Source organism: Pempheris klunzingeri, chromosome 18, assembly GCF_042242105.1.
Source record: "Pempheris klunzingeri isolate RE-2024b chromosome 18, fPemKlu1.hap1, whole genome shotgun sequence".
NCBI classification, from domain to species: Eukaryota; Metazoa; Chordata; class Actinopteri; order Acropomatiformes; family Pempheridae; genus Pempheris; species Pempheris klunzingeri.
This window is the reverse complement of record NC_092029.1, coordinates 6,215,797-6,271,067: the sequence shown is the minus strand read 5'-3', so window position 1 is coordinate 6,271,067 and position 55,271 is coordinate 6,215,797. Positions and strand designations below refer to the sequence as shown.

The window sequence follows — 55,271 nt, the reverse complement described above, 5'->3', positions numbered from 1 at the left end:
GTCCAGAAATAAATGATAATAAAAATCATTATGATTATTACCTAAAGAAGTTATCTTTCAGGCTAATTTACACATAAACTAGCTATTGATGACTATCAAAAAATATGGCTCCTCTTCCTGCGCTCCCATATCTGATAATATAAATATACTGAATTCCTGTGATCACACTATGTTTCCTATGGAGTAAAATAAAACTGTAGTTTGCCAAGAACTTGCTGTGATCCTTTCCAGAACCCCTGAGGGATCCCTTGACCCCAGTTTGGGAACCACTGCTGAAACCCAAACCTGTGTGTGTGTGTGTGTGTGTGTTTCTTATTCTATTTGTGGCTTGACTGAAGATGCAACTGTGCTGGCCATCTGTTTCATGTTGGTTGAAGCTATTTTTTTTATACAAAGCATAATCAAAACTGCTTTCATATTGAATATTATACAGTAACCAGTGTTTGTGTGCGTGCAGGTGCCGAGAACATTATCTGTAATCCAAATGTAAGATGAAATGGGTATCCCCACCACTGAAAATGAAAAAGATTAAAACCTTTTATCATTCTCATATTTAATGTCAGTTTAGCAAGAAAACACCTAATTTTATGTGTTTATTACAAGACACGCAAAATTAAACCATTCACTAAAAATCCTTTAAGCTTGTATGTGAGTGCACCTGAAATGTGTGGACAATTAAAAAATGCGTGAACTAATGATTATTCAGTTATTCATTAATGTAAGTATTGATCAATTGACTCATAGCGTACAGTACTTTATATCTGCTCCTAGTGGTCAATAGGAGCCATGGTAATGTCTATGTGAAATGTTTTGTGTTGTAACACATCTTGTAACACACCAAGTATGTGCAATACTGTTTTTCTGACTGGTGCAATAATTCATCACTTCATCCATTCTACTACAATGCATTCTCTTTGTTACATTTGTATATACTGCATAGCTTTTTTATTCTATTTCTATTATATTCTACTAATATGGGCACCTGTTGTTTAACTTATCTTTGCACTGTTGTTCTTGTTCTTTGCAAATTTCCCCAATGTGGGGCAAATAAAGGTTTATCTTATCTTATCTTGTAAGTAGTGAGTGATGTACATTGGGCATAAAAGATTTAATAACATGGTTACGTAAATAAATAATGGCGAAAAACAAAGTGTTGTTGAACCTCTGTTTGGTGTTGAATGGGGGTGCAGCATTTTATATATATTAATATACCACACAGGATGATAATATTCCACATGTGGTCATTATAATCTCAGATAGATAGATAGATAGATAGATAGATAGACTGTATGTATCAGGAGTGTCTCATGCCATCTAATCCTGTATCATCAGCTTCAGGTGGAGGAGGATGTGCTGAGCTCAGTAGAACAGCTACTTTACGACAGGAGGGGCGTGTTTACGGCGGTACTACGTCACTCCCCCTGCTCACTCAGCAGAAGAGACGCTGGCCCAAACTTATGGCTGCAGATGTGTAGCCCGGGATTAACCGACAAAACACGGACTGGTAAATCAGTATTTGACCTTAATACGCGCATGAAAACGAGCATCTACTGTGTGTGTGTGTTGGTATAGTCCACGTTGTTATAAACAGGTCCCGTGTCGTTGGCTGTATGTGCGCACCAGGCTTTCTGACGCCCACTTACATAATTAACGACAGCGCTATAGGCTGCCTGGTTGTTAATCGATAAGGTTACGGAGCCTTATAAACAAGAATTGGTCAGTTTTGGGGCGCATTTGTCGCAGTTTAGCACGCTAACAATGCCCACGCGAATGCCAGTGAATACATTTCCGTAATGAGCCGCTGAGCTAATAAAGGTTACCTCAAAATGTGCCAAAGTCCCCGTTAAACGTGGTAGGCCCCACTGAGATGGTCCACTTGTTTGTCATTTTTCTCAGATGGAAAACACAGAGCGACATGAAAGAGATTGACCATGTGGGGGAGGAGAAAGATGAAAACTGGTAAGTGACAACAAGATTATTATTTTTCCTTAAAAATCCCTCATAATTAAATGGAACATTTGAGTACAAGAGCTGCCATAACTCTTATGGTCCTACAGTGCCCTGAAATAAAACAAGCAATGCAGCTCAATCACTGGATATTATGTAGGTCAGGATAATGTGTGAAGCATCTCGAGAAATCAATTTGGCTGGACACTAATGTGTCAAGGAGAAGTAAATTTTCTGGTTCACAAACTTACACACAGAGGCATAATTGTGAAGGTGAGAAGAACTATTTAAATGTGCGTTTACAGTAAAACCTGTGACTGCTGGCTGAATTCAATACTGCATCCAATGACTGAATGTCTTTTTCTTATTGGGCTGTCAGTGAAGAAAACGAAGAGGAGGCTCCAATGAGGCGCAGTTTCTCGGTAGAGGACCTCCTCGATGAGGTGGAGAAGATCTGTTACGATGCCTCTGGGACGTCAAAGGTCAGAAACCCTGCTACATCCCCAGGGCCAGATCTCTAGGAAAACTTCATCCTGTCCACAGACATCTTTGAGATTATGTAATTGGCTTTGCATAAATACATTTGTGGAGTTATAGCCTAAGAATGAATGAATAAAACATCCACACACTGCAATAACGTAATATATTAAACATATATACATTCAATATGTATTTAATAAATAAAACATGAGTGGAAAATCTTCTCTGAAGCAGCAGGGAAATACACTTTGGCTGACATTTAAAAAATTCAGGTGACATTGTTAGGCAGAACAATCTCCAGTGACCTTCCAGGTATGCTTGCTCACTAACCCAATCCACGTTTTAACACCTGTGCGACCACCAGAGCTCCCGGTCAGCTTTGGAGTTCAGCACATGCAGGGATCTCTGTGTCTCAGTCTGATCCCGGCCCATTTTTGTGGCCTGCATTCCAGGTGGAGATGGTGGTGAGGCTGTGGAAAGATGGCTTCACTGTAAACGATGAGGAGTTTCGCAGCTACTCCATCCCTGAGAATCAGGACTTCCTGGATGCCATTAAAAGGGGGTGAGTGGAATGGGTCTACAAGTGTGCTACAGGTGTATTGAGTAAGATTTTACAACCTTAAAGCACAAAGGGACCAGAACAAGAACTTAAGCTCTGACAGGTTTGTTGATTGATGTCTGTGACTTAACAACTCCTTCACTTAGATTTCTGCCTTGCCTTCTGGCCTGAAACAACCTAATCTGTTCCTGTCATATTGTCAAACACAGGTTGAGGACTGTGCTTCTTGCAATGGTCAGATATTGCAACTTGTGTTATTCCCCAGCAGCTCAAAAGGAAATGACAAAGCAGTGTTATTATTATTATTACATTTTTTTTATTGTGGTTTTCATATCTCACCACAATGTGATTTGTTTCCGTGACAAACACTCTAACCTGTATCAGTGACATTGTTTTGTCTGTCCAATACTCCAAAGGCCACAAATATTCAATTAACTGTAATGCAAGACTCATTCAAGAAAGTGGAACCAGAATGTGTTTGGCTCGAGCAGTTAAGCGCTTATTCAAATAGCAATTTTGTTTTAATCGAGTCGCTGATTCATTTTCAAATCGTTACAGCTGTACACTGTACTGATGCCGTTCAAAGAGACTGCAGTGTAGTTCCACAGGCATTACTGCAATTCTACACCTAATAAAGCTGAGCTTCAGTTCTCTCTGCATGCCAGCTCTTTGTCCACTTGATCAGTGTCTCGACCGCATGCTCTCTCTCTCTCCTGCTTTTTCTTATTTAGACAGGACTAGCATTACATTGCTTCATCCCTGTCCTCAACTATATGAGCTGAAATCTAAGTTGGATGATGCATGCTCACCACAGACACGGGTCACTGCGTTTATCTAACGCAGTAGAGATTCCCCTAGGTTAGGTTTTTGCTGGTGGGTGACCAGTTTTCATATTTCACTTATGCTTAAAGTGGTTGTTGGCTTTTTCCACAGAGATACAAATGCAGACAAACCCTTTAAATCTTCACATTACATGAAGAATGTGCTGTATACAGACTGTATACAGAGAGAGCCGAACCCTATCTAACTCGCATGTAATGTGTTTCCTTGGTTCGATCCTACATTCAAACCCCATCATTCCCCAAAGGGAAATCAGCAGTAAAGATGTCCTTTGTTTGTTGGTGCTCATTTGTCATAGTGATTGATCTGACTAGACTCCAAGCGCGATCTTTAATTTGTCCCAGGGAGCTTCCGGCAGAGTGGGAGAGCAGAGCAGAAGAAGAGGAGCTGGAGATCAGTGTGGAGGATCTGACGGAGGAAAATTACGTTCCCAAGAAAAAGGCCTTTCACCCCTTCAGTGGCCGAGGATACCGACTTGGCAGGTTGGCAGATTGCTGTTATGTAAATATTATCAAATATTACATGTATTGATACATGCTTTTGCTCTAACAAAAGAATTATTTCACATAACATCTAATAATCAATAATGTACTTGTTGATCTGGTATTATTGTTTTCAAGTAGTGTGTTTCTGAAGTCTAAAGCTCCAGAATACTATGCTACTTTATACCACTAGGTGTCCTACTAAATCCAGGTATCCCAAAACCCTCTTGCAAATGTGACCAAGCTGACGGCCAGCGTGACAAACTGAGAGCCTCAGCGTTTTTAAAACATCACTATATGAATACTAAATTATCCAGAGGATAAAGGAAAAACATTTTTGTGGGAGATGCTGTCTGCCTACACCCAGCACTGATCAGATATAAAAATACACTATGTATAAGTTAAATGTGCTTTTAACTCATTAATCTGTTCGTTATTCTTGTCCATTCCCAGTGTTGCACCCAGAGTAGTGGCCAGGTCACCATCTGTGCACGAGGACGGAGAATCTCCTCCTATTCCCATGGTAACACTAGACCACGCCCTTCCTGTTACCTCCCTGCAGATCTGGTTGGCTGACGGCAGGAGATTGGTGCAGAGGTTCAACCTATCGCATCGGTGTGTATCATAATGTCAGGGCCTAAACGCATCTGAGCTTGACATCAAACATCATCAAATAAACAGCTGCATGTTTAAGACAGGCTGACCGTTCTGTGTGAGCAATATCTCAACTTTTTCCTGCCCCTGCTGCGCCGTCTGTAAATCCCCTAATCTCAAGCATCGCAGGAAAGAAGTAGTTCAGGGGATGACGAAAGATTTTTGTTTGTACGAGCTCGGGAGGCGGTGAGGGGGGCTTGTTTGAGGATTACGTAATGCTTTGTTCTAGTCTGTTGGAGTTGAAGGCATGGTGCATGTTATATCCCCTGCCACAGTGCATGGGGCTGCAGAAAACATAATCTGAGATGTAGCAACGGAGTGGATCTATAAAATCCCCAGAGAGGGATTGCGTAACTCGGATGCAGCATTTATATAACAGGGTTTGTAGCTAACGGATAGAGAGGACTGAACCCCTCTAACCTTCAGCTAGCCTCCGTGTGTGAGGAGGGCTGCCATAGGATCGCTCGTAAATGCCTGGTCATGATTAATAATAGATTATGTTACTAATAGTGCCTCGGAGGGAAATCATGTGTCAAAAGAGAGTAGAGTATTTGGTTCTCACTCTGCCTTGTGTTTTTTTAACCTTCTGTCTCTAATTCTTCTCTAGGATCACCGATGTTCAAGATTTTGTGGCACGCTCCCAGAGGAGCTGTCCACCTTTCGTTCTGACGACATCACTTCCTTTCCGGGAGCTCAACGACAAAGAATTAAGTTTAGAAGAGGCGGATTTGGCCAATGCCGTCATTGTCCAGAGACCCCTGAACACACAGGCTCCGTTTGGACGCTCCTGACTAAAAAGGCCCCCGTAATACACACCACACGCCACTTTTCCCCTCTTTGACACCTCACCAAGACCTCCATTTTAGCCTCAAGGCCTCCTGTTATTTCTAATCTTAACTCTGCAGTTTGTGCTGCATTTTATGATCGTCATTTCCCTCTATGGCATATTAATCTCTGTGTGGGATTCCGTGCAGTCTAATGGAGATGTTGTCAGTTACCGTCACAGGTGCTGCTGCTGCTGAGAGGGGCTGTTGTCAATGCTTACTTTGTCGTCTTCCTCTGGAGGACAGTGTTTACCTGCCAACAGATCTCCCTAAACCCCCAAACAAGCCCGTGCAGATGGTCAAAAGTGTGCGTCCATATGCTGGTCTACCACATGTAACCCTCCCTTCCCTCACACCCATGCAAGACCACCACCAGCACCGCCAAACAACTCTCCAAAGTCTTCCCAAACTGTGATCACCACTTTTCTGCACTATTCACACTATAAAAGAGTTTGTATCTCTAAGTTTACAACTATATTTCACAAACATATGATGTTTTGTTTGCATGTTATTATTTAAAAGAAAAGACGATAGCTTGTTGATTGCCTGACTGTTGAGGTCACTGTTTTGCCGTTTTTTGTGAACATTTGCCTTGTTTTTTGGGGAGGAATTCCATTCAGAATATACAGTGTATTGTTTTATTGGACTGCATCTTTTCAAGACATATCACAAATCAAGGTACAATAAAAATCCTCCTCAAATTCTGTATATGTTTTAATTAAGCTGCTATAAAATGCTTAATGGCTATCAGAATTCTCACTCATATAATGGTACCCAGGTGTGAAGACTGCTGACAGAAATTTTTGATAATTAAGGCATCCATCAGCTTCAAGTGATTATGATTATCACAGTGATTATGGCTTGACACCGAGCAGAACCTTATTTCATGTCGCAATGCAACATCTGTGCTGTCATTACAGGTTTAATGGGGATTTAGATTATGGAGGCAGGGAGGGGCTGCTGATGTCAAAGAGAGAATTGTAGGATTGGTGACTTAGTGTTGACGTCGAGACTCACAGTATGACAAACATCAATCTGATGGTATAAAGTGTAGCCACACTGATTGAGTGTAATGGCATCAGTGGGTTTGTAGAAGTCACCGACTTTACAACAAAATGACCAAAAACCGCAAAAAAAGGCAGGTAAAAATCTCATTAGATGGGGCCATGCAAAGTTGAATGATTGCCGGATCCTTTTTTTCTGTTTTGAATGAGGCATATTGTGTTTCGTAGCATTTGTAAGGACATGCATGTGCTTTTACATGAGTGTGTCCTTGCTTCTCCATCTCCAAGCTTTCTGCTCAGCCTCGGGAAGAAGGCGAACACCATTATCAGTCTTCAATATTTAAAGCAGTGGGAGGGAGGGCTGTGCAGAACAGGAAAGGGTATGTATTTTCTCATGGCTGGGGAAGACAGGATGACAGCCTCAGAGTGGTCAAGGTCAGGGGAAGAAGCTCAGCAACAGAAATGTCTTGAGTATCATAATCCCTTCTGAAGACTTACCTCTCTATGAGGCCATGTTGCACATTTTAGGATTTTTTTACCTCAGTGTGCAGGCTGTATGCACCACTTGCTTGGCTGCCAGTGGGGGTCTGGCTAAAGAATAAAAGAGAGCACATTTCCTTTGTGCTACATATTTAATAAGGCTAAGCATGCAGGGAATTACTTTCCCTTTAACTCCCACATTTCCTTTCAGAACGACCCTTTTTACTCGTGCAACAGCCAACCTTTCATTTTGCACATTCCCCTTCACGCATTATCAGAAACATACCCATTCTAATGCAGGTCATATGCCTGACTTTTCTGCAGTGGTGCCTCCTCCATTGTCAATAATGTGGTTTTGGTCGTGGGGTTTGCATGCTTGGAATTTATGGAGCGGTCTGGGTTCACCAGCCAAGGTCTCCATGACATGTTTGTTGTCATGCTCTGAGGAGAGGCTTACTGTGGAGAGTAAGCATCAGGCACTGAAGGAGCTGCTTATGAGAGGCTGTGGGAAAAGGAAAGGGACTCAGTATTTTATTGGTCACATACTGAAATAAGGGCCTATAATAACCTTACAAGTATGCGTAGAACTGTATCTCATTCCGCAACTAGACAAAAATGTGTAGGAAAGGCTTATTTTCCTTTGAGGGTCAAAGTTTCAATGGCCTCCTCCGGCTTGGACTGTACACCCTCACAGGTAAGCACTGTCAAGACCACAAAACAGCTTCCTTTGGGTCAATGGGCCTTTTTCACGGAGGACATTTTAACTTGTCACAGTAGAAAAAGCTCAGGTGTAAATAACCGAATGAGGGCTGGATTCCATTTAGCTGCTTTAGTTTCTGGGTGCTGGCGTTGTCCACGCTGGTTTACTGTCACAACTTACTGGGACAGAGCCATCGTTAATGTTAGCAGAAACACCTGTGCTCTTCCTGCTATGACCACAGTGAAAAAGACCTGTGGGTCAAAGTTCACCGATATCTAAACTGAAGTAAAACATTTACACTGATTATCACTGATTATCTCTTTGAATCCATGTAATGAATCCATTTTGCTGTGAAATGTCTTTGTTTTAAATGTTGGTTGGCAGGTTGTAATGACAGTTGAATTATGGGAAATGTAGGAAACTTCCGGATCTTTTGGCCTCTTCTGATTCAGTTTTGAACATTTTCAAAAATATTTATTATCAGAATTATTGGACTTTTTAAAGTGCAATAACAAATCACTAGAGCAGCCCTTTAAGTAGGCTTTGTACTATTACACACACACACACACACACACAGATTCTTGTCTTTCTTCCTTTGTGAGGACACTAATGGACATAATTCATTCCCCAGCCCTTCACCTCAACCTTAACCATCACAAATAAATGCCCAACCCCAACCCTGACCCTAACCTTAAATCCAAGTCTTTGAAGGACCAGGAAAACTGTCCTCACAATGCAAAAATGTCCTCGCAACGATGGAGTAAAACCAAATATGTTCTCATAACTATACAAAGACATGCATGCATACACACACACACACACACACACACACACTATACTTTGTATTGGAGTGTAAAATGTTAGATGTAAAAACTTGTAAACATTTTCAAGCAGTGAGTCCATGATTTCACTGTAAATTACTTTGAAGCACTACTGAAGTGCAGCCTGCACCATAGCTATGATAGTTATGCAGTGTGGAAAATATGTAAGCGTCTCTGTTGAGTCATTTTCACACACACGCACACACACTCACACACCTTTCACCTGTTCACCTGTTCCAAAGAATCACGCCGGTAACTGAAGCCAAGCCACATTTTAGACATTCCACTCGTGTCACCTCATGAGAAAAATGACATCCATCCATTTACATGAGCTACTTTTCTTCCAAACACATGTGCCGACAGGCCTGAAGGCTTTTCATTCTGAGTGTGTCATCAAATCAGAATAATATAGGAACATCGTGGGATTGTTTAGCACACGAGATTATCGCATCAGATTATCATCGCTGTGCGTTCCCATCCAAAACACACACTGGTGTCAAACCATCGCCTGCCATAATCTCCTTACAGATGCACACACACCACACGTGCAAGGCCTACACACACACACACACACACACACACACACACACGCGCAATCCGCCTGTGCCATTCACCGCCACGGCCGCTGCAGGGCGCAGCTCCGTCACTGCAGACTGGAAACAGGCGAGAGTGGAGACGCGCAGACCATCTCCATCCTCCGCAGTCTCCTTCCCATCCCGCCTGTCTGACTGACTGACTGACTTACTGGCTGACTGACTTACTGGCAGATCACCGCACTGGTCAAACTTACTAACTAACCGACTGCGCCGCTGACAGCAGGCTGCTTTTCCATCTACACTGGGTAAGATGTGTTTTTTTTTTTACGCTGGCTTGAAGGCTCTTATCAGGTGTTCAGACAGAGTGCTTGTTTATGGATGCGCTTACAGTAATAGTTAGATGAGGACAACACACTCCTGCACGGGACGTCGTCGGTCCTGTTTTGCTTTCTGTGGAGCTGTGCAAGCTGTTAAAACAGCAGATGAAATGAACTGTAATTTAGATATTTGAGGAGAGTGCTTAGAGTATGATCATATGTTTGTGATTATGTGTGTGTGTGTGTGTGTGTGTGTGTGTGTGTGTGTTTGTGTGGGATTCCTTGTTACATCTGTATTCACCTCTGCTCTTGTGCATTGTCCCATTTATGTGTTTTTGTGCATGCATCCAAAAGAGCATGTCTTTGTCTGCATTCTTGTGCTTGTATGTTGCAGTACATGCCTGTCATTGATTGTGTGTGTGTGTGTGTGTGTGTGTGCAGCCTTGCCTATATGTTTTTTTGCACCGCCTGTCTGACTTTGCCCTTCCCTCCTGGCCTCATTCCAGAGCACAACAGCATGTGAATGGCGACAGAAAGCGGCAGAGTTGTCACAGAGGAGCAGGAGGAGCTCCCAGCCTCTGGAGCCGTCACTCGTGTGCACCACACACACACCCGGAGTCAGAGCCACATCCAGTTCCACCCTCTGACACACACCACCCAGTGGCAGGCTCCTCGCACCCTCGCTCACACGAGGAGTCACAGTCACACTCACTTCAACACTTCCTCACACACACAGTCGCAGAAGTACGGCTGCCGCCTCACACACAGCCTCTCAGCCATGGCCAAGGGAGAGAGGGGAGCGCAGGGGTCTGCAGGGAAGCTCATCAAGCCCACTGAACCGCTCTTTCCCAAAACTCCTCAGCAGGTAAGATCACCTGTTTTTGCTGCTTCTTTTGTATTGTTCTCCAAGTTATTACCACGTGTCATGGCAGCATCTTAGATCTCCCACTCGGAGCCCTTGTCTGGAACCTTGGTGTATAGTCGGTTACTTAATCTGAGTGAAACTCTCAATCTCATCCAATCTGGTTGCGGCTCAGTTCGGCCGTCAGTGACTTCACACGATTGGATGGAGAGAGAAAAAAGATGGAAAGTGTGATCTCTTTAGTCGCTTATCTGTTTGTGATTAATCAGCTGCATTGTGTTCCTGTGATCCATAATCCCCCAGATAATAGACTCAAAGCCTGGAAGTTGATTGTTTGCATTTGAGAAAGGTTGTTCCCATTGATGGGATGACTTTCTAGATGAGTGCTTTCTTTTGTCTGATGCCGGCGATATCAGTGGACTTTGGTGATGAAGACTGTTGTAGCCTAATCACAGCCATAATAGGAAGCAAGACAGTGTATAGAGAGTGGAAAGGGATGGATTACTCAACCAGAGGGCTTGATCTTCCTGTTTCATCTTAGCTTTTTTTTTGCATTATGAGATCTACATGGGTGATTGCCATTTGAATGTAAGAAGCTGATACGTCTGAGAATTAGGCAAGCCTCTCGCGCGTGGGAGTGTGTTTGTATTTATGTGCTAATGGAAGTGCGAGCAGATTGATGCTTTTCAGGAGCACATGGCCCACAGGTTGTAAAATCAAGGAAATGAAAGACACAGAAATAAACCTTCACACGTTTATTTCCGCTTTAATAAGGTAGATACCACATTGTGCAGACAGTATTTCAGAAACGTTCTGCTCCAGTCGTAATGAAATACCACAGCAGTTAGTCATTCATTTTCAGTTTTCCTACATTGGATCAGGATGCCTATTAACCAGCATTGCATCACAAAATCAAACCAGTTTTGCAAGTGTTTACCGTCAGCCAAAGCTCCAATCTGCACTATTGTTTGTTTTATTTTGACTCAATGAAGATGGATTTGACACCTGAGATTTAGATTTCACCACAAACCAATCACTGTAATGATGTGATCACATCACAGTTCTTAATTAAATAAACTTGAATTATATGAGTTATTGTGATGCAGAATCAACCACCATAAGGTCACTGGACTTGAGAAAACAAGTTCAGTAACTAAACAAAAACCTGAGTGGAAATGCTGAAATGTTTTTGTCAGATTATCCCCCCCACACACACTTCTGGACCAGAGCTTCATTGTGGTCAGCATTGTTTTCATTTGTATCAAAGGAAATCAACAGTGACTTAACATGTCTTAAATATACACAGCAGGTTTCCATCATGCTTGTTTTCCTCAAACTGCAAAAAATAAGGATCTCGGGCAAGTTTTAACCCCCCGACCAATGCATGCTAATATGCCATTTATCTTTCTCCCTTTGTTAGTGACAGTTCCACATTAAGAGCCTTTCAGTCCATCACAAGACTACAGAGCTTTGTCACTCAGAGCGTTTTTAAGAGAGCGATCTCCACCTCTAGATTTTGGATCGAGTCCCTGCGAGATAAACCAGTGTCACCAGTTGACAGTTTAATGGCGTGCTGCCATCGCATCTTCTTTCATGGTTATAATCTATGATCTGAATTGACAGCACAAAGCTTCAGTTCCACTAGAATCGCAGATTTGACCCTGATACCCGGAAAATCAGAAAATCCTTCAACGAATGAACATCTAAACTGCTCTATGGATCAGTTTTGCCAGCTTAGCTTTTAGCATGCAAACATCCAGTATGTACATTTGATTTGGAGAATATAGCTTATCTGGCTCAAGCGCCCCCTCCTTTTCTTTGCAATTATCCTCAATCCTGATTTAAATTACTCACGGTGCAGTTCAGGCATTTTAAATTGTTTTCCCACCAAACGGTTAAGGATTCATTAACTTTAGAGATTAGTCTTATCTGTCCTTGTCCCTTGCTTGTTGACAGTCTGAACTTTGCAGATGCTCCCTTTACTTTGAGCCACCATTTCTGCATATATACTGTGTGTGTGTGTGTGTGTGTTGTTTGTGCATCCAGACAACAGTAGAAGGGATATCCTGTTTATCCTCTTTGATGATAAGAACTCAGTAATGAAAGATTGAGAGTTTGGAGGGAAAGAATAAGAGTTTAGAGAGAGAGAGAGAGAGAGAGAGAGCAGTGGTGGGAGCACGGAGTATTTTTGCACATCATCAGTTAAGCAGCATTCTCCAGACACCAAAGACTTTAATTTTTCTCTCCAATTAGGGGTAATTGCAGTGAGAGTGGAAGAAGAGAGAGTTTTGATGTTGGAACCGCCGTGCAGCCTTTACTTACCTCTGACCCGCTTGTCTTGCGATTGAATAATTACACACACCCCTCCTGGTAATTGTCGTTCTCGAACCCCTCCATGTTTTGATGGGGTGAAAAAAAAGAGGAAGAGAAAACGTGAGTCGGATAATAACAGTGTGTCGGTCGCGGCTGTGGTTGCTTTGGTGATTTCCTTCTTTCATAAAACTCGGGGGGGAGTAGCTGTGGGCCAAGCCTGGGCCACTGGATGTAGAGTGACACTGTTTTGAGTGTTTGCGTGTGAGTGTGTGTGTGTGTGTCTGACACCAAAGGTTATACAGAAGGGAGGAAAAGGCAAAAGTGGATATGTGTGCACAGCCTCAGAGAAAGTCGTAAATATCGGGCTCCCTAGACTGCGGTGTCTCGTCTTATTCATGTGTGAAGATGAAAGCTCGGCCTTCTTGCTGCACACACATGCTCACACACACAAACACACACGCTGAGTCACGTGCCTGATGGTTTTAGCAGAGCACGATGAGGGGAAACAGAGCTGTGGATGGCTCGGTGGGTTCCTCAGGCTTCTCTGTCTGCCTCAGTGTCTGCTTGGATAGACCACAATGCAAACAGCCGACAGGGGGTCTCCTTCAGATCCTCTCTTTTGCTGCGCACACACACACACACACACATGCAAAAACACACATATTTTATACATGAACATCTTTCTTGTCTGCTAGAGTAACCTGCCATTAGGGAGGCGAAGATACGAGAAGATTTATGATTGGAGGTTGTAGTTGGGAGACATTTTGTGTGTTTGGTAGGGAGTGGAATCCATGAGATGTTTCACCATGTGCACATCTTCCACTTGCATCATAGTGACGTATGTGGCCCTTCCTGTACTTACCTTTACACTGAATCACTGAATAGTTGCAACATGAAGATTAAGGAGGAATGTTATTTTAAGAGCAACCGAAATAGAATTCGGAGAAGATTCAGACTAAGAATGGCTACAGGATTCAGTATTTGTGAGTCATAAGTCTGGTCTCATGGCCTCATTTATTTGAGAGCGACACACCTATCTTCATAATGGCGAGTCTGGGTAGTGATCTAAAGTTTAGGTAGTCCTTATTTAAACTGATGAAGAAACGAAACTGAAAAAAGAAAGTTGTTTTAGTTGGTTGAATTTTACAGTTGTCAGTTTAAAACACAATATGCAGTGACACTGAGACTACTGGTCTGTTAACATGAGGGTTTTTCATTGTCAGTTGAGGACAAGAGAAACTTCCAGTTTATTATGTTGAAACTGAATCATCCATGCTTATTGGCTAACAAAAAGACACAGTTTTGTCTGATTGACAAAAAAGTTGACATTATCTGTTTCAGTTTCTTTACTCCTCTGTGACTAATAGACTGAATATCTTTGGGTTGTAGACAAAACAAGACATTTGAAACACAGAGTGACATTTTTCACCATTCCCTGGTATTTTATAGGCCAAACAACTAACAGATTAATGAAAAATGATTAATCATCCTCTCCCACTTGGAGTATCAGAATACTTGCAGGGGAGAAAAGTTAATTTGCTCATTAGCAGCCTGTTATTAAGTGTTCTTCCTCTCCCTTGTTTCTTCTGTGTTCACAGACTGAGTTGAGCCACAAGTTGTCATTATGCAGTAAACTGTGTTTCGCCATTGGTGGTGCGCCTAAGGAGGTGGCTGCCAGCGCCACGGCCTTCTTCCTGCAAATCTACCTGCTGGATGTTGCTCAGGTAATGTGTTTGAGGACAATGTGACAGTGTAAGAGAGTGTGTGAGGCTCCTACGTATCAATAAATAAACCTTATACCTGCATGTGTTTTTTTAACTCCAGTCTTTCCCTGTTTTCCGCTGCAGATTAACGCCTTCCAGGCCTCCATGGTGCTGTTCACTGGTAAAGCGTGGGGCGCAGTGACCGACCCTATTGTCGGATTCTTCATTACAAAGAGTCAATGGACCAAGATTGGCCGACTCATGCCCTGGTGAGCTCCCTGCTCAGAATATTAAGGAAACTCCAGTATTTATTCAGTATGTTTTTCACTGGCTCAAAAGTAGGGCTTGGTATTACTGACTAAGTTATATTTAAAACATCTGATTGCACAAACACATTGCTAACACATACTTAAGGGAAGGACTATTATTTCTTGTAAGATATTGACATAACATAAAATTAAAAAACATTACCATTCAGCTAATGAGTGGAATTAAGTCACAGAATAGTGACACAGACTTTGAGACCAGGAATAGATCACATTTAAGCAATTACAATGATCAGAATATCAAACAATATATGAAATACATGTTAATTTATTCATTTAAACTAATAAACTTGGGCACAAAGATCCTCCTTTCCTTAGTCAACAGATGGTAGCGTGCTACTGTTGACATACAGCCGAGCGTGTGTAATTTGTCGACAGATTATGAAACCTGTTTTGGTTGGCTCCCACTGTCTCAGACATAATTATGGCTGCTACGTCATGCTAATGTTTGTTCAAATACTAAACAAAAACAAGTCATGCGTTCCAGTTTCAGGTTTGGAAATTATTCTCAGACCCAAGGCTCTCACCTGAGGATTGGGCTGAATAAACAGCTACTGTGTGCTAATTACACTGTTCCTGACGCTCCCTCTGATGAGCTCCGCACATTGTTTACTTCAAGGGTGTGAGCTGTTTTTCACCTTTTGATGCCAGACAACAAGAGACAAGGAAGTTCATCTGCATTCTTTTATAAATCATCAGCTACCGTGCAGCTTGGTGACATTTTATTACCTTTATGTAACACCTCATTTCACATCTTCTTTGTCTGCAAGATGTTGTTCAGTCTCTCACGGGATTTGAATGCAATTTTAGTTCGTGGCGATACAATTGTGGATTATATGAAGCAAACACCACCATGTCCATGAATCACCATTTTCAAAGATTATATAGCGGCTGTGCGTGTGTGTGGTAGATGTCTTTTGAACAAGCTAGCGTGACACTTACTGCAATTACACATTCAGTATCTAATGCCTTCTGCATTATAAACCATAGATTACACACGAGCTGACAGTGCTGGAGGGGGACCAAGTCCACTGTGGCCAGCCAGCCGCGCTCAATAGCAGACAGATGCTGATGGCTGTTAAAAAAGCTTTGATTACCCCGGGGAAGCTGTAGGTGTGTGTGCTCTTGCCCGTGTGGTATATGTGCATATTTTAAATGTGTGTTCATCAGTATTTTTGATGAGATTGCAAGACACTCCCTCGATTTTGACCCTGTGGAAAGTCCCCTCTTGTCCATCCAGCAGGAAGTGTATTTCCCCGTCTGGCTGTCACATCCACAGTCAGACATAAAGTGATTTGTATCTTTGCCCTGAGTTCCTTAGGATGGGGTCATTTGGCCCAAAACTCCCCTTCGGGTGCTGCCCTGTTTATTATTTTGTGACTGTGGCAGTGTGCAACCCAAGTGGCAAGTAGGACCTCGAGAAAGCATTTTCTTTTCTCATATTAGATCGTCTCCGCTAGAGAAAGATGAGGTTACAGTGATGGTACGTCGGCAGTGGGAGAAGCACTGCTTTACTCAAGTAATAGCATCAATACAACAATGTACAAATACTCCATGACAAGAAGAATCCACGTCTACTTCTACTACTCATCTACATCTATTTAAGTAAAAGTATCAGCAAGTCAAAATTCAAGATAAATCAAGAGAGATTAAAAAAAGATGTCCTACTACAGAGATTGTTTTTCAGTTTTTTATTCTTAAATTCTTAATTTCTTTGGAAAATTTTTGAAAATTTCACTCTCTGGGGTTTCAACACTTATGTAGATGAAACCACCTGAAAACCTAAGAGGAGAAGTGTTTTTTATGTAAGATTTCAATTTGGAAAATGACCACTGTGAGACACATAGATTAAAAAATACAATATTTTCCTCTGAAATGTATAAAGTTAAGGTATAAAGTTCCGAAAGAAGTAAAGTGGAAATACTCAAGTATCAAAAATGCACCCACCAGACCTGTTCTAAATCCCGTCTGTCTCACTGCACATCATCTAATTAACATGCTGCAAGTTTCCTGAGCGTGTCAGAGAAGGAAGAGATGCACGTGCCAGCCTCCTGTCAACCTGCTGTGGCTTAATTAAGAATGTGCAAATTATTGGGACAGGTGTGGTTGTACATTCATGCCTGACCTTTGAGAAAATATGCGAGTGTGTTTGCGTATGAGCCTTTGTTTCCTCTCCCTGAGCACAGTCATCTTGCAGGAACATTCTAACTGTCCCATTCACCGACCCCGGGGCCCTTTCATCGCTCCCATGACCAAGCGGTCAATACTGCAGCACCAGCGTTGTCACTCGCCTTTGTTTAAGCAAACAATCAGGAGGAGAGTGAGGTGGGCGGGCTGGACGATGCTAGAAATGACCATTCCCGGACTCTCTCTACCTCTTTCTCCCACTTTCTCTGTTTATAACTCTTGGTGTTGACCAGGTCAGAGTTCAGAACCTCTGCAGGTTTTGTCACAGTCACCAAAAATCCATTAGTCCCTTTCTCTACCTGTAGATGTGCTGGTGTTGCAGCTGTTAACAGGCTTTAGATCACTTACAGAAAAAGAAGAAGAGGGTGGAGGATATATTGGCGTTTGCAGACGAGTCATACCGTTGATCATCCATAATCCGCCCGTTTTTACTTCATTTCCAACCACACAGCTGTTCACTTTAACCATAATGACACATGCCGGTTGTTTACTTATGAATTATACATGGCCTACACACTGTAACCCTCCAAGTTCTGAGAAAAGCACAACACAGCAGAATTGCCTCATGCTGCGTTTGCATGAGTGTTTACTGCATATTTATGTAGTGTGTGTGTGCGTGTAGATCTTTAAATGCTATGTGGGTTTGAAATATTGTGGTATTTCCCAGTTTGCCCATCCCTCCCGGGACAGATTCCTATCATACTTACAACAACATAATCATTTAGCCAGCAGCTTAGCTTCACTGTAATCTGCCAGAAATATGGCTTGATTCTAATACGCCATTTCTATGAAAATTACATAACACAACCCGTGCTGTCTCTGCTCTGACAGCTTAAAATGGTGGTGATGGCCGCTTGGAGATAGCTGTGAACCATAACTGTTTGAAACAAACTATGAGATGTAAACAGGATGACTTTCTAACTATTCCTCTATGAAGATTCTGACATTTGTGTTTTCAACCAACTTCAGACTGACATGATCTATGCTGACACATGTGTGTTTTCTTTAGGATGGTGGGGTGCACTCCATTTCTGGTGGTCTCCTACTTCTACCTCTGGTTTGTTCCTCCTTTCACCAGCGGAAGGTTCATCTGGTACCTTGGCTTCTACTGCCTCTACCAAACCCTCATCACTGTAAGTACAAATGCTCTTTCAGAAATGCACTTGATGTTTGAGAAACCTGAAATGGCGGAAGCACGCCTCAGATAGCTCAGCGGGACTTCACGTGCAGTGCAAGACGGGCGTCAAGTGGGAGGCAGGAGATGAAAGCTCTGACTGATGCAGCTCATAGTCTACAGATGACACGTTTCATAATATATAGATAAAATGCAGCACTGCAACACTGCAAATACCAAAGTTTGAAGTGGAGATGAATGCAGACATCTCATGCCAGACTCTGACAGCTCCTGGTAGGATTTACGCTTTGATTTGTGAGATGTGCAGCAGATTAAAGCCCAGAGCTCTTAGATACCTTACCTCAAAGGGGAAGTGTAGTTATTTAGGTTGCCTTTTGTTATTAAGGTCCAGACCATTCATGTCTCCCTCTCTCTGCTCTGGGGTAACCCATATAACATGTGCTACAGAGCGTGTAGACCGCTGCGGCCACACTGCGGCGAGCTGTAATGGCATGTCATTCTAACTACTTGATAAGTATACGGTCAGTCCTGCCAGGAACCCCTTGCTGGGTAAATGCTGGTTACCACTTTTAGCCTTCCTTCATTGTCTCTGGATGTGTGTTTGTGTGAAGTTAGCCGAGAGAGGCCAGCTGTGTTTCATTCAGAGGGTCACAGACTGTAAACAGAGGTTAGGATGCAATACATCATCTGTTTACGAAATCAACTAATAATGGGTTTCTGTGAGATTTATCAGCTCTCACTTCCGTCTGCAGTGGACGGTTAAGCAGGTTCAATTCTATAAATGTTTGTATCCAGTAAAGGCCCCATAAATGACATGCTGTATAGAACCAGCGGCTGAAAAAAGTCCTTTCACGGCCGCGTTTATTTTCGTCGTGGCTATGCATGCTCGTTTGGCCGCAGTGCTGACTGAGCCCTTGTGTAAATTACAAAGTGAAGCAGGACTCGGTTTGCTCGCCTATTCTCTGGGAGAGGTGGTGAGGAAGGAGAAAACAGAAAGCTGAGGTTGGCCAGCATGGAAACTGCACTACTTCTCATATACGTACAGTGTATATTTTCACAGGAACACGTAGATAAAAGACATCTAAAGATATCTAGGGTGTTCCCATTTGATTGAGTCAAATGTTGTATGCTAACAAGAAGGGACAACAGTCAAACGGCACGCCAGCCGCTCTGTGAGGCTGGTCTAGAGCTAACGCTAACACCAGCATGATGTGCTCACAGTGGCAAGATTCAGATGTTCAGCAGCTATTCTGTATACATTACATTTTCTAATCAGCAGCAGGCAGAAAGTACTGCTGAAGATGCTGGGAATTTCATCAGTTTTGCAAGTTTTTAGCCAAATGATTAGATGAATAAATGAAAGGTTAAAGGAGGAACATGAATGTGTTTTTACCAAATTTTATGGCGATCCATCCAAAGGTTGTTGAGACATTTCACTCAACAGCAGAAAAGGAAAAGTCAGGGCATCACTGAAGTCTTTAGGATTCATCATAAATGTTTGTTTGTTTGTCTCTCTGCTCCACTGCAGTGCTTCCATGTGCCTTATTCTGCTCTCACCATGTTCCTGAGCACAGACCAGAAGGAAAGAGACTCTGCCACTGCCTACCGTAAGGTTTTTGATATGCAAAAGAAGTTATCAGTGTCTGCAGTGCTTATTTGATCTTTGCCTTTTCAGTTTTTTGCAACAGTTCACATTAAAAATGTGTGAAATAATAATAATAATAAGCGTTGCCACTGATAGTTGGATCTTTCCATGTATCATCCCAGGAATGACAATGGAGGTGCTGGGGACACTTGTGGGCGCTGCCATCCAGGGCCAGATCGTGGCCAGCGCTCACACTCTGAAGCACTGCCCGACTCACAACATGTCTGCCGGTTACCTTGGCAACAGCAGCGGGGCAGAGATCGTCAAGAGCCTGGTGCGCTCCCAGGACTACCTGTCACACTCCGTAAGTGTCAGCGTACCAAGCCAGGAGCCCAGGTGTGCTCAAAGTAGGCCACAGAGTGCATTTCAAAATAACTTGGACTGTCACCAGCACTCTCACTTATCTTGGAGCTGCGGTGTGTGCTCAAGGCGGTTTGCTTTTGCTAAACATCCGAGGCCGAAAAAAAGCAGAGCTGAATGAAAAGGAGGATTGTTTGAAATTGGGTCCATATTTACAGACTGTCTGCGGGTCCTGGCATCCAAAATGGCTTCATGTTTTAACCCATGTGACCCATGGGATTGAAAGGAGATGCCACTGTTTGATATCTGAACCCAACATCCTGAGCCAGCTCCCCTCTCACAACCACAAAGGGGGTTCCTCCCTCACATCAGGCTCCAAACGGTGGCCCCCACATTGAGGGGTCTCCACAGTCTGCAAGTCATTAAGCTTATTTATATCTAACCCAGCGCGTCTGAACGCACCCCACATTCAATGCATGAGAAGTATTAGTCTTTCATGTCAAGGTAGCTGCAGTTTAGCTTAAAGTTGGAGAGAAAGGATTCGGACAAATTTACATCAACATTTCAGTTTGCAGAGCTGTGAATAAACACGAGTGCTCCTGCAAATCCATCATGGGACTTTTTGTGAAGATGAAACAAGTCCAAACTGTCCTGTGTCGGATTTTGGTTGCGCCGCAGCTATTTGGGCTTCAAATGGTTCTTTTCCAATGGATTTTGGGTGAACCCTATCGGGGCAGCCCACTCACCATGCCAAACCCTCTGCAGCCACCCACTAAATTCCTCTGTGGTCGCTGGTGAGGGTGGCACACCGTCTGAGCAAACCAGGTCTGCCCTCGGAAACAGGGAGTGTTTGAAGTGCATAAATAATAATGGACCACTGGGCTGAGCCACATGGAAAAATAGCAAACAAACAGAGGTTGTTTAAGGCAGAGCAGTTCCTCTCGGGGTATGACATTAAACGGTTAAGGCTTGTATTTTAGGATACAGATCTACTTGAGGTTTCTTCCTGTTTATGCTTGTATTTGTATGGTTAAATGTGCACGGCAGAGTTTGCAGTTTAAACTGATGTGGAAAACGACAGAAATTCACAGGCAGTAAATCATGAAGTGATCAGATGTAATAGAAAGAGCTGCAAAAAACCAAATACATGCACCCATACATACATTCTACATAGAAAAACTGACGCGGACCGTGATCATTTATTTTCAGAATGGGCGTATATAGCTTGTTGAAATGAAGCATTTGAATTTTTTAGGTGTTTGAGAACATTATGAATTAAAGATTGAGGAAAGGCTCAGAATAGACTGGATTGTGCTGGCTCTGTAAGAAGAGATGGATTGATGTTGGCTATGTGTTTGTTCTTTCTCTCTGCAGAAGGAGGTGTACATGATAGCTGCAGGTGTTATTGGAGGAGTGTTTCTCATCTGCACCGTGGTGATGTTCCTGGGAGTCAAAGAGAGAGATGGTGAGACTTTTCTGTTTGGGTCTGAAAACTATGGTGATGAATTTAATCATTAGAAGTGGCACTCCACCAGTTCACTCTGTTCACTCATCACAAAGAACACTGCTCAGCTTATGAAGACGGGTCTATAATGTTTTCTGTGGTTCCAGCTTTCCAACGTTTGAAAAGATAAGCCTGCTGATGTTGTCTGGGTTATTTCAGATTGGGTTTGAGACTTAAATGTTTAACAGAAAGCCTGGAGCTGTTGATTTAAATGGGCCTCTTGAGAGTTCCCCAACATTTCTGAAATGCTTTAGTACCCCTTTAAATCATTTATCAAGCAAAGTGCCAAAGATTAGCTGGTCTCAACTTTCCTTTTTTTTTGGCATTTACTCTTTATTTTTTGGGTTTTGCACTGAAACAAGCAATCCTTTTCATTGCTTGTTTCATCCTTTTTCTCCATGTTTCACGCATTTTATAGGCTGATGATTAAACGATTAATTAATTAATCATTAATGGGCTATAACACGTTTGGGAGCACAGTCTGGGTTCAAACCAGTGTAGTTAACAGTTCTATTTTGTCTGCCTGGGGACCCTTGTTGCTATCAAATGAAGTGAAATAAGCCAAAGCAGTGATCTTAAATTCAACTGCAACTGCGTTTAGTACAAGCTAAAGTGGTTTCTGTCCTTCTGGGTGTGCATTTATTTATTTATTTTTTCTGCATCTTTATTACTGATATTTTCAAGCTAAAGCAGGTTAGCATGGGCCACACAGCACTTAGAAAGAGAATTGGAGTTCCAGTGACATATGTAAACATCTTATACATATATGTATACATCTTATAGGTACACATATAAACATTGTTGGCAGTGCTTTACACATTGATCATGCTGTAGCCTCAAGATAAGATATTTTCCACACAGTTTATGTAATTGACAGTTGCAGGCCATGTTGGTTGGACTGTTATTACACTGTAAATGAAAACTCTGGAGCAGCATCCACTGCAATGCAGGGGCAGTCCTGGGACTACCAGTGAGCAAATCCATCTTACTGCATGTTATTCGATACGCTGCCTACTCATATTCTTATTCCACGTGTTTCAGATCCGTATGCCCCAAAGACAGAGAAGCAGATCCCGTTTCATAGGGGCTTCATCCTGGTGATGAGACACGGGCCATACCTCACTCTGACCGCCGCATTCCTCTTCATAACTGTCGCCATTCAGGTAAATGCAAATCATTTGTAAGGCACTTCTCAGACATGACACTCAGCGTTACAGTAAATGGAGGCAGCCCTGGATCCTGACAACGCGGAAGAAATGCTGGCGCTCAATGTTGATTTGATCAATGTAGAGGAGCTCTTACTGAAAGCTTATGGTTTAAAGCGTGTTTGAAGTCTCAGAACTCTTGAGAGTGATACCAGAGCAGGATATTCTTGCTGTTCATCTGTCATCCATTGGCCTACGTATGCTTCAGTTATGACACCTCAGGTTTAGGCTCTTTAAATTATTGCAGACTTTCCAACTTTTGTGTGGCATCTATTTCTGTATGTTTTCGCTCTCTCATCTCAGAGGAGGTGTCAGTTGTCATCCATGTGAGCCCGGAGTGGGAATAAATGACTGCAAAACACCGTCAGCAGCTTCTCCAGTCACTTCATTTGGCACTCAGTGCAAGCAAGGCTGAGTGCCGAGCCAGCGACAGTGCTGAGTAGACAAGACAAGACTGAGTATCTGAATGTTTGATTTCTGATTTCTGCAGCTGGTACAGAGCAACTTTGTCCTCTTCTGCACTTACGCCGCCGACCTGAGGGATCACTTCCAGAATATTGTGCTGACCATCCTGGTGAGCGCAGCTTTTATCTCTGATAACACATAAGTCACCTGAAAATCACAAAGCATTAGCGATATAATTTAAACTTCTATATAATTCCCTTTTTTTTCAATATCAGTACTATTTTTATGACAGTTTTCACCCCTGTGACCCCATTAAACCTTTATTTGAACCATATATTTGCACAGAGTTACAATGATGCTGATCGTCATCATACATGCTCATATAAACTTCATCATCTTCCCCATTACTGCTTTTTTATTGCAGACTTACTCACCAAGCTGAATCGCATTTAAAATAGTTCTCTTCACATATGCGTCACACATTATGCACTTGTTTACCCAGGTTTCTGCTGTGATAAGCATCCCATTGTGGCAATGGTTTCTGGAGAGGTTTGGGAAGAAAACAGCAGCTTTCTGTGGTATCACTGTAAGTACACTGCTTTTATTTTGGTGTGCCAGAGTAGCTTTTTCCACTGACTACTACACTTTGATGTTTCCACCATCTTGTGGGCGAAATTGGGAATGTGGCATCTATGTTAGAGAGTGTTTTATGAAGACTTATATGACTCTCTCCCTCTGTCTAGTGGATCATGCCCTTCACCATGATGCTGGTCTTCATCCCCAATGTTGTGGTGGCCTACGTTGTGGCTGTGTCCTCTGGACTCAGTGTGGCTGCCTCGCTCCTGCTGCCATGGTAAGACACATCAGATCATACTTTACTCGACATCATCCTTGTTCTTTTTTATCTGTAGCAACTTAAATATATTTCACAAAGGAAACAAACATCTGCAAAGAAAGGGAAACAAGTATGTTGTAGATTTCTTGCTCTATTATCTTTATACTGTGTCTGTAGATTTATCCAGATCCACATATGATAGTTTCCTCTGTGTTTGTAGTTTTCCTTTTCCTGGCAGAGGTCCTTAGGGAAAATGTTACTTATTCAATCACATATAGGATCAACATTTATTTAAATTCAATATATCAAATTATTTTTAAAAAACCTCTATGGCTCTAACATCTCCCAAGTCTATCAAGTTTGTCATTGTTTTTGTACTTGCAGTCCTCCTATTTGTCTGTCTGTGCAGTGGTTGTTCTGCTAATGTTAGTTCCTTTTGATGTGATGCAAAATGTCATTAGTCAAACCACAATAGTGCACCAACATGTTGTTAGTGGTGACGTGGCGTCTACAGGGCCATGTCCATTCACTAGGGTCACATCACGGTCATGAACGTGATGTCATATTTGTGAATTAGAGGCGGCACCTCCTATAAATCTCCCAGAACATCACAAAGCTAATACAACGCCAGAGGTAAAGCAGTCTTCCTCTCCGTGTCTGTTTTCCAGCCGTTTCTATGGCCGAACTCCACTCCTCACTCATCTCTTGTCCTCTCCCTCAAACCCCAAATTACAGGGGCCTCCCATGGGGGCATGTTTATTTTGGATGGGGCTGATTGTTTATCCTGTCTGTGGGCCGAGGCCGGTGGTACCACCCCTGCTGCTCATCATCTAATCGTGTTATTAGCTCTGTAATTTTAGCCCACCGGTTTATCAGAGCGCTATAAGTAGACCTCTCATCATCAGCTGCTACCATCTTGACTCGTTGTATAAGATGATTAAAGTGAGAGCGTGGGGGAGGTCTCAGCCACACATCAGCTTGAAATTTTGCCATGTCTTAGAGTGATGAAACAAATACCACAGATTGGTGTGCATTGAACTCTGCATGTATATGTGTGCAATTCAGGTCGATGCTGCCAGATGTGGTGGATGACTTCAGACTGGCCAACCCCTACTCTAAAGGCCATGAAGCCATCTTCTACTCGTTCTACGTGTTTTTCACCAAGTTCGCTGCTGGCATCTCCCTGGGAGTGTCCACCCTCTGCCTGGAGTAAGTCTGCACCACTGTCACACGTTCACTATTAATTCTGTATCTGCACTTAACGTGTCATGATACGCTGCAAAAATACATTAACCCCATCAGGTGAAAGGTGTAGTGTTTGCGATGTTGCAACGTCAGCCTAGTTGGCTATTTCCTTTAGCTTGTGTTTAAATGGGATCTCTTGCGTGTGTGTGTGTGTCTGTGTATAGATTTGCAGGGTATGACACTGGCGCCTGCAAGCAGCCTGCTCCTGTAGTGTACACCCTGAAGCTGCTGATTGGTGCTGCCCCAGTGGCCTTCATTGTTACTGGGTTAATGATCCTGCTGCTCTATCCTATCAGCGAAGACATACGGCTCAGGAATAAACTGTGCCTGGAGGAGCTACGGTGAGTTGAAACGACCTTTCACCTTCTAGTCTTTGAAGGGATGCACCTTGATGACATCACCAGGGTTCTTTTCTTTAACCCTGACGATGTCATCAGGGTTGTTTTTCCTTTAGAAAGGTTGGCTTGGGCTTGAGACTTAAACAGGCAGAGTCTAATGAAAGACATCCTTAAGTTGCATTATGGGCATAGGAACCATCGTTTCTGCAGCTCGGTCCATCCTAGAGAATAAAAGCCAGGATATCTCGCCCTCTGCTGGTTTCATTAATGTGAGGCGTAGTTCTAAATAGCCGGAGTACCTCTTTAATTCATGACAATTTTACGACTGATTAGCTCCTCTCTGTGGTCAATTTGTTAAAAATACATTAGGGTCTAGTAAAAGAGATGCTACCAAGTATGTTATTTGTACTGTTTGCCATTACTTCCTTCTTAATGAATATGTGAAATATGGAAGACACTGCTCAAAGCCAGCATATTCAGCTGCACCATTACGCCAATGATGCTATAAACATTTAATATACTATTAATCAGTGGCGGAAGAAGTATTCAGATCATTCATTGAGGTGTAATTAGCAATACCACAACGTAAAATATTACACCCCAGGTGAAAGTCCTGTATTTAAAATAAGTCTTCTATTATATTAATGTGACACATTACTGATTTTGATGTCTCCCGCAGGAAACAAAGCATCAGCTCCAGAACAATGGAAGATTTGAGTAACGTGTGACCTGGATCTTGAATGGAGTGAATTCACAAAGCCACGTATTCCAGTGACGCAGCTGGGAAGTTGTTCATTGGTGTATATTACACTGATAAATAGATAAACTGTTTTAATGTAAACATTTTTGTTTCATTTTCACATGTACTGTACAGTCATCTTGGATATATGAATATATAATAAGATTACCTAATTTATATAAATGAATGTATATCATTATTTGCTGTGTTTAGCTCTACAATACTATTATTTATTTATGATATATTATTACTGAGGGCTGATGATATGAAGTTAATAAATGTTGTAGAGATTGTTTGGTAGACCTAATAAATGTGTTGTGTTCCTTTGCTGGAGTAAAACAAGTAACACAAGAGGAGTGAACACTAGTTATGCAAATTTAATATTCAAAAAGCTACCAAAAGATACACTTTTACACTTCTTTGGTGTTGAATAGAGCTCTGGAGTCGTACCCCCTCTAGTGGTCAGTGGTGTTACTGAGCTCAGTATTATTACAACTGCATTACAACTGTGTTCTCATCAACATTTCAGATATGCATGTGGATGCACCCCAGGGGGGTTTATAATAATGTTAAATAACACTTGGAACATTGGAGTGGGAACATAAAAATGCAAATCAAGAAATTTTATGGGTAAAATCAGAATCTCCTGCACCTCATTTCAATAACCGTGGGGAGTTCTGCAGTTCTCCAGTAACAACAAATACAGATCAAAACAAAACATTTACATCATGCTTAAGCATCTATCAGTTCTTGTACCCAGACATCAGGGCACTGGTTGAATTGGTGTCCCGCTTTGATGAAGAGTTAAACTGCAACAACTGCATTACATTTTGTTAACAAAAAAATAAAAAATAAAAATATGGGTCAAACTTCTTTCAGGTAAGCTTTCATTTCAAAGCAGCAACATGTAAACATCACATCTGAATAGGCAGCCCTTTTTAAATCTCTACTCTTTTTCAATAGAAAAATAAATTTGACATATAACTCTGGCTATCTGCTTTAGTAAAACTCTGTATGTCCGTGCCACATTCACTCTGCTTTGCGTACACGGATCCAAATATCTTAAAGTAACGGGGATGCAACTGCACGAGTCCACAAACTGAGGTGTGTGTTAAGAGGCACTATATGGAGGCCTCTGTGGCTGTGTTGGGGCTGTGGCTGGGGGCTGGACTGGGTGGGCAGGAGCTCTCCGGACTCCCAGGAGCCCGCAGGTTACTTTTCCGCTTCCCGTGCCGCACTGTAAGTTCCTCTTTGGGCTTGAACGTCAGAGGAACAAAGCCATCTGCATCAGCCACAAGTACAATCCACAATGGACCTGGAAAAACAACACAGGGCTGTTGGCTAAACATGGTTTTCTATAGTGTTATTTTATTATCAAATGAAGCTTTATACCACTACAAAATGTAGCTTGTGGGAGCTTTTACTCGCTGCTGTGTCTCAGTTAGTCTTTGCTACAGCAACAAAACACTATGCACATTAAATAGTAGTAAGCTGCTTTCGTTTAAAACCTTGTAATCTGACCTAGGCTTTTAATCACTTCCAATTATAGTTTACGCATGTTAACAGAAGAGCAATGCTTGAATGTGTTGTCTAAGATTACCCATTAAAATATGAGATTCTTCATCAAGTTAAATGTGCTCTGAATGGTAACATGCAGGTTAAATAAAAAAGCTAAAAAGAGTGTTGACTTAGACAACCCATCTGATGACTTCCACGTGACCTCACTGGGGAAGTCCATCACACAAGCCTGCTGAAAATACTCACCTGGGGGGAGACCTTTCCACAAAGTAGTTTAATTTATTAACCCTGTACACTCCCTGTCACGGCAGGCTTAATCTCACAGGCGATGCAACGTGGCTTTAAGGTTTTAAAGATGGCAGCTTGGCTTCGTGGTAAAGATAAAGCAAGTCTTAGGTTTACGTGGTCAACAAAGTGAAAGTAACCAGGTCTTAAAAGTGATGTTGAGTGCTGCATTTGAAAGAATAGAGACAAAGAAGTGCAGTTTCTTTAGTTATGGACTTAAAAGGCTGCACGCACCATACATCATCTCCACAATGGTTAGGTTGAAGAGGTCTTGGAGGGCGCGCAGACACAGCTTCCCATCACACAGCAGCACTGGCCTCCGCTCGTCAATGAACACATTTTCTGATAGCTGCTTCTGCTTGTGCACAAGGAAGGATAAAGTCAAGAGGAAATTAACAGGAAATAAATGGAAAAGATTAAGTAATTGCTTCTGTAGCAGTTGGTCAATATCTGGGTCTGACACCGGTTAATTAAATACACTTCACTTGGATGTGTCTGTTGGTAACATTACAGGTATTTTAGTTATCCTTAAGAATTAAGATTCAGTTGTTTAAGCCCCACGTGAAAAAGCTGCTCATGAAAGAGACTGAAAAAAGACAGGGATTCTCCTTCTCTCTGGTCATGGTTGCCTTCCCCACACAATCAGTTACAAATACACAGAGAAAAAGTAGTAAAACTGTAACTAACAGAGTAAACTGTACCTGACATGTGACGTTGACGTAGGGGGGTTCGCAGGCATTGGGGTAGACACTCGGGGCCTTCTTGCCATTCTGGGTATAATCTCTGATTTCTGTCAGGCACTGCTGTACATCTGCAAAGCGTGTAAAAAGCCTCTCCATGTTGTGAACGAGCTGCTCCAGGCCGCGCTCCTTGGCATGGCTCGATGTCTTTTCAGGCATAGGCAGCGTCGGGTCCGTGTGAAGCTTGTCCGAGAGCTCGAGGCGGGGAGAGCTGGCCCGGCTGGAGTCTCTGCTGACATGGCCGGCCACCGCCAGGCTGCTCATGCGGCTGACGTGGTCCATATCGAAATTCTCCACCGTAATGGAGGAGGCACTGGACGACGTGGCTCTGTCCGATGCTCTGTCAGAGAAGTCCACAGAGCTGGTGACGGGGCTGGGCTCGGTGCTCCTCACCTCCTCCACTAGCCTGCGCCTGTTGCCTGGCGAACGGACTACTCCCCCTCCAGGCAACACCAAGTCCTTTATCCCTGGGTGCTCCCTGTCATCCTTAGATAGGTGCTCCGAGTGCCTCCTAATCCTTGCGCAGAAATTAGAAGTGGCCTCGTGGTTGTGAGCAGAGGGGGATGGTGAGATAGGAGTTTCTCCATCGTACATCAACTCTTTGGCCACGAGATGAAGAATATATTTATCTGTGTTAGACGATGGAAGGAAAGCCGGGTCATTGGACTTCTGCCTGCCCACCATCAACAGCAGCATCTTATCACTGAGGAAGCAAACTCCTTTAGGCCTCTCGTTCGCCTGCAGAGAGATCTGCTGGATGTTCGGCATAGCAGAGGCTGTGATGCAGTACACAAGAACCATGTTGCAGGTGTTGGAAGCCACTGCGACTGTGGAGACACGTGGGTCAAAAGCCACAATGTCTGGAACCAGAATTCCTGGGATACTGACTTTGCGGGTGGTAGTGACTTTACGCTCATAGGTGACCAGGATGAGGTGCGAGGAGTCCTGGCCAGTGCCTGTCATGGTGTCTCGGCGACGCAGGTGAATAAGGGGGCTGGGGTCGGAGCGACGGTGCCTCGCCAAGAGGTGGGTGAGGTCCAGAGGGCCTGAGCCTGGCATGAAGGACCTCTCCGACTCAAACGATCTTCTTCGCGAGTCCAAAAGGCCGTCTTCATCCGACATGGCCATATGCGAGCCGTGGCTTTGCATGGACTCACCCTCTGTCGGCATGTCGAAGGCCATGCCGGCATTTAACCCACAGATTTTATCCAGAGGTAGCTCTGTGGCCACGGCTACCTGGGCCTCCCCTGTGGTCTCGATGGCACAGATGTAGCCTCCCACATCAAAGATGGGGCAGAAGGAGCACGCCACCAGAGTCTTCTGGATGTCATTCCAGATGTAAGAGTGAAGAGCACTGCCTATAGCAACCACCAGACGTGTGCCATCCTTAGTCCAGCACGCACAGTGGATAAGTCCGCTACCTTTGATGTCTGCTTTGGTTCTCCTGTTGTCCACCCGGACAGAAAACAACACAGAAGTGTCCCTCTTGGTCAGCACAGCCAGGATGTCCAATTTAGGATGCCACACACACCCTTGGGAGAGCAAGGGGAAAGGCTCGCTCATCTCACAGGTCTGAGTGCACAGCAGCTTGTTCTGCTCGAGGGCACTGAGCTGCAGTTGCCACACGGTAATATGTTTCTTGTGCTGAACGGCCAGCAAGGCAGGGGAGTCAGAGCAGCACAGCGGGCCCCAGAAGAGCCCGAAGACGTGCTCGAACTGCCCGATAACGTTGGTGTCCCCGAACTTCACCTGGCCATTGATGAAGTAGAGCGTTGTGAGGCAGACCTGCTTGCCATCCGTCCATGCTATCCCGTGCACGGGGTGGATGGCTTGATGTAGAGTGTTGAGACCCGTCCTAAGCAGCTTTGCCTTACCAAGATCCATCCTGGCAGGTATGAAGCTTGTTCACAGACAAAAAGAACAAAAAAAAATGACTCAGAAAGTTAACATTGATGACAGAGAGCTGTATCTGACCTGAATGGGTCCTGGACAGGAGTAGCTATTGCTACCTATGCAGATTAAGAATAGCAAAAGCCTCTCACGTCCCCTTCCAAGTACATGCCTTAATCCCTCTGCCTGAGCTGAGACAGTGGTGACGAACACTTCTAGCTGCTTATGCCTGAATGACCTTAACACACAGGTAGAGCTTTAACAATACTATGTGTTGAGTGGGAGTGTCTCATCACAGCATTTACTATTTATGATCTGGTGAAAAAGTCACTAGTGTCAATTTATGAATATAAATATAAATATAAATAAGCAATTCACTTTTAACTTAAATATGTAAATCAGAATATAACAACTGTACGGAGAGGTTATAGAAAACTACATAGCTTAATGCTACCGAGGCGAGTTTATATTGCATATGTGGCTAAAATGTGAAGGTTATAAATTCAGCCACCATTGTGAGACTCAGAAGTTTTCCAATTCATATTAACTGAAAACTATTCCGTATATTTAATCCCCCTTAATATGTAGCAAGCTAGCTGATAATTAGTGTAAAAATGCGCCACAACGTGTAAATTTACCTTATAACACCGCAGTTATCTCATGTGGGTTCCGTGCGCTACACTAAAAGTTGTTTTCTCATCTATTTATTCACGTTTTGCCGATTGAAATGTGTCTCCAACGTTAAATTGTATTTGACCCGGAAATAAAATTAACTGAGATTTCGGGTGCATTGTGGGATATGCAGTCGAATTGTAACCATCTTGTTTTTGCTACTTTGCCCGCTGGATGGCGCTGCGTGTGCCACTGGCTAATGCCGAACAATTTAAGACAACTAAAAGGAGTTTAACATTTATTATAATTAGAGAATGTATAGCTAACCATAAAATGAAGCTTAATCTGGTGTAAAATCGGTGTAATCACACGAAAAGTTAGCAAATCCGCCGTTTATGCGCAAGTATTTGACAAGGCTGAAGACGACGTACGTGCTGTAGTTGAAGATCTCGACGCTGCCTTGGTACAAACTAGAAAATATCTTGGCTGCCTCATATGGGGTAGTGGTCGGTGAATGCATGGTTTCCACCGAGATAGTCCGACTTGTAGCCGCAAAACGGATAACACTGGCTGTCGAAACGGCTTTGTAGGCTTTATGTTTCAGAGCTAAACTTTGAAGTAGCACAACCATGGGCGTGGATGTTGAGACAATATCTCCCGGTGACGGTAAGTTGATTTATCCGCTTGTGTGTGCTTTGATACGGGGGTGGCGGTGTTGGGGTTCGGTAGTTCCCCGGAATGGCGTTCAAATCTTGTTAAATATAAAGTTAAATAACATGAAACACAAAAGTCAGTGGTGTAGGAGGTTAGGTAATATACCCATTAGATAGCTGGTGACTGGTAGTAGTATTCGGGATGTAATTAGAGGTCTGTAAAGCCCAGTTTCACTGTGTTATTCATCATTACTAGACGCCTGCACGGCATCTTTTCTAGAACTCTCTATATCTGGTGTTAAATTAAATAACCCTGACAAGCGTAATCTGCAAGTCTTGTGAAATTGAGAAGTTGCTCATCAGATCTGACAGGCAGGAATAAAGGTACAGTTAGGTGGACCTGCAAGGCTCCTCAAGCCAGAGGCATCTGATAGCCCTTTGCACTGGAAGCCTGCAGGCTTAAGTTCCAACATGCGGATGAGACTAACAGACACATATCTGACTTCAGTGTGTCTGAATGCACGAGGACATGCGTGTCATTCCTGGCGTTAACACCTCACCAGACTTAAACCCATTCAGTCATTGTTAATTTACAAGGATCGCCTGCCTCTGTTGTGTCTAAACACAATAAAAACCTGTTTTCTGTCTCCTAACAGGAAGAACATTTCCGAAGAAGGGCCAGACATGTGTTGTTCATTACATAGGTAACTGACTCTTTATTTGCTTTTGGAAAGCCAGACATCTTTCCTGTCTTGTTGAGAGAGGAAATTTGTCCCTGTGTGTGTGTGTGTGTGTGTGTGTGTGTGTGTGTGTAACAAAAGCCTCTGGCTCTGACAGTGTACACAGTCTACAAGACATGTATGCACCTGTGTGTGTGTGTGTGTGTGTGTGTGTGTGTGTGTCGCCTACAGTTTCACAGACAGAGCTGCCACCACAGCTTAGACACGGTTTTTCTTCTGTTTTGACGGTGATGTTTGGCATCTCTGTCTTGCAACACACACGCTCACGCACACACGTACTTTTCTTTTTCCTGTTGGTCTCTTGTCAGGTCGCTCAGTTTTGAGGCGGGGAAGTAAGACGCTGAGACGTTTGGGAAATAAATTTGGGTTATTTGGTGCCCAGGGGTTGGCAGTCCAGACAACTAGGTCAGACACAAAGTAAACAAAGCCTCCTTCACATGTCATCAGTCTGTCTGAGTGTCACGGGGTTGTGATATGGTTATTAGACTCACTGCACTGCATCGGCTCTACGGTAAACATGTTTGATTCAAGTGTGTGACGATTGCTGTGCTGTATGTGCATGCGTCTACTTGCATGTGTGAGTCTGTTGCCAAATTTGTGGTTGCGTCTGATGCCGGGGAATTCCTCTCCATTATTTAAAATGAGCTCACGTGGATGTTTTAATCTGCTCCCATTTTGAATACTTGACTGACTTTCTCATAGCGTTTATGCCAGTTTCATAAAAGAATTTCAGCTTTGTTTGACTACTGTGTTACCACCACATCTTTACTCTAGGGTTACATTTACTGCAGGGTATCAAGGACATTTATTTGTCTTTTTGCATCACAGGGTTGCACAGTCAAATGTACGTTGTAGGCTCTTGATGCGACACGCATGAACATCTAAATTTAGGAATAAGATGAAGTAAAATGATAAAACATAAACATCCAGGAAATAATTCTGTAGTGCATTTTTTGAGTTTGCATCTGAGGGAATGTAAACGGGGGCAATAAGATAGTTTTGATAATACGATTGGCATTTTGCCATTAGAATTTTAAATCTGAGAAACATTCTCCATCTTCTTTGACTGCCTTCGAGCGCCAAACATCACTGATATAAACAGTAACGCTTGGAGTCTGCCGCCTCTCGTCTTGATGGGGTCTTGGCGTTCTGTCAGCTCGGAGCACGTTCGGCCTGTCGAGTGCAGTGACCTGACCCTGGATGTTGTGATGGAGGCACGTCTCTGTAAAGACGTGGGCACAACAATCTTTTGCATTTCGTCCATTCCACTCTTGTGCGATTGGACGTTAGCCAGGAGCAGCCTTAGGTCCAAGCTGGAAACACTTATGTTTACACTCCTCCGTGTGCTTCTGCCTTTATTTCCTGTGCTCCTTTGTAGGGCCGAGTGATTTAGGACAATACAACAAAATTAGATACAGTCAACATATAAGGCCAGGCTGCCGTGTTATGCTGAAATGAGATGAGCTGATGCATGAATTCATATGAATAACGTTCATCTTTATGTAGCCACTGAACAGTAAAAACATTCAGTCACAGTTGCAGTTTTGATAAATTCAAGCCTTGTAAACATGTAATATAATTCTAACGACATAACAACAAAAGCACTGCAGAACAGGCCTGGTGTGAACATTAATAGAAGAAAATAAATGTCATCTGCAGTCAGTTACGGTGACAAACCACTCAGACAAAAGTGCACAAGGAGTTAGGCTCTCTAACATTTCATTTCAGTGATTTCAGTGGTTTTTAGCCATGCAGCCCTTATACACAGCCTTGTAATGCTTTTTTAAATGCTGGAACAGATGTATCTTTGGTAGCACGGCACGTTTTGCACACTACCTGACCCTGCCGAGCATCTTCTTTTACCCAAATTATGTCCAGACAACCGGTGAAACGGCTCCTCATTGATATTAAGGTCATCTCTTGCTCTTAGGCATTCGGTCCTGCCAAGGCCATTTCTGCAGGCTACAGCCAGCATTTATGCTTTATTTTTTTTTTTCAATTACACCAGCGACGTAATTTTTCTATCTCACCAATCGCATCCTTGAATGTAGCAGAACCGGCTACAGCGTCGTGTCTACAAGATCTGTTAACACCAGGATGTGTTTGAACGTGAGGATGGCGTCTGTGGTGTGTAGAATGAACTCTGTACTTCTAAAACACACAGAACGACCTTCAGCTTGTGCTTTTCCTCCCCATCTATTCCCTTTCGACTCAGCGGATTTACCCATAAGTTCCTGGTATCTTGGCAGCGTAGCCATGCTAAGTGTAGAGTTAAGCCAAAACAAGGTCCTTGCCCACGAAGCACAAAAAGAGCTTTAAATATGTTATTGTGTCAGCAGGGGAAATGACTTCACAGGGGGTAGCGAGAAAATAACGCACTGGCATTTAAGGTCTTATTTTCACACGGTGAGAATGTTTGTGTTTAACGCAAGCCACGGGATTAGTGGAAGAATGTGTTTCTGTCAGAGGAAATTACAGTGTCTGTATTGTAATTAGTAAGTTATGTAATCACCTGTAAACAAGTCACACGTCATGTAATGATGCTTTAACGAGGCATTTCTCATTTTAGTTTGAGGAGTAATCTAAGGAGGCTAAAGTGTTCGTTAGTCATCCAGGAATTTAAATATGTCACACATTTGTTTTATTTAAAACCTCAAATACAAGATTAGTTCAAGATCTGATAAAGAGATAGTAGTGGTAATGGGGGTTAGCTGTAGATTTGGTACATAAGCCTGTCCAAGACATCCAGCTGGCTGCCACGGACTTCACTCTCCACTGCAGCCTGCACTGGTGTTGGTTTCCCGGATAGCAGAGCAGAGATAAACTCAGACGATAAGGAGAGAGTGATTTCCCAGTGCATAATGGGATTTAAAACCACTCTATTTCCAGCATTTAACATTACGGAGCCTCTACCAGAAACTCTCTGACCTTCTCTCACCGCTTTGCCTTTTTGATCCTCTTTTTCACCTCTGGCATTTTAAACGCGCGCACATGCTAGACCACACTGGCGCACAGATATGTGAGTGACCCCCTCTGACTCTGGTGAGAGTTGTGGCTGCCCAAATTAGCAGACTGCTCATTGCCACGAGGCAGCCGAGGGACTCTGCCTTCATGAAAGTAGCAGGACAAAATAATTAGAAAAGCTGCTCACTCTTTCACACACATTCTTGGGTCTGTCATGCCTGACTGCAAGTCTGCTCGGAGCGCAGCAGCTCTAGCGTCACAGAGCCGTGTTGCACAGAAAAGCAGGCTGCCGTGGGTCAAGTTGTGTGTGTTGATGTGTTATCATCTATTTTACTCTCACTGCTCTCGCTGTGCTGTCACACGTCCTCGACTGTCTCCACTGACAAGACGTATGAGTTTTTTTGGAGCAACGGGCTTTGCAGATATGATGTCATGCCTAAATGTGGACGTCATTCCTTACCATGTTTGAGCTGCACATTTCACCATGAAACGTGCTGAAGTGGAGGCCCTTGGTGTGTGACACAGAAATAGAGACTGAAACAGGGGGTTGTATGTCAGCACATGCCAAAGTCGCTTTCGAAGGGAGTAGTGATTGAATCCCGTGGGAAGTAAATTAGGACAAAAAAGATCCTAAGTCAGCTGGTGGGGGAACACCACACCATTCAGTATTGAATTAGCCTGTGTTTGAGAGCTTGTATTCTGATAGAGAGTTGGTAAAATATCTTCTTGCAGTGCGCAGACACTGTAAATACTCCCAATCGCACCTACTCTCAAATTGTCGCACTTGACATATATATTAACGAAGCAAGGTTTAATTCTTTCCATTAAGACAAGCATGATTGCAGCTGTGAAACGTGTCAACATGTTAAGTTTATCGTAGACAGATAGCTTTACCCGCATCTCATTTCATCCACTCTTGGGCCGAGGGGGTTGTTGTGCTGGCAGCCGTCCTAGACGAGAGCGAGACAGGATACAGTAAACGGAGTAAAAATAACCCCACCTCTGTGCACCACAGCTTTTTGCAGACCTAGCCAGAGCACTACCAAGTGACAGCCTTTCATGAGAGAGTCTGGGAGCTGGCCTTCAGGAAGGGACGGGTCCTGCTTTTATTTTTGCAGAGGCCCCACCCATGCTTAGCCCAAAGAGTGATAACGAAGCACTGATACAAGTGGGCTGCAGCAGGGGTTTTGGATGTTTTTTCTTTCCTGCAAGATACAGTGTGACAGCCATGAGTGAAACACTATGCACCTGTTTAGCCGAGCTCTAATTACGTATGATGTAGCAAGAAAGAAGCATAGACTTTCTGTACGTTTCACATGTATAGCATGCTGTAACTCAGTGAAATACAGGAATCCACATCTCTCCTCGGAGCAGTGCTGCTTTGTATTGTTTTCCACAGGAAACAAGGACCAGATGGTGTTTTCTCCGTTGTTTTTTCTTTTTAAAATGGTTTTTGTCCGTTACCACGGTCTCCACTGCTGCCTCCATCGATACAATTGGAGTTGTTGGCTGCTCCTTTTCACGTGACATGGAGGAGCCTTTAACAATGATGTAAAGTTTTGTAAAATACCTCCTTTCACCTCAGCAGCCCCTGAACAGACATCCCAACCAACCAGTAGGACCCATTAGTGCAAGGCCCAGGATGTGATCCCTCACTGGCTTCCCACTCGCCAACGTTGCCAGTCAGTGTTTCCTTTTCAAGTCGCAGCCCCCACTTCCAGAAACTGAACCCGCTTCTCTGCGGTTGATGCAAGAAGGTTTTGCCTCGCTGCTACTCGAATGCCCTGTAGCAGGTGGTATTCGTCTTGGTGTGCGCACTTGATGACTCCACGGCTGGACCGAGCCCAGCCCGCTGATATCTGGACTACTGTGATTCTTGGAAATGATGGACCTACTAAGTTTAGGGGGGATGAAAGGGGAGAAGCAGTACAGTACTAACATTTATAAGACTAGATGAGCCAGACACCAACACTAAACTTCAGTTTGCATGGATCTTTAAATGCCAAGTATGCACAGTTGTTGAATTATGATAGAGATTGATATCTCAGTTGACCATCACAGCATGCAAGTGGTGCTGTGGAAATGCTTTCATTAGTCTTTTAATATGCGCCCCTTAACAAGCACAGCAGTTCAGCGTCTCCCAAATTCTCCAAATATCGTCCGCCTACAGTTAGATATTGCTTGTTTCACAAATAACAAACTGTCCTGAAGTCTTCATTCCTGTTGATCCGCTCTCTTAGATGCTGAAAAGGTCATAAAGTTCACCAGTTATCAGAGTAACACAATATCGCCTCAGATATGGCAGCTTGGATTTCCCCAAGGGAAAGTGGAAAGGGGAAGTCAAGGAGGACATGTGAAAATGACTAATGAAGTGGAGTCTCTATGCCTCATGTACTGTTTAATGGCCCCAATGTTATCATCATGTCTGAACGGCTGGTCAGTGTTCTGAAGGAGAGCAGCGCTGCAGTGCTCCGCCTTTGCTACCCATTTCTCCCTGTGGTCTAGATACAGGCAAGCAATGTCCTAGTTAACTTCAAAAATAATCCACTAACCAGGCCAATGCTTCCTGATTCACATTCCCTTTGTTCATCTGGGTAATTGAAACAGACCCAAGATCCTGATAAGAAACCCACTAGAATAATTCCTCAGACTGGAGCCAGTATTTCTTTATTCCTTTAATCTTAAAAAGCCTCATTCCAAAACATTAGCTCCAGAGGAAAGGGCGTGCATTGATCTGGCATCACGCTGATAAAAGCTTTTAATGAGCGAAGGCGAGGCTGAGCACAACTACTCATAGGAGCAGTTAACTACACAGATGTTAAAAACAGCTTTAAAAAGTAGTGTGTGTGTGTGTGTGTGTGTGTGTGTGTGTGTGTGTGTGTCACCCACCAAAATGGGGGCTAGCTTCTTAACCAGATGCTTTTGTGCTCTCTGGATTTCGTTAATGTAATTTCTCTTCTCTTCGGCAGGTATGCTGCAGAATGGGAAGAAGTTTGACTCCTCACGAGACAGGAACAAGCCCTTTAGGTTCAAGCTTGGACGGATGGAGGTCATTAAGGGCTGGGAGGAAGGAATAGCACAGGTAAAAGGGGAGAGTTGAGTCAGTTAGTGCTTCTGAATGGCTCATTACTTTACTACACTACATTCAACCCCTTTGACCTGATGCTACAATTATTTCTTGAAAAGCTTTACATTCCATAGCCAACAATGAAATTTCTTATCTCAAGCGAATTTAAAGTCTCAGTGTGTTGATTTTTATACAGAAATGAACATAAGTCTGTCTCAGAAGTACAAAAAAAGAGTTTCCTGTTTGTTTCCTGTTGTTATTCAAGAGCCTGGTCTCTACATTTGAGAGCATGACTCGGTGATGACACGTGCATATTTTGTGTTGCTCTCCCTCTAAACTCTGCCCTTGCACTAAAATGCCCCCTGCTCGAACTTTAGCATGAAACTTTTAGAATAAAGCATAAAACTTTCAGCGTAAAGTTTGAGCAGAAGCACTCAAAATTTGAACGTGAAATCAATGAGTCACGCTCTCAAATTTAAAAACCAACTCTTAAAATATAGGAACTAAACTCCATAAAAAAAGATGTATCTCAATTGTTGTGGTGTATTTTGTTTTTGGTCAGCCCTAATGGAAGGTATACAAAATATGTATTAATTGTTTAAAACATACAAAACCCCCAGCTGGGTTATTATTGGCCCTGCACACCCACACAGAGGATTTCAATTACAATTGGACTACTGCACAGCTTGAAATGATATTAAGCTGCTTTAGTTTCAGGCCATCATCTGCTGTCATTAATGTAATCAGTAACACCTTTCTGCTATGATAAGTTCAAATGTGTTCTGTGAAAAAAGGAAAAAACTGCATAAGAAAGAGCATCAGAGAGCAACTCAGTTATGTTCTCCTTGTCTCCTCCTCCTGTCCCTCAGATGAGTCTGGGCCAGAGGGCAAAAATCACCTGCACGCCAGATATGGCGTATGGAGTGACAGGCCACCCCGGGGTCATCCCCCCGAACGCCACGCTTATATTCGATGTGGAACTGCTCAAGTTGGAGTGATGCCCGCGGTTGAATGTGCGGGTTGAAGGTTAACGAGGCCTCATTCGCCGCAACCTGTTTCCACAGGGAGATAATAATAATCGGCTGCTGCCTCCCGCCAACCACCTGCTCTTCTTCTTCTCTGATTTCTACAGTCTTCTTTCATTCAATATTTAAACGTATCTACTGCTGCTTTGTTGCCATCTTGTCATAATAGATGCTGCAAGAAATTTTTCATGTCACGCAAGACTTTTTCACATTCACACACACCCCAGTTTGATTTCTGTTTGGTAGTCAGAGACGCTAATCTGTTTAATTTTTCTTAAAGCTGTAAATTTTGTTGAACCATGAGGAAGTCAGTCATCCGATGAAAAGCCGTATTACATTGCAATCAAAACATACACTGCCTTACAGTTTCTACAACGGAGGATGGGTACATTTTTGTTTGAAGTACATAACTTCTGCTCTGTATCTTGATTGGGCATTATATACCACTGTCTGCATTGCCACTTTGATAAAGGTCTGTCCTGCTGAATGCTCTGAATGATGTTGCTATGTTTAGTGTATTTTATATCCCTCATAAAACATTTACTGCAAGTGTACCCTATCCAACCTAACTCAATCTCATACTGTACAGATCTCTACAGGAGCCATTGCTACTATGACAGTTTATCGACCAACTCTTGAATAAAAATGGCATGTACTGTGTTGAGAACTCTGTGTCCTGTGTGTGATTTGTAAGGGAGTGATGAAGTGATGATAGAAATAATGTTATATGAGTTAGTGTGTCTGGCAGCAAGTTTGACAGAGGCTTCTGCAGCAACATCGCCTCCTAATGGCACATTTAATAAAAATGCACGCCAGCATCACAGACTATGGCAAAGAGTGAATTATACTAAGTAAGAATAATGGAAATATAAGTATATACAGTGACTATCTGTCCAGTAAAGTAAATGTAATGAGCAAACCTAATTAACATGGTGTTAAATCAAAGGACACATTATTGGAATAGTAATTACAATGTTTTAGCAATAGCCGACATTGCTGATCTCTTCGAAATTCAACAATCTTGAATGAGTCCTTGCAGCTGGGGTTTACTTCCGGTGTCCTGGGGTCAAAGGTCATCCATTGACCGAAGCACGCGATTGGCTGGCTGCTAATGTTATGAAACTTCATTGGATAGACGCACACACGCCTTTCGTCAAGCTGAAAGAGCACAACAGACGACAAGGTCAGAAATGTATCTCAGAATGTGTAAAAAAAAGTGTGCAGCTAAATACAGTTACGTGCCTAGAAAATGTCTCATGTTAGCGGACGTCTAGCTAGTTTCTTTAGCCGATGCTAACAGCTCAAGCTAGGTTATTCAGCATCTGCTGTTAGCTAAAGCGCACAGCTGCGCAGTGTAAACTTGATGGCAGCTTTAACTTTAATGTTTTGCCTCTTTACTGATCATTGGAAAAGTTTCCACAGTGGCCCGTAGTGATTCAAACACATCCTTTGCCTTTGTGGCTTCTACACAAGATGACATCTGGCTAGCTCAGCTAGTCGGCTAATCACAATGCTAAAGGTGCTAATGTTAACGCTGTCAAATGTTCCAACAATGTCATCTGATGTCAAGTGATAATATATCACATGGTAGCTGCTGGCTATGCACAGTTAAAAATGCCCACATGTTTAACATATATTTATATTTTCAGTATGACTGAGATCAACATTGTAGCTAAACATCATTAGTCTACTGAGCCAGGTGTTGTTATGTGCCAGAGTATGTTATGTTTCCGGTTGGTCTTCTGTTAATCATCATCCATCGAAACAAAGTAACTGTAATCTTCTTAATGGACCAGTGATGGTTAATTTTTAAGCATTGTTTGTGTCTGTAAGTGTCTAAAAAGGTGTTTAAAACAGTATTACAGTGAAGTGCTCACTACTTCACTCCCAAGTATACTATAACCGTTACAAGTGTATTCACCACTTCATATCTATTCCTCATTGTTTACCTCAGGTAATCCATGTGCGTTTGATTGGGACAACAGCAAGCATGCTGACTGCACATAGGGCTTGTGCAGCGATGGCTGCCCGACGCCTGGTTAGAGCTTCTGTCTCCTCAGCACACACACGCCGCTCCTCGATCCACACCTCCACTTCATGTCAGGACCAGACTGAGCTGCACCCTGAATGGTCCAGTCTGGCAAAGAAACAGCTGAAGGGAAAGAACCCAGAAGATCTGATCTGGCGCACGCCGGAGGGAATTAACATAAAACCTGTGTACACTAAAGCAGACTCAGCTGGCAGGTTAGATGAATTGCCAGGCGTGTTTCCCTACACAAGGGGGCCCTATCCCACCATGTACACTTACAGACCTTGGACTATCAGGCAGTATGCAGGCTTTAGCACGGTGGAGGAGAGCAACAAGTTCTATAAAGATAACATTAAAGGTAGGTTTTGCGGTTGTGTATATTTCATATTTTAGCTGAAACACTGCTGATTCAAACTTAAGTGCAAACCGACTCTTAAGGTGAATTTAGAATAATAAACATCTAGGCAGGAGCGATTATGCTCACCAACTTGTGCAACTTGTACAGCTTTATTTTACCAGAAGCTGTACTTTAAATTACACAGAATTGTTAGAAAACTAGATTAAAGAAGATGGAAAGACTAAAATTATTGTGGCATTGTAATGACCTATATGTGCCATGTATGGTTTTATACTTTTAGGTCACCAAAACTTGTGTGGGCGAACCACAAATACTTGCTATTCTAATCTATAGTCGTCTTAATGAAACACCCCTTATGCATCACCTTATAATCAGACTGTGATGTCATTTTGTTGAGAGAAGTGGGCATTAATTCAGACATTTGAAGCAAAGCAGCTTTGCTAATAGCGTAAGAAGTAATTAGCATGTGTTGGTCTTCTTTGTTAATCAGCAAGGTAAAATCTTTCGCTCTTCAATTTCAGCTGGACAGCAGGGTCTGTCCGTGGCTTTTGACCTCCCCACACACCGTGGTTATGACTCGGACAACCCCAGAGTCCACGGAGATGTCGGCATGGCTGGCGTTGCCATAGACACGGTCGAAGACGTGAAGATGCTCTTTGACGGGATCCCACTAGAGAAGATGTCCGTGTCGATGACAATGAACGGAGCAGTTATACCTGTGTTGGCGATGTTTATTGTGACTGGAGAGGAGCAGGGTGTGTCTAAATCCAAACTAACTGGCACGATTCAAAATGACATTTTGAAAGAGTTTATGGTACGCAACACCTATATTTTCCCCCCGGAGCCTTCCATGCACGCCATCGCAGACATCTTCGCTTACACCTCCAAAGTAAGTTTCACTTAAGTGCTTTATTAATCTGCTTGTATGGTGTTTACTTAATGTCATGTTCTTAATGTAACACTCATCATATTGGAGTTTCACTGATTTCAACTCTCTACATTACCAGCACATGCCCAAGTTCAACTCCATATCCATCAGTGGCTACCATCTTCAGGAAGCTGGAGCCGATGCCATCCTGGAGGTAGCCTACACTATCGCTAACGGCCTGGAGTATTGCCGCACTGGTCTGAAAGCAGGCTTAACCATCGATGAGTTTGCTCCAAGGTACAACGTGTAAAGATCCTATGAAGTGCTGTGAGGGTCACTTTTGTTTTATATAGTTGTTCACCACTATGGGCCGATAAACGCATCACATCAGCTTGAAATATCACTGCTAGAGAAATGTGCACAAATTGTTTTTGGTTTCTTCCCTCTTTCTTGTGGCCACTAATATTATATATTGGATAATATTATATTCTATTAAATATTTACCATCATCAGTCACACAATCATTTATACTTCCAAGGTACACAGTTTAGCATTCATTAGGTATTCCATGTGCTAGAACATCCTTAATTTGGACATTTTGTGTGTGTGGTTTGCCTCTCTATTCCCACATATCCACCAACGTGAATGTTTGTGCGCCAGTTTGTTTACCCTTTTCTCCACTTCAGCATTTTTCTTACCTTTTCTTGCTGTTAGACTACCGTTACTTTTTTTCTTATGTGTAGGATTTGAATAGATAGTTTTAATGCACTTTATTGAGTCTCTGTTGAATCCAAGCTGTCCTTGTACTAGATACAGGAAGTTTAAATCCACACGGTCAAAAGCCTGTGTGGTGCCAAGACTTCAAAATAGCACTAGGTGTTTTCCCTTCATATCAAGTTCCTGCCAATGTTGTCTTGGTTATAGCTCCATACAATAAAACCAGTGTGGTCTTCATCAATTAGATCAGTCATAAATTTCTCATATCTTTATGCTGTATTGCATTTACAGTCTGTCGTTTGATGAGTCGCCTTGCCAACGTCCTAGTAGCCTTTGTGATTATTACCTTGAGTTTGTGTATTGTATTCTTACTTTTATCTCCCTGTTGCTCCATAGAATTATATTTTTCCAGTCCACATGGCCTCAGCAGATGGCTATTTCAGTTAATAATACTGCGCCATTTCACCAGCCCATCCCTCTATCTTATTCTTGTTCCTTGCATTGTACTTCCATCATCTCCTCTTCATGGGTATTTCAACTATTTTCTTTCAATGCCTTTCGGTCTCTCAGATAATGACAGTTACACGTGGATGCAATCCTGAAGAACATCCTTAGGGCCACAGTCCGGCTGACCTTTACCATTGACTTAATGGCTTCAGAGGAAGCCCTTACAGACAGCCACCTTGAATCAATTTAGAGATGTCACTGGGTTTTCTGAAAGGGAGGATTTTCCACCCCAAGCTATTATCTTTCTCCAGCTTATTTGTCAGATTTTTCTCTGAATCATGACCAGTTCTTTCCCATAAGTTCCCAGAAAGACTGAACTTGATATTGACCTTTCTAACTTTTTAAAGCCACCGTGGCAGGCTTTCAGTGTACTGTCTTATTGTGTTTTCTGAGCGAAGAGAAGAGTTTCTCAGCACAGCTTTTTATGGGTCTACTTGGACCTGTGACCTTTACTACGATCAGTCAGGTCCAGGATGGGCCCCTTTCTATTACTGCAGGTCCCAGGTCTGTTTGTCATTTGAATATAAAGAGGTCAAACCTGGCTTGTGGCATGAGACTAGATGACATTTAACATATTGTGGCACGTCTTGCACTGTGGTTTCTTGTTACTGACATCTACACCGATACCTATTTGTCTGCAATGAGCTTAAAGCTGCCAATTATTGATCTAGCTCTAGTTCATTTACCCAAATGTAATGCTGATGAGTGTAAAGGGCAGATGTACCCCAAACAACGTTTCGGCCTTATACTTACCAGAGTAGCCAAGGTGGCTCAATCTCATATTGTGTTGAGCCTGTACAAATAGCTCTTCCAATAGAAAACAGCTGACAACTGATTATATTTTTATTGACTTTTTTTACTGTGTGCCGTCAGGTTGTCATTCTTCTGGGGTATTGGGATGAATTTCTACATGGAAATTGCCAAGCTGCGGGCAGCCAGGAGGTTATGGGCCACACTCATTAAAGAAAACTTCCAGCCCAAGAATGCCAAGTCTCTCCTCCTCCGCACACACTGCCAGACTTCAGGCTGGTCTCTCACTGAGCAAGTAAATAGTAGCTGTTGTTTAAAAGTCTTTAAATGTATAGGCAGAAATCATCTGAATTTATGCTCTTTAAAGGGTAAGACTCAGATTTCTGAGCATTTCAGAACTCAAATATTTAAAATGAACAAAAGGTAGTTGAACGTCTCCCTCTGAACCTCTTTTTTCAGGATCCGTACAACAATGTGATCCGTACAGTGATTGAGGCCATGGCAGCTGTGTTCGGGGGGACCCAGTCACTCCACACCAACTCATTCGATGAAGCTCTGGGTTTGCCTACAGTGAAGAGCGCTCGCATCGCCAGGAACACCCAGATCATTATCCAGGAAGAGTCGGGAATTCCCAAAGTCGCTGATCCCTGGGGGGGCTCGCACATGATGGAGGCTCTCACCGATGACGTCTATAACCAGGCTTTGAAGGTTTGTAATGGAGATGAATGGGCAACAGTGAGGGCTTCCCCCAAAGTAATCAGAGGAGTGTTTTGATGATTTGTTTTTGTCCACAGAAGTTATCCATCATCATAGAGCCACCCTTTTACAACGTGTGTTTTCCTTTCGATAGTTCATTAAAGACATTGAAGAGATGGGAGGCATGGCCAGAGCTGTGGCCGAGGGCATTCCAAAACTTCGTATTGAGGAATGTGCTGCTCGCAGACAGGCCCGCATTGACTCAGGTACTCTACAGATATATCATATGCTTATTGCCTTTAAAGCCTCTCATTCTGTCATCATTTTATTTTCTTCCTCTGCCTTAAGCACTTGATGCCCTCTACCTCTTAACTTACCTCAACAATGATGCAATGAAACGTCTAATGCAGGATTTAGACTTGATCAAGTGAACTCCTTCATCATTTTTCACAACTGTATTAGATTATTTATTTTTGAAGAGTACCTTCACAGCCTGAGATTCCTGATTTTGTTGACAGTGTTATTTGAGATTTTCACTATTCTTTCACTATTCTATTCCTTTTTTTTTTTACTCAGAAGCAGTGTAACCTGACACTGACTTTAAGTCAAACAGTGCAAGCAAACATTGGTTTGCATTTCCGTCTATTGCAATACTGATCCAGTCACTTGCAAAGTAATTTTCCGTTATGCCTGTTGAAAGTGCCCTCAACACAAACACATGTATGTTGACCCTGCTGGACCCCAGTGACTGGGACAAAACTTTGTAGGCTGTTTTGGCAAGACTACCACAAGTGGACAGGAGAACAACCTACACGAGGTTGTGTGACAGGCTAAGCCGACAGAGTGTGATTTGTTCGTTGTAATTTGTGTGTGTGCGTGGGGAGGTGTGTCAGGTTGTTATCAGGGAGCTCAAATGAGGCTCCTTTGTGCCTCTTTGGAATTTACTTTAATCTCTGTCCCATAATGCTAGAAATGACTGCAGTGGAGCAGAGCAGATTGTGTAGCTTACCTCCACAACCCCACTGATGCCTGCTCTCATTGGTATTCATTGGTTTTCTTAGTTGCCCTGGCTGCACATCTTTGCTACTGACATTTCTTTTTCCACTTCACATAGGCCTCGAATTCTTATTGACCATGCTAGGGCTTTGCTTTTCCCACACTGCGGTCACATTGGGAGATATATTGTGTATATAAGAATATTGACATCATTACTGCTCTTTAAAGGCAAAGTACAATAACTACAGAAGCAGTGTAATTGAGAAAAAATGTTTTAAGTATTCAGGTTGGACAGCACAGTGTAAAACTGATAGAAAGGTAGTTATTCTTTCATTTTATGTCCTTTTTGGCTTAATATTTTACCAACAGACTGATCTCTCAGCTTTCTTATCCATTTTAACTGGTTTGTTTCAGAACATCAGCTAAGTTCAATTATTATTATTGCCCATAGCTTATAGGAATCAAGTCAAGTCAAGTCTCTGTGTTTTCTTATATGTCTGTGTACCTGTCAGCTTACAGCATTGTGGAGAAACTCTCATCCAATCAACCTCACACTCGACAATGCACTCCCTTGGGCCCTCATCAATACACACGCTGAGTGTGAAGTCAATCGGAGCAACGGGTCTCTAGATATGTACACACATCTGAGGTAGAAAGGCCGCCATATTGGAGAGGTCAAGATATGCTAAATGATATCTTTAACATTTGCCAATCCAAACAACTTCACACTTGGCACTTCGCACACACATACACATACATTTACATACATACATACATGCAGACAGACAGAGGTTCCTTCCTTTACAGTAATGTGCAGATAAGACATTATACAGTTAAAGGAGGAGAAAAGGTCGACTGAGATAAGACCAGAAGGGATGTTGCTAATCTGTTATCTGATGTGTTCAGACTCGGTGTTGAGCTTTATGTCATACAGTGTTCGTTCATGCTTTCAGCTGTGTTCTACTCCTTAATAATGCTTCAGATCTAAACTGGTTTTCTGGCCTTTAATCTTCTTCAGTCTGATTTCTTATAGTGCACCTATTGAATTTTGTTCAGTTTTGCTCTGCTACCATCTGCCTTTCCAAGGATGTTGAAAAAAGACTTTTGTCAAATGTGTGTTTGAACGGTTGCTTCTGCCTTTCTGACAAGACATTTACCGCTGTGCTGTTGCCGCTGGATACCTGCATGCCTTTTCTCCTGTTCTTTTCCAGGATCAGAGGTCATTGTCGGGGTGAACAAGTATCGTCTGGAAAAAGAGGAGACTGTGGAGGTGCTGGCTATAGATAACACTGCTGTTCGTGAGAAACAGATTGAAAAACTGAAAAAGGTTAGTGTTCTTTGAGAATCGACTACCTCTGGCATCTAAAAGATAATGCTGCTATTTTTCCACCAAATAATGTGTTGGAATGACTCAAACCATGCTTTTTACTGCACACACCCACGTTATCCATCAATTTGCATCCGTTCTCTTTAATGCTGTGCCGACAGTAATGACAGAGATGGTGATGGGAGCAACAAAGGGTTACGATACAAAATTAACATTCTAATCATATCTGATAAATATCCCCAAACCAGTCACATGTGGAGATCATTAAAACATATTCATATGTTTATACTGTATATTATATTTTAAGAATCTCAAGGTTTTGCTCTAATCAATACTAAAAAGCTATTTGACTAAAAAGAAGAACATGAGTTTTAACTTTTTCATCATATTATTTTGAATACTTCAGTGAATCATCACGTACCAACATTGAGATAATACTGTAACAGTGACACAAGTTACAGTTTAACCATATTGGCCACTCTTTTGTCCACGTACCTCCCCACTGCAACGCTTATCTCCAAGAATAAAGAAGAAAATCACTGATGAAGAGGTAGATTAAACTTTTAAAACTCTGTTTTATTTAAATGCAAATAGAAAAACATATTTAAAAAAAAAAACATACTTTACATGTATTACTTAAAATTTCAAAATAATTGACAGAGGATTCACATGCAGTGTTTCTCATTTAGGAGAAGTCTGTTGTTTTCATAACAGCCGTTTCGTTTGGCAGATCAGCAAAACTCGTGTCTGACATTTGGTCATGCAGGCACATCCAACTGTTTCTGTTTTTCTTAATCTGCATGATGCATGCACATAATTATAATGTGATGGCACCCTGCAGGCAGCTGTCATGCATACTCTATGTAAATTGGCAGGAGGGCATTGCTGTACCTGCGGTCGTCGGCCAGGCGCATATCTCTGGCTCACTGCAACTGTTGGAAGGTCACTGGGCATTGAAATGTCGTTTTACTTGGAGAGTCACTGTCAGAACTGGTACAACAAGATGCCACACTGCTTATCCAGACTTGGATGCTTTCCACCCCAGGGTGTACGCTTGAAGTAAGAAAAGGAACACTGAACCTTTTACAACTGCAGATGACAAGATGTTGTCTGACTGACATGCAGAGGAGGAAGACAATGACGTGTTTGTGGTGAAGGACATTACTGCTTCATCCGTAGAGAGATCAAAGTAGATGGCAGACACATGGATTGACGCTACATTTCAGGTCCATGTGAAAAAAGGTTTCCTGTCAAGTGATGCATATATTTGTGTGACTGAATGCAGGACAGCACATAGGTTATACCTCGTCACATTGTAGACATGTTTTCCGCCTGCTGGTATTTGCTCAGTGCCTATTAAGCCCCGAAGCTCTGTACCATGTCAGTTTTTTAAAAAATCAACAAGGTGAATATATGTAGAATTGAAATAATTAGTCGAGTTGAATAGATTTACATTACAACGACAACTATTTTGATAATCAAATGATCATTGTAAACTGAATATCTTTGGGTTTTGGACTGATGGTCAGACAAAACAAGAAATGTGAAGACATCACCTTGGAAAGTGGGACTTTAGGATGGCTACTTTTCACCTAGATATGCTAAATGTTCGATTAAGACACAATGCCTCCTTCAAGGCTGAACGTTGGTCACAGCCATGCCGTGTTTATGTCATGTCCAGCTGATTACGTGAGGCACATCAGTTGAAATCTTTGTAGGTTCAGTGCTCGGGACTTCCGGGGGACTGAGCTGTAGACCGTTCCCAAACATATACACAACACTGCTGCAGGCACTTATGACTCAGAAATATTGGCCATGGTCTTTTACAATTTATACTCCAATTTCTTTGTAAAATTCAGCTTAAAAGGTTCAAATTTGATAGTATTTATTTAAAAAACTGTCAAAGTACCTTCCATACCTATCCATCCTACCACCTAACACATTCATGTGCACCGCAGTTGTATGAATGTTGTCAGCAAGGCTTCCTGTCTCCGATGTAGGTGAGGGAGAGCCGTGACTCTGAGGCGGCGCAGAAGTGTTTGGCAGCCATTGAGGAGTGCTCCCGAACCAGGCAGGGCAACCTCTTAGCCCTGGCTGTGGAGGCAGCACGAGCCAGGTCAGAACTTACTACAATCTCCACTAATCACCGCTCTCATGTCTGCACGACTCTGGCATCAAATACTAAACGTGTTAACGTCAAAATGTTTCCTGCTTTTCCTTCATTGTTAATCAGACTGAAATATCCCCTCAGCTCTGTTAAAAGGCTGCAAACAGTAGGATGTTAGATGATCTGTTCCACAGCCTGATCTTTTTAACTGTTAGATAACGTTCACCTCTGAATATGTGGTCTTGTTTCACACGCATACAGCAGACAGTGATTCTTGTGATATTTTTCTCCAGACTATATTTTCATACTCTAGTTTTGTGGGTGCTGCTGAAAACAAAGCTTTATTTAATAGTGACTAGTTAAGATGTTACCGGTGTGACGAGCAGGTCACATGTTAAATGAAGTCTTATTTAATACATCCATCAATGTCAGATGTACTCTCTGACATATAGTAAACTGGTAATGACACAGATAATCACACACTCTGCAGTAAAATGTGAAATTGTGTAATAAAAAAGAGAGGACGTTTGTATTAAGTTGATTCATAATGGATGGCTTAAAATGTATTGGAACAAAATGAATTACTGGATTGCCTTACATTATTTATCATGGTACAGTGAAAACATAGTGAGGAAGGTGCTGTCTGCTTTTGTTTAGATGTTCGGTCGGTGAAATAACTGACGCCATGAAGAAAGTGTTCGGTGAACACAAGGCCAGCACCAGGATGGTGAGCGGTGCTTACCGCAGTGAGTTCGGGGAGCATGAAGAGATCGCCTTGACCCACAATAGGTAGAAAATAAACCTAATCGCCATCTTTACATTCATTATGCATGGTTGAGTTATGTAAGAATTTCCTGCCATTTCTTATCAAATCTCAGAGTTGCTGATTTTAAGAAGCACGAGGGCAGGAACCCTCGGCTGCTGGTGGCAAAGATGGGGCAGGATGGTCACGACAGGGGTGCCAAAGTCATCGCCACAGGGTTTGCTGACCTGGGCTTTGATGTGGACATCGGACCACTGTTTCAGGTCAGTTCACTAAGGCAACACATTTCCTTAAAAGGACAATAAAGAACCTGTAAAGACACAGAGTTCATGTCAGGCAGCATCTCTTCCCAGAACCTACATGTTAAGCAAAAGCCATTCACATAATTCACGCTCCAGGCAGGCATCTGGGCCAATTGGATATTTTTTGGACTATTGGGGTTTCAGAATAACGGCTTAACTGCAACTATGCAGAAACACAGTATACATCATTGGTTTAAACAGAATGAACAGTAAATCTCAGAAGCTTCGAACTGTTCAGTGCTACACAACTGAGCTGAATATTGTATATCTAAATCTAAAATATCAGGTGCAGATTGTTGGAAACTGGAGGACAAATATACTGAAGCCTGAAGATGATTAAGTAGCTGGTTTGTTCTGAACCTGTTTCATGAGCCAGTGGCCTCCGTGGATATCATTGGTTCTGTTGGTATTGTTATTGTCGGTATAGTTGAACAATGTAAAGACGAGAAGATAAAATTTAGTGTTTTGACTTTGCAGTTTGCAGTTTTTTGGTTTTCATATAGGTATTTAAATTGTTTTGTTTTGTTTTGTTTTCTGACTGTTTGGGTGAACAGACTCCCGTTGAGGTTGCCCAGCAGGCGGTCGATGCAGACGTACACTGTGTCGGGGTCAGCACGCTTGCCGCAGGTCACAAGACTCTCGTCCCAGAACTCATCAAGGAACTGCGAAAGCTCAACAGGCCTGATATCCTGGTCATCTGTGGAGGTGTCATCCCACCACAGGTAACCTGACTGTCATGATTATCAAAGCTCCATCCTTGAGATTTTCTTTCTTCCCATTGTCTGTAGTGCTGCTGCTCTGTGACATTCAACAGGCATCCACCTTGCTTTGATTCTCTTTAAATGGCTTTCTAATTCCCCTCTGTTTTTGCTCTTCAAGGCCAGCTCCACACCAATAACACAAGCTTTGATTTATTTTCTTACTCAATTGGATTTGAGCATGCTTGAATGGAAAGTCTATGCACCAGTGACTGCGTACATACTGTCAATTGAGACTCGCTGTAATTCAGCATGCAGGTAGCTGCTCTGTGGGTCCACAGAGACAGAAATCCATTTCCTCTACAGCTCTCCCAGGCAGGATTAGCCTGCAGCGCAACTGCCAGCGTCCTTTAAGCCACCAAAACACATTCTGTAGCTTTATATGAAAAGCACATATATGAGTACATAAAATGCTGTCCTGCCTGTCAACAAATAATCAATATGTCATGTTGAGGATCCCCCTGGTCCATATAATTATCATCACCGCACTATTGGAGTTATTTAATTGCAGGTCTTATGTCCTGACAATCTTAGTGTGTGTCTGCAATACACATTTCACTGTCCCTGTCTACTTCTAGTTGAATCAGCTGTGGCACAATCAACATAATCACAGAGGGGATGTGCACATCTTCTTTCTCTATATAATAAAAGCCGAATTGCTCCTGAATAACTGCAGTTTATATTAACTGTGTTCCACCTGTGTGTGTGTGTGTGCAGGACTATGATTTCTTGTACCAGAGTGGTGTGTGCGCCATCTTCGGCCCGGGAACGAGGATCCCACAAGCTGCAGTGGAGGTTATTGACAACATTGAGAAGAGCCTAGAAAACATCCGGCAGGCCATGTGAACATAACCACAACTTTAAGAACTGTCTAGTGGGAGCTCACACTTGTTGTGTAAGATTGTTCACTGTATATCAAATTTGATTTTAGTTTAGTTTCTTCAGTTTGCAGTTTTCTGTACTGTATCATAACAAAAAAAACATTATAGTTCTTTACATAGTTTTGTTCATTGATTTATCACCCAAAATCTAAAGAAATCCTGTCACACAATACCACTTAAGTTAGAACAAGTTAGAATTGTGATTTGATTAATTACTTATTATGCCAATATGTGAATTGCAGTGGAGTTTAACAGGGAATCCGTCTGTATTTACGACAGAAATTAAACTATGTTAAGACAAATAATTAATCATACTCTACATTTAAATTAGAATATGCTAAACATACATTATACAGAAATGACCATTCACGATTAAGCATTACAGCACAGCATAGCACTATGAATCTTGCATTGTAATGCTTTTATTGTGAAATCTGTGTGTAAAAAAAAAAAAAATGACATAGCAGGGTGTGATTAGTGCCACTGTGATGGGAATGTATAGGCACATCAAAACAAACCTCTTATAGTTTAATACCCTTCTATTTTCATGGATTTCACCATCTTGAAAGTGGCCTTCTGTTGTCCTCGTCTCTTTGTCATGTGTGATTGAGCCGTCTGATGCTCAAAGATGAAACCACGGAACAGTAATCTGCTTTTGTTGGAAATGGTATTTTTTTATTTTTTTAAATCACATTTGGCACCCTTTGGTCTAAATAAAGTGAACTTTGGAGGTGGGACTTCCGTCTAACAGAACTTTTGCACCATTTCCAGAAATGTTCAGTCAATTTTGGGCATAAGTGGAACTCTATGGATCTTTTTAACTGAATGGAAATATCTCACCTAAATGGTGACAGTTTATGGAAAATAAGGGAGGGTGTTATTTTGACCCTGTTTATGTTTGACACAGGGATTTAATTTAGTTGGAGCACAAGTACTTATTAGAGAGCGTGACCCCTGTAGCAGTTATTTTGTAGAGATGCTGTATGGGCTCAGCCATTTCTGGTTCCAGCTAGAAAATGCAAGCTTGAAATCAAACACATTTGTATGCAAGCATCAGAAGGACATCATGTTACTTTGACAGATCACCTGTCCTCTGCTCATTTTCAACGTGACACCTCCAGTTTACTATTTAGGTTCTGCAGGTCCTCTGGTGCTGTTGGATGGAAATGTTGGTCGCTCAGTCCAACACTTTGGTCCAGACTGAGAGATTTCAACAGCTATCGGATGGATTGCTATGAAATTTGCTACAGACATTCGTGACTCCCTCAGGATGAACTTTAATGACTTTAGAGAAAGAGAACTTGATTTAGTCCTGCATAAATGTATTAGGATCAATACTATTGAACTGGGGATGTTTTTTATTCCATTCATTTTTCTTCAATGTTGAAGCCCAGTGCCCAGAGCCCAGTTTTTCGCAATGCTAGTAGCTGCTAATTTAACTTAAGCCACTAGCCTCAAACAGAGACAAGGAACGGGCTACATATGTCTGATAACTCCAAACTCAACACACAGCTCTCTCTGGAGCCACAAAAGGCTGTGTGCACTCCCCCATGACCTGAAAACAGACATCATAGTAAAATCCATAGACTGTATACAAGAAGTGGACGTAGCGTCCGGGTCTGAAAAGTGAAGCCAATGTGGAAATATGTTAAAACTGCATTCTTTCTAATGGCCAGCAGGGGGCGACTCCACTGGCTCCAAAAAGAAGAATGATTGTGAGAAAATGACCCCATTTCTCACTTGATTAATTACCTCAGTAAACGCTTTCCTAATGAGTTTATTGTCTTAGTCACTAGTTTCAAGTCTTCTTGCATGATGTTCATTTAGTAAATTATGGTCTCATTTGATAAAGCAGGCTATGCTTTAGGGCAGGTCTACGCTGTGACTGGACAATCAGAGGCGGTCTTTGTGGAACAAACTTCACTTCTGGCTCAAAAAAAACCAAGATGGCGACGCCCGTAAGGTGAAACTCGAGGCTTCAATATGGCAGTCCACAATCCAATAGGTGGCGCCACGTTGGGTACATCCACTTCTTATATGCAGTCTATGGTCAAATCAGTGGAGTTCCCCTTTAACTCTTCGAGCATCATCATCAGGTCACAATTTTAATGTCTTACACTTTGGTTGATGATTAAATACTTGTGAAATTACACTTCCTTTCAGCCTCAGCTGTTACACGTGTTTATTGCTAATTAGCGAATGTTAGCATGTAAACATGGTAAACATAAAACCTGTTAAATTAGTTTGTGGGGCAACTGCAGCAAACGCCTCTAATATCAGTATATTATAAGATGAAATACACAGACCACATGTACATAACCTTCTCAAAAGA

At 42.5% G+C, this 55,271-nt stretch overlaps 5 protein-coding genes across 5 annotated transcripts; 4 read left to right on the top strand and 1 right to left on the bottom strand.

Moving 5' to 3' along the window:
- Window positions 1–1,416: 1,416 nt before the first annotated feature.
- ubxn2a (UBX domain protein 2A) lies at window positions 1,417–6,299 on the top strand. The gene is made up of 7 exons (XM_070849363.1): window positions 1,417–1,504; window positions 1,897–1,959; window positions 2,327–2,429; window positions 2,880–2,989; window positions 4,171–4,308; window positions 4,762–4,923; window positions 5,570–6,299. Exons 2-7 carry the CDS (start codon window positions 1,916–1,918, stop codon window positions 5,751–5,753), a joined length of 741 nt encoding a protein of 246 aa, XP_070705464.1. The 5' UTR covers window positions 1,417–1,504; window positions 1,897–1,915; the 3' UTR covers window positions 5,754–6,299.
- A 3,257-nt stretch (window positions 6,300–9,556) lies between these two features.
- On the top strand, window positions 9,557–26,519 carry mfsd2b (MFSD2 lysolipid transporter B, sphingolipid). The gene is made up of 15 exons (XM_070849475.1): window positions 9,557–9,632; window positions 10,151–10,509; window positions 14,418–14,543; window positions 14,667–14,791; window positions 18,045–18,168; window positions 19,699–19,777; window positions 19,938–20,119; window positions 21,490–21,580; window positions 22,661–22,782; window positions 23,315–23,398; window positions 23,732–23,815; window positions 23,973–24,082; window positions 25,130–25,273; window positions 25,474–25,650; window positions 26,327–26,519. The coding sequence occupies exons 2-15, from the start codon at window positions 10,168–10,170 to the stop codon at window positions 26,373–26,375; spliced, it is 1,839 nt and encodes a 612-aa protein (XP_070705576.1). The 5' UTR covers window positions 9,557–9,632; window positions 10,151–10,167; the 3' UTR covers window positions 26,376–26,519.
- A 228-nt stretch (window positions 26,520–26,747) lies between these two features.
- Window positions 26,748–31,537, bottom strand: wdcp (WD repeat and coiled coil containing). The gene is made up of 4 exons (XM_070849506.1): window positions 31,458–31,537; window positions 28,891–30,829; window positions 28,424–28,544; window positions 26,748–27,701 (listed from the first exon to the last, which is right to left on the bottom strand). Exons 2-4 carry the CDS (start codon window positions 30,811–30,813, stop codon window positions 27,508–27,510), a joined length of 2,238 nt encoding a protein of 745 aa, XP_070705607.1. The 5' UTR covers window positions 30,814–30,829; window positions 31,458–31,537; the 3' UTR covers window positions 26,748–27,507.
- Window positions 31,538–31,918: 381 nt separating this feature from the next.
- fkbp1b (FKBP prolyl isomerase 1B) lies at window positions 31,919–40,547 on the top strand. Its single transcript, XM_070849176.1, has 4 exons — window positions 31,919–32,097; window positions 32,741–32,788; window positions 38,758–38,870; window positions 39,725–40,547. The coding sequence occupies exons 1-4, from the start codon at window positions 32,061–32,063 to the stop codon at window positions 39,851–39,853; spliced, it is 327 nt and encodes a 108-aa protein (XP_070705277.1). The 5' UTR covers window positions 31,919–32,060; the 3' UTR covers window positions 39,854–40,547.
- Window positions 40,548–40,995: 448 nt separating this feature from the next.
- On the top strand, window positions 40,996–53,676 carry mmut (methylmalonyl CoA mutase). The gene is made up of 13 exons (XM_070849800.1): window positions 40,996–41,063; window positions 41,835–42,267; window positions 42,789–43,156; window positions 43,275–43,432; window positions 45,233–45,404; window positions 45,569–45,817; window positions 45,960–46,071; window positions 48,013–48,128; window positions 50,129–50,244; window positions 50,893–51,024; window positions 51,114–51,261; window positions 51,855–52,022; window positions 52,776–53,676. The coding sequence occupies exons 2-13, from the start codon at window positions 41,871–41,873 to the stop codon at window positions 52,902–52,904; spliced, it is 2,265 nt and encodes a 754-aa protein (XP_070705901.1). The 5' UTR covers window positions 40,996–41,063; window positions 41,835–41,870; the 3' UTR covers window positions 52,905–53,676.
- The last annotated feature ends 1,595 nt before the right edge of the window (window positions 53,677–55,271 follow it).

Bases quoted from the DNA above. Each gene is read 5' to 3' on its own strand.
- ubxn2a (XM_070849363.1), top strand. From the start codon at position 1,916: ATGAAAGAGATTGACCATGTGGGGGAGGAGAAAGATGAAAACTG. The intron at 2,430-2,879 runs GTCAGAAACCCT...CCTGCATTCCAG, and splicing joins ATGCCTCTGGGACGTCAAAG to GTGGAGATGGTGGTGAGGCT. The intron at 4,309-4,761 runs GTTGGCAGATTG...GTCCATTCCCAG, and splicing joins CGAGGATACCGACTTGGCAG to TGTTGCACCCAGAGTAGTGG.
- mfsd2b (XM_070849475.1), top strand. From the start codon at position 10,168: ATGGCGACAGAAAGCGGCAGAGTTGTCACAGAGGAGCAGGAGGAGCTC. The intron at 23,399-23,731 runs GTGAGCGCAGCT...TTGTTTACCCAG, and splicing joins ATATTGTGCTGACCATCCTG to GTTTCTGCTGTGATAAGCAT. The intron at 25,651-26,326 runs GTGAGTTGAAAC...TGTCTCCCGCAG, and splicing joins CTGTGCCTGGAGGAGCTACG to GAAACAAAGCATCAGCTCCA.
- wdcp (XM_070849506.1), bottom strand. From the start codon at position 30,813: ATGGATCTTGGTAAGGCAAAGCTGCTTAGGACGGGTCTCAACACTCTA. The intron at 28,545-28,890 runs GTACAGTTTACT...GTGCACAAGCAG, and splicing joins ACGTCAACGTCACATGTCAG to AAGCAGCTATCAGAAAATGT. The intron at 27,702-28,423 runs GTGCGTGCAGCC...TTGTTTTTCCAG, and splicing joins CATTGTGGAGATGATGTATG to GTCCATTGTGGATTGTACTT.
- fkbp1b (XM_070849176.1), top strand. From the start codon at position 32,061: ATGGGCGTGGATGTTGAGACAATATCTCCCGGTGACG. The intron at 32,098-32,740 runs GTAAGTTGATTT...GTCTCCTAACAG, and splicing joins GACAATATCTCCCGGTGACG to GAAGAACATTTCCGAAGAAG. The intron at 32,789-38,757 runs GTAACTGACTCT...TCTCTTCGGCAG, and splicing joins ATGTGTTGTTCATTACATAG to GTATGCTGCAGAATGGGAAG.
- mmut (XM_070849800.1), top strand. From the start codon at position 41,871: ATGCTGACTGCACATAGGGCTTGTGCAGCGATGGCTGCCCGACGCCTG. The intron at 51,025-51,113 runs GTAGAAAATAAA...ATCAAATCTCAG, and splicing joins ATCGCCTTGACCCACAATAG to AGTTGCTGATTTTAAGAAGC. The intron at 51,262-51,854 runs GTCAGTTCACTA...TTGGGTGAACAG, and splicing joins ACATCGGACCACTGTTTCAG to ACTCCCGTTGAGGTTGCCCA.